This window comes from Henckelia pumila, unplaced genomic scaffold, assembly GCF_033568475.1.
Source record: "Henckelia pumila isolate YLH828 unplaced genomic scaffold, ASM3356847v2 CTG_466, whole genome shotgun sequence".
Classification (NCBI taxonomy): Eukaryota; Viridiplantae; Streptophyta; class Magnoliopsida; order Lamiales; family Gesneriaceae; genus Henckelia; species Henckelia pumila.
Window position 1 is genome coordinate 4,807,602 of NW_027331833.1, and position 72,089 is coordinate 4,879,690.

Consider the following 72,089-nt stretch of genomic DNA (forward strand, 5'->3'; position numbering starts at 1 on the left):
GAAAAGATCCATGCTCTCGGCCCAAAAAAAACTGAGAGGATGATGAAAAAGCAAAAGCAGCAATCGAGTGGGCCACCCGATTAGCCGACCTACGAACATGACTGATTTGATTAACATTGAGATCAAGTAAAAGTTTGCTAATATTCGTAGCAAGAGATCCCACATAACTAAGATCCTCTTCCAGCTTTGTGACTGCTTGCACAACAAAAAGAGAATCCGAGGCAATCTGGTAAATCTAAAAATTATTTTGTCTCGCTAAAAGAATGCCTTTCTGAATAGCAAGGAGCTCAACCATAGTAACAAATTGGGGTTTATCAAGCACTTTTCCAACGCCAAAACCGATTGTCCTTCATGATTACGAATCATACCCCCAATTGCACAACTTATGTATCTCTCCTTATAAGCTGCATCAACATCTAACCGTAGTTCGTTTACAAGTGGTGTGCCTCCCAAGTCACCGGGGCTTTGGCAGCTAACATACAGGAAGCATGGAATTCTCGGAGCAAATTTTCACTCCACTCAACATTTAATGTTCGAGCTCCACTCACCGGGGCTTTGGCAGCTAACATACAGGCAGCATGGAATTCTCAGAGCAGATTTTCACTCCACTCAACATTTAATGTTCGAGCTCTGCCTGTTGGATTATGCAATATATGATTTCTCTCAGCCCACACGGCCCATGTTCTCATAGCAAAAAACTTTCAAATTCATATTTACACAAAAACACCTTCATCCCTGAAAAATATCAAACACTTTTATATACTCCAAAGAAATCTTGTGGTATTCAAATTAGATTTTTATAGAGTTTTAAAAAGTCATGTGATATTCAATTTGACTTTTTAAAAGTCTATGAAAATTTTGTATCCAATTATGGACTTTTTTAATTATTTTTAATGACTTTTATATATTTTAAAAATCTAAAGGTATTCAACCTAGATTTTTATTAAATCCATAGAAATCTTGAGGTATTCAAATTAGATGTTTATAGAGTTTTTATTAAATCTATAGGACGTGTTATAATTCGACTAGGTAACTTACTCTATTTTTCCTATAAATACAGATACTGTTATGATTGTGTTCATTAATTATTCATCACAAATTCACTCTCACTTTTACATTCACTCACTCATATCTTTCAGTTTTCGCATTAATCATACCCTCTGCCTTCAAGACACTGACTTAGGTATCGGAGGGGTCACGCCGAAAACATCTTCGGCGCCCCTTGACCTAGTTTTTGCTTGTGCATATTTTAGTGGTTCCCGACCCGACCTGTTTCATAAAGGATTTGGAGGATCCATTCTATCAGACCGAACCAGAGGTAAAAAATCGACATCATCACTTTTAAAATTCTTTGGATACAAACCTTAAAACACTCGGTACAACTTTTTTATATAAAAAAAAATTCATCTACTCACACTTCAGATTTATCGGAAAGTTCGACCCTACCCAATGGGGTAGGTGAAAACATTTAATTGGTCCAAATCATGTAGGTCCCACATGATTTGGACCAATTAAATGCTTCCACCTATCCCATGGGGTATTACCCATGGGGTAGGGTCGAATTTTCCAGATTTATCTAGACTTCTATTTTTCTCTCTTTTTCTTCTCTCAAAAGACAACAAGGTGAACAAAAAGATCAAATGTTCATGGCACAATCGAAATCGGAGAGTGTTCTCATCGTCCTCTTTCAAAGGTATGTTTTTTTCATGAAATTTATTGTGATATATTTAGAAAAAACTATAAATTTGGTCATGTATATTTGTCACTTTGCAATTTTAGTCCTCTATGTTTTCATATTTCAGTTTTAGTCCTACATGTTCTGATTTTTGGCAATTTCGGTCATTTTTATTCAAAAATGCTTACGTGGCACTGTACACGTCAGCTCCACATCAACACTAAATTGGCGTCACGTCAACGCCACGACGGAATAAAATTTCCAAAAAAATAAAGAACGCGGACTAAAATTGAAATATGAAAATATAAAGGACTGAAATCGCAAAGTGACTAACATATATGACAAAAAAATCAATTTTCCCATACATTTATGTGGCTAAAAAATACAAGACATTTGAATTCCTTTTCATCTCTTTTTACTAATGTTGTTTCGGATGAGGCAAGTAGATCTTTTCGAATGAATTCTAATTTTGATTATTGTTGAATTCCGTTATAATTTTTTTTATTATGTATGTATGCCTTATAATCTGATTGAACTGGCAAACCGAATGTTAATCCGGATCTTAAATAATTTTTTTTATGTCTCAATCAATGATGATTGATGAATGATCCAGTTGTTTAAAGGATTGTGGAAAAGTCATAAAGAAATATTACCATTTCCCTTCTTCCTATGATTCCTCTATATGTTACAATATGAATCTTTTTTCTCTCATTGAATATTGAATAGAAGATTAAGCTTGATTTTTTTATTTGTTCTTGCTTTCGAAACTTGAGTTTGTAAATTCAATTTTGTTTATGCCTTGAAGGCATATGACCCAATTTGATTTTCTCACGATCCAAGCCCAATGACTCAATTCATTTGGGTCTCATATTATTTATTTGGACACGTTGTCAAGGCACATAAATTCCTAAAAGCCCATAAGAAGCTCAAGCCCATGAAACTCTCCGATCTATAAATAGCTTAAGTCCTCTTATTATTAAGGTACGCACTCTATAGTCACATGCTCTAGTTCTCTAGAACTTTTATTGGGTAAATACTGACTTGAGCATCGGAGTGTTTTTGCCGGGCAACCCCCGACGCCACTCACTTTGCTTTGTGATAAAGTGACAACCCACAAAGTTCGGTCTTAGGAACAGTTTGAGTATTAATCCGGCTATCCAGATCTCCACAAATTACTCATATTCTCTCCAATCGAGTAATATCAATTTTTGCTACATCATCTTGGCGCCGTCTGTGGGAAATTATTCACTGCATCATTGAGAATGCATACTCCACCACAAACAAATCAAGGAAATAATCGCAATAGAGACCCACCTCTAATCCCAAAACCACTGCTTGGATTTAGTTTCACGCAAGAAACATTGACACCCTTAATGGAAGGAACAACTGCACGCGCAGCAATTGAAGCAGTCGCTCAGTTTGTGGCATCCCGTCAATGCCCAAGCACCGACAAGAGAGCTCATAAAATAGGATCATCATCTCGTGACCCTGATAAAGAAGACTCAAAGAAAACTAAGTATAAAGTTAATGACAAAGATCCTAAGGGTAACATGAAAAATAATACTCATAAAGAGGGTGAAACAAGTACTCACGTAGTTCTCAATGTCTTTGACGAAAACAAACCACTAATCTAACCTATGGAGATGGATCTCACACATATGTAACTGGAGAGAATCTGAGTAATTTGTGGAGATCTGGATAGCCGAATTAATACTCAAACTGTTCCAAAGACCAAACTTCGTGGGTTTTCACCTGCATCGCAAAGCAAAGTGAGTGGCGCCAGGGGTTGCGCGGCGAAAACACTCCGATGCTCAAGTCACTATTTTCTCAATAAAAATTCTAGAAAACTATAGCATGTGACTATAGAGTGTGTACCTTAATAATAAGAGGAGTTATTCCAATAGTTCTAGATTTAGAATTTGAATTGTTGATCCATCACAGGTAGTGGATCTTTAAATTATAACTGAAGTTATATTGATGTCGTATCGAATAATAACTATCGAAAATGGATCCATCCAAGGTTCAGATATGAGTCTTAAGGCCTTGAGGGTATTTAAACCTCAATCCAAGATTTTATTCGAGTCTTGAGGCCTTAAGAGACTTTAAATCTCAACACCAAGATTTTATTCAAATCTTGAGGCCTGGAGAGGCATTCAATTTCAACAAACGAAGTCCGTTTACAAATTATGCAATTTATTTTTTATATCTTGAAGTTGATATATGTTGATATTTCATGTATATGTCTTTTATACTAAAATTATATTCTCACCGGAGTCCTTTTGGCTATTGTTTTTTTTTTTTTGTATGTGTGCATGGCAATAGGAGGGGCTGAAATGGGTCAAAGACAACGTTGAGAGAAGATGATCACGAGACTTAGTACGTGGTGACTCGGGTTTGAAATGTAGAGTTTGCTGTCATAATTATGTAAGTAACTTATTTAGGACTGAAACTCAAGAGTTGAACTTGTGTTTGTTATAAATTTGAGTATTTAACTTGTTGTAGATACTCTTGATGAACTAGATTGAATAAAAATGTTGAATTGCATGTTTAGAATGAGATTTATTTGTGTTAACTTCATTTTTATGCTTTTGAAGTTGTTATAGATGAAGTATATCAGAAATCATCCATGTTTGACAGCAAAAGAAGATTTTTGGACGATCGAACAGATCTCAGCTCACTCGAGCGCCATTTGAGCTCGCTCAAGCGAGCCATGAGAGGCTGGACCCGAGCCTATCTCGCTCGAGCGAGCAACCTAGTTAAAAAAAATTTTTGTTCTTTAATTTATTTGAGCTTGAGAGCTTGAATTACTATTGATCACTATTTATTGGCCCTAAGAATTGATAGCAACCCGAGCCCCCACAGATCTAATGAGCCTAGAGGCTCAACATGCTCTACTTTTTAATAACAAATACTACAGTAATAAGGTCGCATGCAAGCGCGTATCGTATAAAAATATTCTAAGGTATCTAATGCATGAATGATCGTAAAAACGTTGCATAATACTGAATCGTAATGTAAACATCATCATAAACTGAATCATAAACATAATACGTACGTAAATTCTTAATATAAGTATTGGCATGTCATAAACATAAAATTATTTTCTTGTTGGTCATATCAGTGAAGTGTGACCATAAACATAAGTGATTGATCAATTTAAAAACCAACGTACGTGGCAGCGAGATTCACCCAACCTTTGGGGCTTCCCTACGCCTCTTATGCCACTTAACCCAACCTTAACCATAAACATAAGTGATTGATCAATTTAAAAACCAACGTACGTGGCGGCGAGATTCACCCAACTTTTGTGGCTTTCGTACGCCTCTTATGCCACTTAACCCAACCTTTGGGGATCCATAGGCCCATAAACATAAGTGTCACTTCACTCAACCTTTGGGGATCCATAGACCCTTAAACATAAGTGCCACAAATCAAATCAACTTTCCAAAAATATTTTCTTTACATGTCATTATCTTATCGTAAAATACAAGAATTATTCATGAAATTAAAAATATTTTTTCCTTAAAATTCTGCCCGTAAATATATATTTAATTCATTTTCCATAAAAAAAAATCATACTTATATCATCATATACATGAGAATCTCTTGGATTTATTGTCTTTCCAAGTGATCGCAACTATAATCCCAACTGTATGGAATAAAGTCTATTGACTTGGTCACTCGATCCATGAATACCCAAATGACATCACAATTCCTGGAATATAAGGGGAAGTGGGTGATAAGTGTATTTTATACAATTAATTTGATTATGATTTTAATGGTTAATTTTTTTGTTTCGAACAGATTTATGTGCAAGTTTTGTTGTTTGTGTGGATGTAGGAAATTATTGAATTTTTGTGGAAAGAAGAAGAAAAATAAGAATTGAGAAGATAAAAGAATAAAATGGAGAAAAAGAAGGCTGTAAAGAATAAAGAATAAAAGAATAAAAGAAAATGGAAAAGAAAGTGAGAAGAGTAGCGCTGAAGTGTATAGCACTTAGTTAGTAGCGCTAATGGAAAGAAAGGATGTGTTATCGCATTATTCTTTATGAGATTGGAGAATTAGAGTGCGAAGTTCATGCGCACCCGCCTGTGATTTCATGAGCGCCCCCCCGATTGCGAAATCAGTGTTTTAATTATTTTGGAAAGAAAAATTTTATATTTTAGTGGGCTTTTTATTGGGCTTTAATTGCGACATATAAAAGGAATTGGAGAATCAGAATTGAAAAAAAGAGCCTCACACATCAGACACACTTGGAGAGGATTTTGATCGTGAACTTTTGTGAGAAATCTGGGCAAGGAATTTGAAGAACATCAATCAGCAGAGTTTGAAGATCGAGAGTTCGGACACGGGATCGAATATTCGGCTTTGTTTTCTTTCTAATATTTATTAAATTCTGATTTGATGTTTATTTTTTTGAATATGTTTTGGTTTTATCTTAATTTTATTATGAACTAAATTTTTAGAATCTAGAGGTCGGATGGAATCTGGTGTAGACACTTTCATGAATTTTTGATTTTATTGAATTGATTTCTTCTAGATTAATTGTTTTTCTAGTATTGATTGTCTTTTCAATTACTTGATCAATAATTGAATTGTAATATTTATTTGAAATTTGGCACTCGGGAGAGGAGATTTTAAATAGTACCATTAGAAATAACACTGTTAATTATTTATATAACTCAGGAGAGTGTATAATTTTAGCAGAGCCTTAAAAAAACATTGTTTTACATAGATCACTGCAAGTAGATTCTTAATAGGGATATTGGAATTGAACTGTAGTTGATACACTCTATTTGTTGCTCGGGAGAGAGAAATAGAATAATCTAAGTACTCTTGGCTATTAATTAAATGGAATTCATGAAAATTATATGAAAATAAATTAATTAGGATTGATTGTTGTTGAAACCATGTGAAATCTAAACCTCTAGACCATTTTTCCTCTTATTGATATTTTTCTGAAAATTGTGTGCGTGCTATCAAAATTCATTTCTTATTTTTATTTTTACAAATATTCTGATCATTAATTTTGTAAATAAAATTAGGACTATTTTAATTACAAGTACTGAATATTTTCACTTTACTCCTCGTGGGAACGATACTCTATTTATCACTATATTAAAAGTTTCTCGTGCACTTGCGGGCACAAATTTCGCAACAAGTTTTTCGCAACAAGTTTTTGGCGTCGTTTTCGGGAAGTAATTGTTGATTTTGTTTAGTCTTGTTACCAATAAGTCTAAGTTTTAATTTAGAGTTTTTATTTATTTTAGTTTAAGTACTAATTGATCTCTTTTGTTCTTCATTGCAGTTTATGAGAAGATCTCAAAACGCAAATTCTTTACTTTTTGATCCAAAAATCGAACGAACTGCACGTGCTTTGAGAAGAGCTAGAAGAGAAGAACAAAAAAATATGGCTGAAGAAAATCAAGCTCCCTTGGTGCCAATCAGAGATCACTTCCAGCCGACGATCCAGGCTCACTATTCTGGAATCGCTCGAGGGACGATAAATGCAAACAATTTTGAACTGAAGCCAGCTATGATCAACATGGTTCAACAGAAATAGTTTAATGAGAGTGCAACTCTTGATCCTCATCTACACCTGCGAACTTTCTTAGAAATAACTGATACGGTAAAGATGAACGGTGTTCCTGAGGATATTATTCGCTTACGTTTGTTTTCTTTCTCTCTCAGAGATCAGGCAAGGAGCTGATTGAGTCGTTGCTGCTAGGAAGAATCACTAATTGGGAGAATGACGGTCAAGTTTCTTGCAAAATATTTTCCACCTGCTAAATCTACCCAGCTGAAAATCAAAATCAGCACCTTCAAGCAGATGGAGTTTAAGCAGCTATACAAGGAATGGGAAAGGTACAAGGATTTACTTAGACGTTGTCCTAACCACAATTTTGCAGATTGGGAGCAAATTGAGTTGTTCTATAATGGGCTGAATGCATCTACAAGGATGTCTGTGGACTCTGCTTCTGGAGGTATCATCTTTGCTAAGGACCCTGTACAGGCCTATGATATGTTGGAGCAAATGACGATCAATAGCTTTCAATGGCCATCTGAGCGTATGGGTGTCAAGAAGCCTGTGGGAGTGTATAGTGTTGATCCTCTTACATCTATCACTGCCCAATTATCTGCATTGACAACGCAAGTAGCTGCTTTGAATAAGGTGAACGTTGCAGATTCAGCTGGAGTTTCAGTTGCTATTGAAGGATCTTATCCCCCAGACGAAGTGAATTATATCAATTCTAATGGCTACCGAGGATATGGAGGCTTCAGAGGTAATCCTTTGCCCAATACATATCACCCAGGTTTGAGGAATCATGAAAATTTTTCTTACGCTAACAACAAAAATGTGTTGAATCCTCCTCCGGGATTCAATACAAATAAGGGTGAAGGTAAGCCTTCTTTGGAGGATTTTGTTAGTACATTTGTGCAGGAATCAAGCAAGAGGATGGCGAGAACTGAGTCTTGCCTTGACATTTTAGAGACGCATGTGGCCAACATGGGCGCTGTGTTGCAAACCATGGAGAATAATATTGGGCAGCTGGCGAATTCCTTGAAAGATAACAACAGAGGCCAGTTTCCAAGCAACACAGAGGTAAATCCAAAAGAGCAGTTTAATTCTATCACGTTGAGGAGTGGAAAACAAGTTGATAATGAAAAAGGCAATAGTGAGAGCAAGCCATCTGAAAGGAGTAAAAAAGCTGTTGTTGAAGAGAAGGAGATTGAACCTGAGCAGAAACCGATGTACAAACCTCCACTTCCATATCCCCAAAGATTTAAGAAAAAGACTCTTGATGAGCAGTTCTCAAAATTCTTGGAGATTTTCAAGAAAATTCATATCAATATCCCATTTGCTGATGCTTTGGAGCAAATTCCAAACTACGCAAAGTTCATCAAATAGGTGATGTCCAAGAAAAGGAGGCTGCTAGAGAACGAGGTGGTGAACCTAACAGAAGAATGTAGTGTCGTGCTACAAAAGAAAATGCCACAAAAGCTGAAATATCCAGGAAGTTTTACTATTCTTTGTTCTATTGGTGGATCTCATTTTACTACTGCATTATGTGATTTAGGGGCTAGTATTAATTTAATGTCATTGTCTATTTACAGGGCCTTAAAGTTGGGAGAGATGAAATCGACCATGATCACATTGCAGTTGGCAGATAGAAGCATCACATATCCATGGGGTATTGCTGAAGATGTGCTAGTCAAGGTGGACAAATTCATATTTCCGACTGATTTTGTGATCTTAGACATGAAAGCGGGTCATGGTGCTCCATTGATTTTTGGAAGACCTTTTTTTGCTACTGCTGATGCCAAAATAGATGTAAAAATGGTGAATTTTCGATGGGTGTAGAAGGTGAAAGAGTGATTTTCAACATATTCATGAAGACACCTAGCCCACCTATTGAGAAGAATTATGCATGATTGAGCGGGTTGTGAAGTTAGAGGGATGTCAAAGAGCTGTGATTGAGGTTGAATCGCCAAAGGAGAAAGCGTCAAGTTTACCAAAGAACAAAACCAGGAAAAAAAGGAAAAATTTAAAAAGCAGTTCGTGGAATATATTTGGCGTGTGAAAGAGAAAGGGAAGACCGTCTAACACCGGTGCAAGTCGGGCTGACGACTCTAAACCAAGCGCTACTTGGGAGGCAACCCGAGCTTTTTCCTTTAGTTTAATTAATTTTGTTTTCATTTTATTTAATTTTTGTTAATTAATTATTTTCAGTACATTATGGTCAATTTTTGAAGCCTAATTGTTGTCAATTTTCAAAATTTTTCAGGCTTAGAAATCTCACGTTCAAAACTGAGGCGCGACCGCCCCTCCTAAAAAGCGCGCCCGCACTATATCTAAAAGAAATTAATTTTTAAGTGTGCACATACGGCGCCCGCGCCAGTCTTCATGAGCACCCGCGCACTCTCTACGCTTCATTGATGAAAGAACGGCGATTGCCATACGCTATCGCGCTCACGAAGGGCGCCAAGTAATGCGCTATCGCGCTTACCAAGAAGAAAAAACCATGCGCTAACAAGTTGGAGAATGGCGTACCTCAAGCACTATCGCGCTCCAGAAGTGCGCAACACCCAAGCAAAGGGCGCAACTCAAAGGCGCTATGTCAAGGGCTATCGAGCATATCCAACCGCACTTCACAAAGCGCTAATGCGCATCTGTACAGCGCAACACTCCTAGCACTGAGCGCCCCTGAATCGAGCAAACGCGCTTCTGAAGAGCACCATGGTCGCATGCTGAAGTGCTGAAGTGGGTTCTTTCTCTGGAGCTAATGAGGATTCTGACGATGATGATATGGATACCGAGTACTGATGCTTTCTTTTTCTTGTTTTCAATCATTAGGGACAATGATTGTACTAAGTTTAGGGGGTGAATCATTTGGTGCAATGATTTAGTTGTTTGGTTGTTTTTTATGTTTCGAGTTTATTAGTCTAAATTTTATTGTGCTTTATAGTTAAAATTTTTTGTTTGAGTTTATTATTTGTTGTGTATGGGAAGTTGAGTTGAATTGAGTCAAGAAAGAATTGGAATGCGTGGCCAATGATGAAATTTTCTCTACTTTGTTCAGTAACTGATTTCCATGACGGTCTACCTATCTGACCAAAATTTTGAACTTATGGAACCAATTAGATAAACAATTTCCTACATACTTTGTGATTTATGCTTGAATCTGAATTTTGAAACATACAAACATAGAAATGATTGAGGCATTGTTTGGATATTTGGGCCTGAGTTTTGTTGAAAAATTATTTTTCCTTAGTTGCCCATTTGAATCTTCACAGAATTATATGAGTACTTGAGGTACAAAATCTGAATTTTTTTTAAAATCATCGTTTACTGTTGATGATTGTTTCTGCACCCATTAAAATTCGTATGATTTAATTGTGGATTGAGACTTGTCTAGAACTAGTTCGGACACTCTTCGAGGCGAGATACGGGTAAACTGTGATTAGGAATGATTTAGGCAATTTTTCTAAAAATCGTTTGTGCCTTTCAAGCTACCCCTTGATACATATTATCCCTAGTACCTTGTTTGAGCCTTATTGAAAAATGAATGGCATGCGTGCAAACGTGTGATAAATCCCCATTCGGCATCGTTTCAAGGTCCTACAATTACACTACCTATGAATAGCTTAAACATTATTTCCTACCTTTAAGGGAGTAATTTGAATGTTAGAATTTTTATACTCCTAGTTTATATTTGTGAATATGAAATGGGGTAGTGAAAGAATTGAAAAGAAAAAGGGTAGTAGTGAAAAGAAAGAAAAAAGTGATGAAAAGGGGATTGAAAAAGTTGTGAAAAGAATAAATGTTGGTGGAAAAAGAAAAGATGAACAATCAATGGGGTGAAAAAGAAGTGTGAAGTTTGAATGAAAAGGAGTGGAAATTAGAGATAGAGCATATTTTACTCCCTCTTTTGAATTCTTATTCTTTCGTTTGTATCCATGAGCTAGACCTTACATTACAAGTCGATTAAGTCCTATTAACCGAGTCACAGTTGCCCAATATACTATAGGAGAGTGGTTGCGAGAGTCTAGCTTATGGACTATCGATTGATACTTTTACTGAATATGAATTTTTGATCGAAACATGCACACACTATTATTCTTTGCATTAAACCGATTGTGAGTGTTTTTAATTGAATGATATCCTATATTTGATCCTTTGCTACCTTGAAAAGTCCTCATGATCTATGAATGTGTGAATTAAATTTGGATAAGGGTGTTTTGAAACGTGAGTTGCGGAGATTGTAAGTTTATGCGGTTAGCTAGTTATGGTTAAAATTTTCAAGTGTTAGTAGGTTGGATGGGATTGGATTTGAATTTTTAAAATATTGCTGAGGTCATTGCTCCATAATATTTCTTGATTATTTTTTTTGATGCTTGGTTGTTGGTTTGGTGATATGAGTTTTTGGAATTTTTGTGTTGATTAAGTTTTTCTTGGGACTAGCAAATATTTAAGTTTAAGAGAATTTATTTGATAAGTGTATTTTATACACTTAATTTGATTATGATTTTAATGGTTAATTGTTTTGTTTCGATCAAATTTATATGCAAGTTTTGTTTGTGTGGATGTAGGAAATTATTGAATTGTTGTGGAAAGAAGAAGAAAAATAAGAATTGAGAAGAGAAAAGAAAAGAAAAGAAAAGAAATGAATAAAATGGAAAAAAAAGGCTGTAAAGAATAAATAAGAAAAGAATAAAAAAAGAAGGAAAATAAAGTGAGAAGAGTAGCGCTCAAGTGTATATCTCTTAGTTAGTAGCGCTAATGAGAAGAAAGGATGTGCTATCGCGCTATTCTTTATGAGATTGAAGAATTAGAGTGTGAAGTTCATGCGCGCCCGCCTGTGATTTCATGAGTGCCCGCCCCGATCGCGATCTCGGTGTTTTAATTATTTTGGGAAGGAAACTTTTATATTTTAGTGGGATTTTATTGGGCTTTAATTGCGACATATAAAAAGGAATTGGAGAATCAGAATTGTAAAGAAGATCCGCACACATCAGACACACTTGGAGAGGATTTTGATCGTGAACTTTTGTGAGAAATCTGGGCAAGGGATTTGAAGAACATCAATCAGCAGAGTTTGAAGATCGAGAGTCCGGACACGGGATCGAATATTCGGCTATGTTTTCTTTCTTTAATTTATTAAATTCTGATTTGATGTTTATTTTTTTTAATATGTTTTGGTTTTATAAGAATTTTATTACGAACTAAATTTTTAGAATCTAGAGGTCGGATGGAACCTGGTGTAGACACTTTCATGAATTTTTGATTTTATTGAATTGATTTGTAGATTAATTATTTTTCTAGTATTGATTGTATTTTCAATTACTTGATCAATAATTGAATTGTAATATTTATTTGAAATCTGGCACTCGGGAGATAGATTTTAAATAGGACCAAGAGAAATAACACTGTTAATTATTTATATAGCTCGGAAGAGTGTATAATTTTAACAGAGCCTTAAAAAGAACATCGTTTTACATAGATAACTGCAAGTAGATTCTTAATAGGGATATTAGAATTGAACTATAGTTGATACACTCTATTTGTTGCTCGGGAGAGGGAAATAGAATAATCTAAGTGTTCTTGGCTATTAATTGAATGGAATTCATAAAAATAAATTAATTAGGAGTGATTGTTGTTGAAACCAGGTGAAATCTAAACCTCTAGACCATTTTTCCTCTTATTGATATTTCTTTGAACATTGTGTGTGTGCTATCAAAATCCATTGCTTATTTTCATTTTTCTTCAAATCTTTTGATCATTAATTTTATAAATAAAATTAGAACTATTTTAATTACAAGTGCTGAATATTTTCACTTTACTCCTCCTGGGAACGATACTCTATTTATCATTATATTAAAACTTGACACCGTTCACTTGCGGGCACAAATTTCGCAACAAGTTTTTTGCAACAGTGGGTGACAAAATCCATCGCCACTTGCTCCCACTTTCATTCAGAGATAAGAAGTCTTTGGAGTATGCCTCCTAGTTGAAGATGTTAAGCTTTTACTTGTGACAAACAAAACATTTACCCACAAAATGACAAAAAATTTCTTCATACCTTTCCACCAAAATATATTCTTTAAATCCTTGTACATTTTCAAGCTTTTAGGGTGGATACTCAACTAGCTCCTGTGAGTTTGAAATAAAATCTAATTTTTCAAATCGAAATCCTTTGGAATTATGATTCTCCTAAAGTTCCATGTATTTTAATTGTAAAGTTAGATGTGTTGTCTCCATTAATTAACCTTGTTGATTGATAAGTGCATCTTATGCACTTAATTTATATATGATTTGACTTGGATTTTCTTATGTATGGAGTGGATTTTATGCGTGTTAGTTGTTGTTTTTGTGAGATGCAAGGAATGACCAAAAGTATAGAGAAGAAGCGGAAAAGAGAAATATGGGGCAGCAAATTCAGAAAATTACTGGGAATTATTGAGAAATTCAAATCCAATCTTCACCGTTCATATAAAATTTTAAGATGTTTTAAAGCTGCTGTAAAAATTGCAACTCAATCCGACGGTTATATTGTGAGATATGATTTTTTGAAGACTATCGCACAGCTGGAAAATTGTATGGCGCATATGTGGAAAAATGTGGTGCATATGCGGCAAATGGCAGAGAATTGAGAAATATGAGGCGCATATGCATGGAAAAATGAAGCATATGCGGAAAAAGCAAGAAACGGAAGAAAGGAACAAGCGCATATGCGGAAAAAATGAAGCATATGCGGAAAATTCCAGAAACATGAAAGATTGTAAAGAGCATCTGCGCTGCTGCATAAACAAGGAAAAAAATACAGAGTTTTGAGAATTTCAAACTTTAGATTCTTGGGCTTAATCGTGGGCTTTTCAAGCGACATATAAAAGAGAAAGAGAAGATCAAAATTGAGGGGGGCCGCCGCATAACAACACAAGAGAAACGCAGCAACACATCAGAATCGGAAGCTGCAGCACGTGAAGAAGATTGAGAGAATAAGGGTTGTACACGTGAAGGAGAAGAAATCTGGAAAAACATCGAAGATGGAGGATGCGGACGCTACTTCAGCTTTGTTTTCTTAATCTTTTCTTCTTTTATTCTAAACTTGATGTCTAGTTTCATGAACATGATTTATTTTTGCTTATTTTTCACCATGAACTAAATTTCATTAGTCTAGAGGGACGATGGAACCTGGTGTAGACAGCTTTTATGACTTTTGATTTTTATTGAATTGAATTCTCCTAAATTAATTATTTTTCTGGAATTGATTGTATTTTCAATTACTTGATCACTAATTGGATTGTTATATTTATTCGAAATCTAGCACTCGAGAGAGGCGATTTTGAATAGGACCATTAAAAATTACACCGTAATTGTTTATATAGCTCGAGAGAGTATATAGCATTAACGGAGCTTTTAGGAAGAACATTGTTTTACACATATCTTTAATACTAGATTTTTGATAGAGATATCGTAATCGAATCTTATTTGATACACTTTATTTGTTGCTCGAGAGAGAGAGAAATAAAATACTTAAGTGTTCTTGGCTATTAATTGAATAGAATTCATGAAATTAATTGAATTAGAGGTAATTGTTGTCAAAACCAGGTGAAATCAAAATCTCTAGACCATTTTCACTCATTGATATTTTTCTGAAGTTGTGTGCTAGCTTTTCTAAAATTTTCTGAATTTAGTTTAATTTGAAAACCAATACTTTTATTTATTTTTTTGAATAAAATTCGGATTATTTTAATTACAAGAACTGAATAAATTTCATTATTACTCTTTGTGGGAACGGTGCTTGATTCATCATTTTATTAAAACTTGACACTCGTACGCTTGCGAGCATAAATTTCACTACAAATTTTTGGCGCCGCTGCCGGGGAGTAATTTTTGATATTATTTTAGTCTTGTTACCAATTAGTCTAGATTTTAATTTAGAGTTTTTATTTTATTTTTTAGTTACTAATTGATTGTATTTCTTCTTGAGTGTAGTTTATGCGAAGATCTCAGAGCACAAATTCTCTATTGTTTGATCCGGAGATCGAACGTACTGCAAGAGCACTGAGAATACTGAGACGTGAAGAATTAAACAAAATGGCTGAAGAAAACGTACAAAAACCTACCTTGGTACCAATCAGAGATCATTTCAGGCCGACGATTCAGACTCACTATTCTGGGATCGCGCGAGGAAACATAAATGCCAACAACTTTGAGCTGAAGCCGGAGTTGATTAATATGGTTCAATCGAACCAATTCAATGGAAGCACTACAGCTGATCCTCATCTGCACCTGCGGATCTTAGAAATTATTGATACGGTAAAATTTAATGGTGTTTTTGAGGATATTATATGCTTACGTTTGTTTCCTTTCTCTCTCAGGGATCAGGCAAGAAGTTGGTTGCAGTCTTTGCCATTGGGGAGTATTACTACATGGGAGGAGATGACAGTAAAATTTCTTGCAAAAATATTTTCCACCTGCTAAATCCACCCAGTTGAAAATCAAAATCAGCACCTTCAGGCAGATGGATTCTGAACAGCTTTACGAGACCTGGAAAATGTACAAAGATTTAATTAGACGTTTTCCTAACCATAATTTTGCAGATTGGGAGCAAATTGAGTGGTTTTACAATGGACTGAATGCGCCTACAAGGATGTTTGTGGACTCTGCTGCTGGAGGTACCATATTTGCTAAAGACCCTGTACAGGCCTATGATATGTTAGAACAAATGACGATCAACAGTTTTCAATGGCCATCTGAGCGTATGGGAGTCAAGAAGCCTATTGGAGTGTATAGCGTTGATCCTCTCACATTTATCACTGCCCAATTATCTGCACTGTCAACGCAGGTAGCTGCTTTGAATAAGGTGAACGTTGCAGATTCAGCAGGAGTTTCAGTCGCTATTGAAGGATCACATACCCCAGAAGAAGTGAATTATATCAATCCTAATGGCTACCGAGGATATGGAGGCTACAGAGGTAATCCTATTCCTAATACTTACCACCTTAGTTTGCGAAATCATGAAAATTTTCTTATGCTAACAATCAGAATGTGTTGAATCCTCCGGAGTTCAATACAAATAAGGGTGAAGGTAAGTCTTCTTTGGAAGACATGGTTAGTTTTTTTGTGCAGGAATCTGGTAAGAGGATGGCGAGGACTGAGAATCGTCTTGATAGCTTGGAGAGGCATGTGGTCAATATGGGCGCTATGCTGATATCTATGGAAACTCAAATTGGGCAATTGGCGAATGCTTTGCAGGATCAGAATAGAGGCCAATTTCCCAGCAATACAGAGGTAAATCCAAGAGAGAAATGCAAGGCTATTACCTTGAGGAGTGGAAGAAAAATAGGGGCTGAAGAAGATAAATTTAAGAATGAGAAGCCGAAGGGTGTCAAAAATTCTGCAGAGGGGGAAAAACTTGAAGAAAAGAAGAGTGAACCGGAACCAAAACTGATGTACAAACCTCCTCTTCCATATCCCCAAAGGTTCAAGAAGAAGGCTTTGGATGAGCAGTTCTCCAAGTTCTTGGAGATTTTCAAGAAGATTCATATCAACATCCTCTTTGCTGATGCTTTGGAGCAAATGCCAAATTATGCAAAGTTCATCAAGGAGGTGATGTCCAAGAAAAGGAGGCTGCATGAGAATGAAGTGGTCAATCTAACTGAAGAATGCAGTGTTGTGCTCCAAAAAAAAATGCCACAAAAGCTTAAGGATCCAGGAAGTTTTACTATTCCTTGTTCTATTGGTGGATCTCATATTACTATTGCGTTATGTGATTTAGGGGCCAGTATTAATTTAATGCCATTTTTTGTTTACAGAGCCTTGGAGCTGGGAGAGATGAAACCGACATCGATCACACTGCAGTTGGCGGATAGAAGTATCAAGTATCCAAGTGGTATCGTAGAAGATGTACTCATCAAAGTGTATAAGTTCATATTTCCAGCTGATTTTGTGATCATGGATATGCAAGAAGATCATGTCACACCATTGATTTTTGGGAGACCGTTCTTGGCCACTGCTGACGCCAAAATGGAAGTGAAGAAGGGTGAGTTATCGATGGGTGTGGATGGCAAAAGAGTTATTTTTAACATATTTAAGAAATCAAGTAACCCACCCATCGATGAATTATGCATGATTGAGCAGGTCGTGAAGCTGGATGGCCATTATAAAGCTGTTAGTAAGATAGAATCTCCAAAGGAGAAAGATCCAAGTGTACCAAAGAAGAAGAAGAAGAAGAAGAAGAAGAAAGCAAAGTTTAAGAGGATCGTTGAGTATGTTTGGAGGGTGAAGAAAAAGAGAAAATCCTCCAACAAAGCGGAACCGGATTAATCTCGGTGATAGTCGGGCTATGGACTATAAACTAAGCGCTTCTTGGGAGGAAACCCAAGCGAGTTTTTTATTTGCTTTATTTTTTATTTTATTTTAGTTGTTTTCCTTTTTATTTTTATTTTTTTCATGAAGAGACTAGACATCAATAATGATTTTGAGTTATGTAGGTGAAAGTATGGAGCTGAAAGAGTTTAGGCGCCACCCCTGAAGAAGAGCTTTGATTGATCAAGATGGTGCCGAGTACTGACGATTGGTGCCTAAGGTATGTGTCCCTTATTTTTAATGAATACTATAAATTGAGGACAATGCACAATTTAAGTTTGGGGGGGTGTTTAAAAATTGTGAAATTTTGAAATTTTTTATGAGTTAGTTGGATTTAAAGGCATGATGTTGTAATTGTGTTGGCCTATGATGAAAATAATTTTTTTTTGCGCTGAAAAAGTTTATGTTAGCTATATTTATCTTGAGTCTCACCTTTATGCACAAATACCATGATTTTCGATACTCCTAGCAATTAGAGAAAAATTATGTGGATTTGTGATGTGGATTAGAGGATTTGATTTTTAACTCTTGTGATTTTTGCTTGAGACTGAGCTAGATTTTTATGAACACAGAAGTGATTTAGCGTCTTTGAATCAATTGAGCCTTGTTAGCCTTTCATTTGAGAACCTTGATTTGCAAAAAAAATTTCAAAACCAAATGATAGCTACAAAAATTGGATTGAAATTCAAATCCAATGAAATGAGAAAAATAAAAAGGAGAAAGTAAGGTGAGGGAAAATGAAAGAAAAAAATGTAGAATGTATGGAGTAAAAGGAAGCCTAGATGGAATTATCAAGCAAATTCAATGCAAATAATATTCTTACCCTATTCATACTCCTCAATACTGTCCAAATTGAAAATATCCAATTCCCTTTATTTGAATCCTGATGTGTTTACATTGAATACCTATATTGGATACCTATTCTCCTGTTGATTATATTTGAGCCTAAAGTTAACCGAAAAAGTCCTTTTGATCTGTGTGAGTAAAATTTAAACTTGGTTGAGAGTGTTTTGAAACTTGAGGGCGGAGTTAATGATTTTATGAAGATTACGGATTGCATGATTTTATCGAAAGTTAGGTGGGTAGATGAGATTGACAAATAACACACACACGAGAACTCTTGAGAAAATTAGTGGACATGTGTATTGAATCTTTAAATGTAAAATTCGGAGGCCGACTATATTGCTCATTATTATTTTGCTCGGGACTAGCAAAAGTCTAAGTTTGGGGGCATTTGATAAGTGCATTTTATGCACTTAATTTATATATGATTTGACTTGGCTTTTTTTCTGTATGAAATGGATTTTATGCGTGTTAGTTGTTGTTTTTGTGAGATGCAAGGAATGACCAAAAGTAGAGAGAAGAAGCGGAAAGGAGAAATATGGGGCAGAAACTTCAGAAAATTACTGGGAACTATTGAAAAATTTTAAATCCGATCTTCACCGTTCATAATACAGTTTGGGATGTTTTAAAGCTGCTGTCAAAATTTTAACTCAATTCGACGGTTAGATTGTGAGATATGATTTTTTGAAAACTATCGCACAGCTGGAAAATTGTATGGCTCATATGCGGGAAAATGAGGTGCATCTGCGGCAAATGGCAGAGAATTGAGAAATAAGAGGCGCATATGCGTGAAAAAATGAAGCATATGCGGAAAAATCAAGAAATTGAAGAAATGAACAAGCTCATATGCGGGAAAAATGAAGCATATGTGGATTAGAGGATTTGATTTTTAACTCTTGTGATTTTTGCTTGAGACTGAGCTAGATTTTTATGAACACGGAAGTGATTTAGGCGTCTTTGAATCAATTGAGCCTTGTTAGCCTTTCATTTGAGAACCTTGATTTGCAAAAAAAAATTCAAAACCAAATGATAGCTACAAAAATTGGATTGAAATTCAAATCCAATGAAATGAGAAAAATAAAAAGGAGAAAGTAAGGTGAGGGAAAATGAAAGGAAAAATTGTAGAATGTATGGAGTAAAAGGAAGCCTAGATGGAATTATCAAGCAAATTCAATGCAAATAATATTCTTACCCTATTCATACTCCTCAATGTTGTCCAAATTGAAAATATCCAATTCCCTTTATTTGAATCTTGATATGTTTACATTGAATACCTATATTGGATACCTATTCTCCTGTTGATTATATTTGAGCCTAAAGTTAACCGAAAAAGTCCTTTTGATCTGTGTGAGTAAAAGTTGAACTTGGTTGAGAGTATTTTGAAACTTGAGGGCGAAGTTAATGATTTTATGAAGCTTACGGATTGCATGATTTTACCGAAAGTTAGGTGGGTAGATGAGATTGACAAATAACACAAACACGAGAACTCTTGAGAAAATTAGTGGACAAGTGTATTGAATCATTAAATGTAAAATTCGGAGGCCGACTATATTGATCATTATTATTTTGCTCGGGACTAGCAAAAGTCTAAGTTTGGGGGCATTTGATACGTGCATTTTATGCACTTAATTTATATATGATTTGACTTGGCTTTTGTTCTGTATGGAATGGATTTTATGCGTGTTAGTTGTTGTTTTTGTGAGATACAAGGAATGACCAAAAGTAGAGAGAAGAAGCGGAAAGGCGAAATATGGGGTAGCAACTTCAGAAAATTACTGGGAACTATTGAAAAATTCAAATCCGATCTTCACCGTTCATAATAAAGTTTAGGATGGTTTAAAGCTGCTGTCAAAATTTTAACTCAATTCGACGGTTAGATTGTGAGATATGATTTTTTTAAAACTATCGCACAGCTGGAAAATTGTATGGCTCATATGCGGGAAAATGTGGTGCATCTGCGGCAAATGGCAGAGAATTGAGAAATAGGAGGCGCATATGCGTGGAAAAAGGAAGCATATGCGGAAAAATCAAGAAACCGAAGAAAGGAACAAGCGCATATGCGGGAAAAATGAAGTATATGTGGAAAATTCCAGAAACATGAAAGATTGCAAAGCGCATCTGCGCTGCGGCTTAAACAAGGAAAAAAATACAGAGTTTTGGGAATTTCAAACTTTAGAATCTTGGGCTTAATCGTGGGTTTTCAAGCGACATATAAAAGAGAAAGAGAAGATTAGAATTGAGGGGGGCCGCCGCATAACAACACAAGAGAAACGCAGCAACACATCAAAATTGGTAGCTATAGCACATGAAGAAGATTGAGAGAAGAAGTGTTGTACACGTGAATGAGAATAAATCTGGAAAAACATCAAAGACGGAGGACGCGGACGCTACTTCGGCTTTGTTTTCTTAATCTTTTCTTCTTTTATTCTAAACTTGATGTCTAGTTTCATGAACATGATTTATTTTTGCTTATTTTTCACCATGAACTAAATTTCATTAGTATAGAGGGACGATGGAACCTTGTGTAGACAACTTTTACGAATTTTGATTTTTATTGAATTGAATTCTCCTAATTAATTATTTTTTTAGAATTGATTGTCTTTTCAATTACTTGATCACTAATTGGATTGTTATATTTATTCAAAATCTAGCACTCGAGAGAGGCGGTTTTGAATAGGACCATTAGAACACATTAATTGTTTATATAGCTCGAAAGAGTATATAGCATTAACGGAGCTTTTAGGAAAAATTTTTTTTTACACATATCTTTAAGACTAGATTGTTGATAGAGATATCGTAATCGAATGTTATTTGATACACTTTATTTGTTGCTCGAGAGAGAAAAATAAAATACTTAAGTGTTATTGGCTATTAATTGAATAGAATTCATGAAATTAATTGAATTAGAGATAATTGTTGTCGAAACCAAGTGAAATCAAAACCTATAGACCATTTTCACTCATTGATATTTTTTTGAAGTTGTGTGCGAGCTTTTCTAAAATTTTCTGAATTTAGTTTAATTTGAAAACCAAAACTTTTATTTAATCTTTTGAATAAAATCTGGATTATTTTAATTACAAGAACTGAATAAATTTCATTATTACTCTCTGTGGGAACGATACTTGATTCATCATTTTATTAAAACTTGACACTCGTACGCTTGCGAGCATAAATTTCACTACACTGATTTTTCACATTCGGGGTCAGAAAATTGCGCTTCTCTGATTTTGGCATACAAAGCTGATTGGGATAAAATGCTAGATACTCGAATGCTTTTCATTCCTTTTTTATGACAGAAATGAAATCCTAAAGAACAACCATATTTTATTACACTTTAGATGATACTTTTCTCAATTACATATAATCTCACCTTGCGACTAAGAACGTCAGTTGTGAGATTCGCTGATCCTGGATGGTACTTGATTTCACAACTATATCCTTAACAAATTCATACATATTATTTTGGCGTATATCTAAATCTGCTTGCGTGAAGATATAAGTCAAGCTCTTGTGATCCATATAAATCTCAAATCTTTACCCGTAGAGATAATGTCGTCAAATCTTCAAAACAAACACAATTGTTTCCAATTCCAGATCATGAAATATATAATTCTATTCGTGGTTATTCAAATGTCTGGAATAATATTCAATCACATGGACATTCTAGGTTAAGATGCACCCAAGTCCTTGAATTTTTGCATCAGTGTACACAATGTACCCTCCTGATCCATATGGCAAAGCTAAAACTAGTGCAGTTTGACCAGTTCATTGAAACTATTTCCGCAATCCAGTGTCAACTCGAACCGCACATTATTACACATCATTTTTGTCAATGGCTTGGAAATATGAGAGAATATTGAGATGAATTTCTGGTAATAACCTGCCAAACCTATAAAAATTCTTAATTTTTTAGTTGATTTTGGTTGTGCCTAACTCAACTGCTTCGATCTTGCTATGATCCACCGATATCCCATCCTTGGATATGACGTCCCAAGAAGAAAACTTTTTAGAACCAGAACTCGCACTTGCTCAACTTAGCATACAGTTGTGATTCCTCAATATTTTTTCAACACATTCCTTCATGCTCCTTCAGGCTACGAGAGTATACTAGTATGTCCTCAATAATGACATTCCTCAATAAAGACAATGACAAACTTTCCAAGATAATCCTAGAATATTAAGTTCATCAAATCCATAAACACTTCTAGAGAATTCGTCAAACCAAGTAGAATCATTAAAAAATCTTAATGCCCATAGCTTGTTCGAAATGCATTCTTAGGGATATCATGTTGATGAACTTGAAGCTAATGATATCTAGACCGTAAATCGGAATTCGTGTACATTTAAGTCCCCTGAATTTGGTCAAATGAGTCATTTATCCATGGTATCGGATATTTATTCTTGACTGTTACTCGGTTCAACTACCGATATTATATGCAAAGCTGCATAGACCCATCATTCTTGTTAACGAACAATACTGGCTCTCCAAGGAGACACACTGGATCTAATGTACCCTTTGTGAAGAAGATCTTGTAACTATTGCTTCAACTCTTTCATCTCCGATGGTGACATCCTATAAGGAGCTCGGAGATAAGTGTGGTTCCTAGTGCCAATTCGATCTCAAATTCCACTTCTATCTCTGGAGGAAATATTGAAATTTCATCGGGAAAAACATTAGGAAATACATAGACAATTGGAATGTTTTTCATGTCTATTACATCCTTTGATACATATACAACATAGATGAGGTATCCCTTTCCTCCTGTTGCTAAATACCGATGTGCCTTTAAAGCATACAATACTTGCATTGGATGTCGAGCTCCCTCACTGTAGAATAACCAATTCTCATATCCTTCTGGACGAAACTAAATAATATGTTGATAAAAATCTATGGTCTCTATATACTTATTCAGTAGGTCGATTCCATAATACAATCGAAATATTCCATGGCCAATATCATGATATTGACAGAAAAGTATTTTTCTTCAAACTCTAACAAGCAGTCTACTACTAATTGTTTAGCTAAAACCTCTTGTCCCATAGGTGTAGAAACTTACATAAAACATCTAATGACACGTATATTAGTTTATACTTCTTAAAAAATCTTGATGTTATGAATGAATGCGACGTCACAGTGTCAATTAATAGATATGAAGGAATACCACATAATGGGAAATTATCCTTAAATGACTCTCTCATTTTCCTTCTCATCTTGCCCTTGGTTAAGAGAAAACACTTGCCCCTGACTCGTGGAAATTGAGGAGATTCTTGCGATGTCCCTCCATGATGGGAACCTTGAGCAGGAAAATATTTTGGTTGCATAGTGGTCTCATACTGTTTTGCAATGTAAGAGCCTGCCATTGACCTCCGGCTCCACTATGATCGTTCAAGTTAGGGCAATTCCTCTTTATGTGACCAAAACCACCACAATGGAAACTAGCACATGTTACCCTTCAACTTTAATATACCTCATCTAGACTATTGAGTTGAATTTAGATTACCCTTATCAGTTTAGTTGTCCAGTCATGGTCTAAGTCTTTGTCCAGTTTAGGTCATATAGTTTAGCTTAAAGACTTAGTCATTCTGTTTGGTTGACTAGGTTCAGTTTGCCTTAAGATTTGTTTAAACACCAAAACAAAATTTTATTGATATTTTTTATAAATATTAATTAAATGAAATTTATAATTAATTATAATGATTATTTATTTATTTTTTTAAAAAAAATTTGTAAACCAACCCGCGTGCCAGCTTGCCTAACCCACAACTCACCTTGGTTTGGGTTGGGTTAAGGATTTTCAGCCCGCTGAGATGGTGGGTCAGTCCGTCCTGCCTCACCAAATGATGAGTTTTTGTTGGGCCGGCCAGCCCCATCATGGGGTAGCCCGTCTGACATCTCTACTTCTAGTACACTCTTGTGTTTTAGTAGAATATTTAGTGCATATCGGGGGATAATTTCTAATTAAATCTTCGTAGTTTTTCCTTATTTCTAATTTTTTATTTCGAGTTTTGCGTGTGCTAATTATATTTTTCAAGTTTTGGAATGTGCCTCGATTTCATCCCGACCGTTAGTTCGTAAACCAAAACACGTGAGAACCTCGCGACTACATTACTTGCCCACAAATTGAACTATCAACATCCATAATCTGTAATTTCCATCTTTTTATGCATCTCTTATCCCTAATTGAAGAGTTCGTTTATGGGTGATACTGACGATTATGAACATTGATCGTTCAATTTGAGTGAAATAATGAAGTTGTGTGGTCCTCACGTATGCTACTGTCGATCCTTAATATTGATTATTGAACCAACGATTGAGATGAAATTGAGACATAATAACACTTGAGATATATAATTAACTAGAAGGGAAAAAAAAGGACATGAGTATAAAGTATCCCCAGGTTGAAACTACATATGAGAAAAAGTTGAGAAATACCGAATTTTGATTTAATTTTGAGTAAGTATGATGAGTAAAAAGATGAAAGATTGCAGAATCTTTTGACATCTCCATTCATATGCCCTAGTGGTGATTGATTTGGTACGTAATAATCGACAACCCATTTCATTGGTTTCTTATTCATTGTTCATTTGTTCCCCTTCGTTCCTAATTTAATTTTGAATAATGTTAAAAATATAATAAATATATCGTATATTGATATTTACATTAATTATATCGTGAGATTTTGTATTCAATTTATCATAAAATTTTGATAAATGAAATTGCACCAAATAAATCCATGGGATTTAACTATTTAATTATTTTTCCATTTATATCCCTCCTAATTTAATTTGTATGATTCACCCTTTTATGGAAGAAAATCAATAATAAATTATATCCCTTTTTAATTTTATTTTTTCAAATAAATCTCTCACTAATTTATATACAATCGGATGATGATTTTTCCGACTCCAAATGAAAATCATTCATTTATCCACATTTTTATGGAATAATAATTATAATAATACAACTGTCTCATTACGGTGTCTAAGTTTTAAGAATAGATGTTAGGATCGAAATACGTGCGTAGAGGGAGGGTGAATACACACTTAAAAATATTTTAGAGCTACAATAGCTCGTTCTTGAAATGTTCAAAAATAAACCGAGCACCGATGAATTATATCGAGTTTGGTTTTCAAATCAAGCGGAATACACTTGAAATAATCCTTCGTAGAAACCAAATAAACATTTTGAAAGTCATTTGAAATAATGCAAGTTGAAATAATAAAAACAGTTTAGTTGAAGCATTTTATCAAACACTTTGTATGCAATATTTTGGTGTATGAAGAACACATAAAATGCTTCAACAATGCATCTTAAAAACAGTGGCAATAAAAAAGTAAATGCAATAAACAAATATATACGGATTTGTTTATGGATGTTCGGAGCTCAATCTCCTACGTCACCCCTTCTTCCACCTCGGAAGGATCCACTAGAAGACTTTGATTTATACAAACTCATTTGCACAAACCCAATCCAATTTAGAACTTATCCAATGCCTAAACAAGAACTCCTAGCCACTCTCGATCGTAGGCCTCAACCTCACAATCCGCATAATGTTTTACGTCTTTATACTAAGACTACAAACACAATGTTTAATGTCTTTGTGCTAAGACTTTTCACTCAACTAATCTATGAATACATATCTCGAATATGTGAGTGAGTTGGGTGTGAAGAACTAAGGCTGCTCACGCTCAAGATTCTAATGATGTTCTTCACACTTTGGGCTTTGCTCTCATCTTGCTTGTTTTCTTAATGTAGGCTGCCCACACTTTGAATCTCATGCCCAAGCTTATGTTTGATCTTCAAAGTGTTGTATTTATAAGCTCCAAGAATGATTTGAATGTTAGATTCAATATATGACCGTTTGGGATGTTTTTGGACACTTTCTGAAGTTGCAACGGTCATATTTGAGTTGCTGTTCATTTTCTGAAGTTGAGCTGATTTTACTGTTCATCGGACTGGTTTGACCGATTCGATCTGGTCAAACTCATCTGGTCTGGTCAAGCTTTGATCTGGTCTGGTCCGACTTTGATCTGGTCGAACTTTGATCTTGCTCTGGTCAAGCTTGATCTAATCTCGTAGTTGATCATCATTCCAATTGATCTGGTTTGTTCCAGATTCAAGCTGATCTGTTCATTTGCTTCTAGCTCTTGATTCACTGATTTTTGGGCAAAGTGATAAACTTAAAAGTTGTAGCCCTTTCACTTGGCTTTCCACGGAATCAAGAATCACTCAATTTCGAGTTCTTATGTGAGAGATATACTCGAAATACTAAGCTGTGTCAGAAATTCTGTTCTGCAGAATTTCTGTGCAGATCTCGAAACTTCATCCTGCTTTATCTGCTTCTTACACTCCGATTCAGATTGCGTTTCTTGAAGATGATTTGTAGATCATTGTCGTAGCTTCGTAACGCATACTGAATCATCCCGTTTGGATAAGCGATCTGTAAGTCATGGCCAAAATACCAGGACTGGTCTGTTTGCTCTGGTTGTTGTAACTTCGATCTGCTTTGCATCCAGCTCGATGTTGTGACCACCATTTCGCCTTGATAACGTCCGAATTAACTCATCCGGCCTGAGATATGACTTGTAGATATTTGAGTAATATTTCCAACCGTTTCAGCCTCAAGTCCTTTGGATCACCGAGCTGTGAGATATGATCGATTTACTGAACTGCATCAGCTTGAGTTATTTGATTTCCAGCTCAAAGACTTCCAACTTTGGTCTACTGTCTACAACACTAGATGAAATATGTTATAAACATAATAACAAGTTTTGTTATCATCAAAATCAAGATTGCTTGTGTTTCACAACCCAACAATCTCTCCCTTTTTGATGATCACAAAACTTGGATAAAAATATGAACATTATTTTTATCTAACATATTTCTCCCCCTTTTTGTGTGAATCAAAAAAGTGTATTTTAAGCAAAAAAATTTCTCCCCCTTAAAATTATAATTAGCTCTCCCCCTATATTTTTGAAACTTTAAAATTGATAAAAGTAGAGGGATAACTAAACGACATTTTTAAAAAAATATGCAATGCACAACAAATAAGCAAGTTGACAATTAGCAAGCTTCATCAAATCGAAGCAAATTAACTCAAACTAGCAAGCATCACAAAATCAAGATTGATATGCCAACTGAAATATTCATGAAGCATTTAAGCGTCCCTTTAGTCACTAAGCACAACCACAATTGTAAGGGAAATGACTAGACATTCATAATTCAAGAGACATGCTAGCACAAGTAGAATATCAAGATGACAATCAAACTCAAAAGCTCTTCTAAAGCTAATTTAGAATGAGTGTACCAAGTTTTCTTGATGATGTGTGACTGAAATTTGAGTTTCTTTGTCCCTTCTATTGATGAATGCAACATCTTTGAGCTTTTTGACAAAAACACCAACTTTATGGCCATTTCCAGTTTCTGCCGCAGCGCACATGGTCTGTCTTCAACGAATAAACTGCATTTTTCCGCGCATGAACAGGATGCAAATTTTATACCTCTGCGATCCTCTACGAGTCTAGTTTGCAAATCAAAAAGCGGTTTGTCGTTTGGACACTTGAGCAAGGAGTTATGCCATTTTTCCCAAAGTCGCTGCAAGCTGTCAAAAATTATCAACTATGCATATATGTGTTAGAAAATCTCTAAAACGAAATTTTGAAGATAAAATCAGTTTCAAAATGCTATTTCAAGAACAACCGCTCTGATACCAATTGTTAGGATCGAAATACGTGTGTAGAGGGGGGGGGGTGAATACACACTTAAAAATATTTTAGAGCTACAATAGCTCGTTCTTGAAATGTTCAAAAATAAACCGAGCACCGATGAATTATATCGAGTTTGGTTTTCAAACCAAGCGGAATACACTCGAAATAATCCTTCGTAGAAACCAAATAAACATTTTGAAAGTCATTTGAAATAATGCAAGTTGAAATAATAAAAACAGTTTAGTTGAAGCATTTTATCAAACACTTTGTATGCAATATTTTGGTGTATGAAGAACACATAAAATGCTTCAACAATGCATCTTAAAAACAGTGGCAATAAGAAAGTAAATACAATAAACAAATAGATACGGATTTGTTTATGGATGTTCGGAGCTCAATCTCCTACGTCACCCCTTTTTCCACCTTGGAAGGATCCACTAGAAGACTTTGATTTATACAAATCCATTTGCACAAACCCAATCCAATTTAAGACTTATCCAATGCCTAAACAAAAACTCCTAGCCACTCTCGATCGTAGGCCTCAACCTCATAATCCGCATAATGTTTTACGTCTTTATGCCAAGACTACAAACATAATGTTTAATGTCTTTGTGCTAAGACTTTTCACTCAACTAATATATGAATACATATCTCGAATATGTGAGTGAGTTGGGTGTGAAGAACTAAGGCTGCTCACGCTCAAGATTTTGATGATGTTCTTCACACTTTGGGTTTTGCTCTCATCTAGCTTGTTTTCTTAATGTAGGCTGCCCACACTTTGAATCTCATGCCCAAGCTTATGTTTGATCTTCAAAGTGTTGTATTTATAAGCTCCAAGAATGATTTGAATGTTAGATTCAATAATATGACCGTTTGAGATGTTTCTGGACACTTTCTGAAGTTGCAACGGTCATATTTGAGTTGCTGTCCATTTTCTGAAGTTGAGCTGATTTTACTGTTCATCGGACTGGTTTGACCGATTCGATCTGGTCAAACTCATCTGGTCTGGTCAAGCTTTGATCTGGTCTGGTCCGAATTTGACCTGGTCGAACTTTGATCTTGTTCTGGTCAAGCTTGATCTAATCTCGTAGTTGATCATCATTCCAATTGATCTGGTTTGTTCCAGATTCAAGTTGATCTGTTCATTTGCATCTAGCTCTTGATTCACTGATTTCTGGGCAAAGTGAAAAACTTAAAAGTTGTAGCCCTTTCACTTGGCTTTCCACGGAATCAAGAATCACTCAATTTTGAGTTTTTATGTGAGAGATATACTCGAAATACTAAGCTGTGTCAGAAATTCTGTTCTGAAGAATTTCTGTGCAGATCTCAAAGCTTCATCCTGCTTTATCTGCTTCTTACACTCCGATTCAGATTGCACTTATTGAAGATTATTTGAAGATCATTGTCGTAGCTTCGTAACGCATACTGAATCATCCCGTTTGGATAAGCGAGCTGTAAGTCATGGCCAAAATACCAGGACTGGTCTGTTTGATCTGGTTGCTGTAACTTCGATCTGCTTTGCATCCAGCTCGATGTTGTGACCACCATTTCGCCTTGATAACGTCCGAATTAACTCATCCGGCCTGAGATATGACTTGTAGATATTTGAGTAATATTTCCAACCATTTTAGCCTCAAGTCCTTTGGATCACCGAGCTATGAGATATGATCGATTTACTGAACTGCACCAGCTTGAGTTATTTGATTTCCAGCTCAAAGACTTCCAACTTTGATCTACTATCTACAACACTAGATGAAATATGTTATAAACATAATAACAAGTTTTGTTATCATCAAAATCAAGATTGTTTGTGTTTCATAACCCAATAAATAGATGAACTCTTAGTCGATGTATATTGGTTCAATTCATCCAAACAATACTTTTCGAGTGAGTTTGTCATCCCTCAATAATAATATATAAATAATAAGACACTCACATAAATTATTTTTATTTGGCCAGTGACATCAAGGTATTTTTCAGTTGTACCTCAATCTCTTTCTAAAAAATTGAATCATCCCTATAGAGTTGTAAAACGGGCCGTCCCCAGACCCATGGCCCGTATAAGTTCCCCTCCAAATGGACTATTAAAACTTCAACCCGCCTTGTCTCGTCGTGGGTTGCGGGCTAGACGGACCAACCCACTAATTTTTTTAAAAAATATCAAAATAACACTAATACTTGAAATTGAAAAAAATATTAACAATATTACATAATGACAAATAATAAATGTCATAAAATAAATCATAAAAATTTTTGATGTGAACTATTATATTTTATATTTAAAAAAACACATACTCAAATTATATGCATAATATAAGTATATATTTAACTATAAAATAAATAATAGTGTAAAATATTTAAAACACATCAAATACCAGTTTTAAAATTTTAAAATAAAAAATAATTTAAAAATAAGTGTATTTATGTCGCAATTAAAAAAATGATATTTTTTTATTTTAAAAAAATTAGATGGCTGACCTGTCCCGCCTCAACCTATGGTATTTTTGGGTTGGTTCGTTTATGTCTGCCTCCAAACGGGTTGGAAAAATTATAACTAAATCCGCCAATTTTTTTTTATAATGAAGCATCCTAGTCCAACGTGACACACATATTTTGATTGCTCTACCATCATTCCACTCATATTCGAGTGAGGAACCCACTCACTTCAATTATTAAATGCACACGTACCAGTAATACTTAGAAAATATCCACGTGTTATAATAAAATTTAGGTACTATACTACACATGTTACGCGTGACAGTAATAAAAGATCAACTTGACATAGTGCAAGTAATCCCCTGAACATGTTTGAATTGAGATATTTGAAATTATGATTTTGAATACATTTCGGTTTGTTTAGATGAACAAAATTTTGTTGATTCTCCAAGTGTAGTTTCCATTTAACTCAAGAACATTTATTAACAAATGCGATATACGTAATAACTCGAATCTAATATCGCTACTTGATCAAATTCATCCGTCCAAATGCAACCGAACTAAATTATTTTTATTTAGCATTCAACTTATCCAATAATCGCGTACTGCTGAATTTAGTAAAGGTACCTGATCATGTTACAACTAGGAGACACGCACACTGCTCCTCATAAATTAAATTAAAAGGGAAAATAAATTTATTAAAAAAAAAAACATGGCAGGCTGACTTATCCCGCCTCAACTCATGATCCTTTTGGGTTGGTCCGTTTACGTCCGCCTCCAAACGAACTGGTAAAATCATAACCCAACTCGCCATTTTTTTCATAATGGAGCAGGCTAATCCAACGTGTCTGACTCATTTTGATTGCTCTACCTCCCTTTCACTCATATCTGAGTGAGGAAACAACTCACTTCAATTATTAAATGCACATGTAGCAGTAATAATTAAAAAATATCCACTTGCTACAATAAAATTTAGATACTATACTATACATGTGACATGTGTGCAGGGTTCGTCTGTAATAACAGATCAACTTGACATGGTGCAAGTAATCCCCTCAACGTGTTTGGATTGAGATATTTAAAATTATGATTTTGAATACCTTTCGGTTTGTTTAGATGAACAAAATTTTGTTGATTCTCCAAGTTTAGTTGGCATTTAACTCAAGAACATTTATTAACAAATGCGATATACATAATAACTCGAATCTAATATCGCTACTTGATCAAATACATCCATCCAAATGCAACCGAACTAAATTATTTTTATTTAGCATTCAAATTATCCAATAATCGCGTACTGTTGAATTTAGTAAAGGTACCTGGTCATGTTACAATTAAGAGACATGCACACTGCTCCTTGTAAATTAAATTAAAAGGGACAATAAATTTATTTAAAAAAACCTGGCAGGCTGACCTATCCCGCCTCAACCCATGATCCTTTTGAGTTGGTCCTTTTAAGTCCGCCTCCAAATGAACTAGTAAAATCATAACTCAACTCGCCATTTTTTCATAATGGAGCAGACTAGTCCAATGTGTCTGACTCATTTTGATTGCTCAACATCCCTTCCACTCATATTCGAGTGAGGAAACCACTCACTTCAATTATTAAATGCACATATAGCAGTAATAACAAGAAAATATCCACGTGTTATAATAAAATTTAAGTAATATAATACACATGTGACGCGTGTGCAATGTTCGTCAGTAATAATTGATCAACTTTACATGGTGCAAGCAATGAAAAATTTCATCATATCCCTTGAGTTTTACCCCCATGTGATAGGTGAAAACACATGATTGGTCAAATTATGCGGGCTCCACATGATTGATGTGAGGCCCTATGATTTGGACCAATGATAGAATTCCACCTACCCCATGGGGTAGAATCGAAGTATCCTGCAAGCAATCCCCTAAACATGTTTGGATTGAAATATTTGAAATTATGATTTCGAATACATTTTAGTAATGTTTAGATGAACAAAATTTTGTGGATTCTCCAAGTTTTGTTGACATTTAACTCAGGAACATTTATTAACAACTGCAATATAAATAATAACTCGAATCTAATATCGCCTCTTGATCAAATCCATCCATCCAAATGCAACATAAATAAATTATTTTTATTTTAGCATTCAACTTATCCAATAATCTGCGTAATGCTGAATTTAGTACATGTAGCTGTGTATGTACAACTAGGAGACACGCACACTGCTCCTAATAAATTAATTAAAAGGGAAATGATAAAGTCAGTCTAAGAGACCTTAAATATTCAAACCACTGGCTACTCGACTCCAAGCTCAATTCTCTACGATGATTGTGGATCTGTTTTAGATTCAAGTTCCGATTTTGCGTTTGAAGGAGTGTGGAATTTTCGGGAAGGTTTAAGGGATTTGAATCCTGCAAGAAACCCTAATTTCGTGATTGTGGACTGAATCTGGATATATTGGATTTGAACTTTTTTACCCGCATGGAGAGATCTAGATCTAAGAGATACTATTATGACCAGGACTATGAATCTGATACCCTACACTCGAGGAGCAAACCGCGCTACGGCAACAATTCACATGGCGGTGGTGGAGGGGGCCATCATTACGCTCCGAGCTACCCTCGCCGTTCGTCGGTTGGGGGTGGCGGTGGAGGCGGAGGGCGCAAAATGCAGGACCCTTCTTTGATGGTCACTACTAGCTACAGAATCCTCTGCCACGACGTTAAGGCCGGGGGTGTGATTGGGAAATCTGGGAGCATAATTAAGGCGATTAGGCAGCACACGGGGGCGTGGATCAATGTTCACGAGCTGATTCCTGGGGATGAAGAGAGGATTATAGAGATTTCCGACACACGGAGGCGGGACCCAGATGGGAGGTTGCCCAACTTCTCGCCTGCTCAGGAGGCATTGGTTTTGATACACGAACGGATCTTGGAGACGGAGATGGGAGGATATGGTGGGTTTGGGGAGGATGCGAATGAAGAATACGGTAACAGGGGAGGCGGTAATGGCGGTAAAATGGTGACGAGGCTGGTGGTGTCACGGATACATGTGGGGTGTCTGTTGGGGAAAGGGGGGAAGATTATTGAGCAAATGAGGATTGAGACCAAGACTCATATTAGGGTTTTACCTAGAGATCACACTTTGCCGCGATGCGTTGCCATGTCCGAAGAGATAGTTCAGGTTTCCATTGTATTTTCTCTCTGGACTCTGCGTGTATCTGTCCCCATGGCTGGTGCGTAAATTGAAGCAATAATATAATAATAATCACAATAAACCATCAACTCTGGTACAAGCAGGGGACTGCATTGCTCTAGTTGCAATTTCTTGACTCCAAAATTCCTCAAGTTATTTGACTCTTTGAAATGAACTGTTTTCTGAACTTAGGGGACGAATATCTTGGATGGTTTAGGTGTAATCCTAAAATGGTGGAACTCCTTAATTCATGAACTTGATCAGGTTAAATAGTCTGGATGTACGCTAGTAGGCTGCTGGGCATCTACTTGAGAAACTTTATGGATTTTTTTCACAGGATTCGGCATTTTCAACTTCAGGATTGTGGTTTGAATTTTGGATGAAGCATCTAGTTTTTCAGTTGTCTACACGATGTGCTATTAGGGCAGTCCATCCACAGTTCTTTGCTTCCACATTATTTAGTGACATTTTTTGAAAGCTCAAGGCTGTGACTTTCATTCTGTTCTTTGTCTGAAGATGCAAAATTCCATGTGACTGAAAGGAAATAGCTTGAGCACTGATAAATTAAATAATACACTCTTCACCTTGATTCCTTACTCCTTTGTGGATCACAGAGCTTTACATGTTCATGAATTTAGTTTATTTAGGATGCTCTTGAGTCTTGTTAGATGGATATTTTTCCCATTCTTACCTGTAAACGACCTAATTCCGTAATTTTTTTTAAAATCTCTCTGCAGGTCGTTGGTGAAATGAATGCTGTGAAAAATGCTATAGCGATAATATCGTCACGCTTGAGAGAGAGTCAGCATCGAGATAGAAGCAATTTTAGTAATCGGCTACATTCGCCAGAACGTTTTGGTGCTGCCGATGATGATTTTCACTTGAACGGTGCTATGGCTAGGAGATCTTCTGCTGAAGGTACAAGTTTTGGACCAAGATACTCTGCTGGTTCCAAGGGTAACTACTATTCCTCACGATCGCCTGGATATGCCATCGAGTCTGGACCTGGTCCTTTACCTGACAATGCTCCATCTTACTCTGGTGATGAAATTGTGTTTCGAATACTTTGCCCTATCGAAAAAGTTGAATATGTTGTTGGAGAATCAGATGGGATCATGGAGTTGCTTCAAAATGAAATAGGTGTCAGTGTTGATGTTGCTGATCCAATTGCTGGTTCAGATGAGCATATAATTACTATATTATCTGATGAGGTATGCAACTGTTTTTTTTCCTGGGTAAGTGGCGATTTTGCAAAATTGTGTAAGTTGTTTGTCTGGATTTGCTATAGGGTCCTGATGATGAGCTGTTTCCTGCTCAAGAAGCCTTGTTGCATATCCAAACCCGCATAGTTGATATTGCCCCAGAAAAAGAGAATATTGTTACCACTCGATTACTTTTACAATCAGATGAAATTGGATGCTTAAAAGATGGCTCATTACTTGAGAAGGGAAAAATGGGTGGTGCGAATGTGGAGATCTTACCGAGAGGAAAACTTCCCAGTGCTGTGTTGGGGAGCAATGAGATTATCCAGGTTGGTACTCATGTGATGCACTTGTAAATTTAAACACATCAGTATATTTAAAAAATATTCATTTCTCAACTTTTTACTTTGATGGGCCCAAGTGATAAAAAAAAATGATAGACTCGAGTGTCACTTTATCCGGTGTTTTCAAAACCGGGCCGGACCGGCCGGTTCGACCGGGAACCGGTCACTGGTTCGGTCCAAACACTACCAAAAACCGTTTTAACGGTTGAACCGCTCAGAACCGGTCAAAACCGGTCGAACCGGTCAAGAACTGATTAAAAACCGGCCTCAAGAATTAGTTCAACCGGTATTTCGAATTTTTTTAATTTTATTTTTGAAAAATTAGTTTGTTTTTAATTTTAAAACCTTAATTTAATATTTTATTATATATATACATGATTATTTGGAATTTATATATCGTTAAAAATATTATTTTAATATTATTAAAGTTTTTTTAATAAATTAATTTATTTTTAAAAATATATATAACTATAATTAATATTTTGAATATATTTATATCGTTATTTATCTTTCAAACTAGGATGATATATTTTTTGTCTATTTATATACATCTTTTAGGTTTTAAAATTTAAAATATATTATTAATTCGGTCTGACCGTCCGGTTAAAACGGTCCGACCGATTGGACCGTTTTTTCAAGGTAGACCGGTTCGATCACTCTTCCGGTTATGAAAATATTGACTTTATCAAAAGCTATTATCACTGGTAAGTGGTAAAAGTGTCTCACATATTTCAAATCTCACAAGAGTTCAACATCATGTTCTACGTGGCAAATCGATGATTCCAAAGAGACACTATTATTCGATTTAGTTCAAGTTACCGTTAATGAAAAAATATATTTTACTAGTGTTAATTATGGCTTCATGTTTCCATATGGATGTTTCCGATGTATAAATTAATGCATCAACTGGAATCACTGTAGAATTTTTAGATGAAACACGTATCCAGGGACACCAAGCTACCACATTTAGATTTTAGCGGTTTCCACTGAACAATATGTATGCCCATGCCCTCATAAAGTGTTAATAGATACATCTTGTTATGCGTTTTGGCTCTTTGGTGATTTTTGTTTTTCTGGTCAAGTGCCGGTTGCTTGAAATATTTGTGATAAAAAACATCCATATTTGGCTGTGAGACAAGACGCCTTAAAGGGCTCATTTGACTGGATCGACACCAATATGGTACATTTTTGTATAAACAGATAGTTGGGGAGATCAAAGCAGCTCGAGAGGCTCTAATCGAGGTAACATCAAGGGTTCGGAGTTACATATACAGGGAATTTCTTGACAAGGGTGTGCCAGCCCCAACTGTTTCCATATCTAGTCATATGGAAGGTACTGCCGAGCCAGAATCAGCATCCAGCGACAATACTACAACATCTATTGAAACCCCCCATTCTGGAAATGGTACCGTTGTTTCAAATCATCAGAGCACATCAACCTCGGGTTCAGTGCAGAAAATAAAAGTCAGTAAAACAGAGCTTGCTTCTTGCCTATAGGATTTGTGGTCAATTTAGAACAGCTGTTTAATTGTCAGTGCTTAATTTTGCAGGACATTGGAACATTGAAGCCCAATGAAGCTGTCCATCGTGAAGATACTCCCAGTATTTTGAGCAGGTAATGCATCATCCCGGTAGTAGTATCTCTCGAGATGGAGCTTTCCCTCTACACTGCCATCTTCTCATCTTTTGCATTTTCACTTGTCGTCCCAGAATTTCGGTACCGCTTGTCACCAGAAGCACACTGGAAGTTGTATTACCACCCCATACGGCAGCTAAACTTGTTACAAAATCCAAAAAACTGGCATTTATAAGTGAGGTGAGTGTGGCTTGTCTTGTTTATTGTTACCCTCGTCACATACAAGGATATGCGGTATTTTGACGTATGACTTTTATGTGAACAGTTATCTGGAGCGACTGTGAAACTGATTGAAAATGAAAACGGAGCAGACGCAAATGAAAAGATCATACAAATATCAGGTACACCAGATCAGGCCGAGAAAGCTCAAAGTTTGCTTCAAGGATTTATTTTGAGCAGTAAGTGAGCTTTCTATTTTCTAAATGTGTTCATCTACACACACCTACAATCCTCGAGCAATTTATCTGATATCGCTGCTGCTATTCATTCAGCCGAGGAGGACGGCCCGTAAATGCGACTGGAAGATTTTTTTCGACATCCGAGTTTTACTGCTTGGCAGCGGAATGTACAAAACGAAACTGCTGGGCATTTGAGCTTTCTGCATCGGTGTGGTTTGGTTTGGTTTGATTTGATGTGTTATACAATGTTATCAAATCAAGTTATCTATGAATATCCCAAAAAAAAAAAAAAAAAAGAATTCAAGTTATCTTGGGGTGAGCTCGGGCAGCTAGCTATTTTGTGCACTTAAATGATTTACATTTTAAATTATTAACATGCACATTGTTTTTAAAAGGGTGAGAAAATTGCGTATCCAATCTAATTACTATCTATATGATTTGAACCCAATATCAAATGGATTTTGGGGTTTTATCTTGTCACTAAGTCGAAGAATCCTAGTCATTTACGTTCACATCGACGTAAGTAGAAGTGGGTAAGAACTAAGAAATCGTACTTTTATCTTAAAAATATTAAATTAAATACTTAAGTGAACTAGGCACGTATTGTATAAATTATATTTTCATTACAAAATTACTTAATACCTGAAAATTTATGCTCGCAACAGATTGTAATTTTAATTTCTATAAGGATTTTTATAGCGTTTAACAAACATCCCGATTCCATAAATCACAATATACCGTATCAAAATGAAATAATAATAATAAGTTAATAACCTAGTAAATGAAATAATAATAATAATAATAATAACAACAATAACAACAACAACCACCACCACCTAGTAAATGTATAGTTCACCTGACACATGTATATATTTGAGCAAAAAATAGAATCAAATCCCTCCATTAAATGATTTAATTCACAGACTACCTAATTCAGGAAAAAAATAAAAATAAAATAGTTTTTTTTCTTTACATATTTTTTTTCCCTAGTTTCACAATGATATGATATAGTCTACTTTTGATATAAATTTTCATGATTTTGTTTTTGAACTTCACCCAAAAAAGTATCATATTAATGAAAATATCATTTCAAATGTTAACACATTATCTTTCCTTTGATCTTCTAATGTGGACTTTTGGTTGAATATCAAAAAATAACAATCATCATTTATGCACACAATTTTCTAAAAAGCGCCGCCTAAAACCGCTAGCCGGTAAGCCGCCTAATCACCGTCTAGCCGTTCAAACTCCGTCTAGACTAATATATTTTTATTTTTTAAAAAATTATTTTACATATTTGTCAATCAATATTAGAGAAATATCAAGATAAACAAAAATAATTATATATTTAAACTAAAAAAAACACCGCTTAAAAAGGTGAATTCGATAAAGAGGGATTATTGGAGATGGATAAGATCATAAGAATAAGTAAATGTTCAGGCTAAAAAAAATAGCTTAGGTCTCGTCTAGGCGCTAGGCGGTAGATAACGGACCACCTGCAACCTATCGCTTTTTAAAACATACCGTTTATACAAAAAAAATTTTCTAAAGTTGTCTTCGAATTAGTTCAATTTGTATATAAAATTTTACACTGTTGTATGATTGATGCAATATGATCACTAGTAAATTTGCCTTAGGGGTAGTCGTTAATAGGGTTGGCAAAAATTTCCGAAATCCCTACCCTTTCCGAATCCCATCCCATTTTCGTCCCGAAAAATCCCAACCCGAAATTTTCCCGACCCGAACTTTCGGGATTTTTTCCATCCCGATTAATATCGGGAGCGGGATCGGAAATAAAATCTTATTCCGACGGGATTTCCGACCCGACCAGAAATAATATAATAATATATTTTATTAATAACTTTATTAATATAATAAGCTAAATATTATTAGGTTTCAACTCATATAACACTTAATTGTAGACTTAATTCGCATAATTTTTATTGTTGAGACGATTAATTGTAAAATCACGAAATACCATTTTATTTTTGTGTATTTTTTAAAAAAATTTAATTAATAATTTAATTAATTCATATTTATAATTATCTAATTAGAACAAATATGTAGAACAAGACTCAAGAGATTAATTTGACAATCTATTTAACAAAATTTATTTAGTAATTGTATCCGAACATTTTATTAATAATTATCCGATACATTTTTTCTCTTAACAAAATTTTGAAACATTATTCGGAATATTTTAATATTATATGTTTTAAGTTGAATATTTATTTTTATTTCTAAATATAAGTTTCTAAATAGTATATTTAATAAAATTATCACAATTTTTTTATTTTTGAACGAAATTTTGAACATGAAAAAAAATTCGGGATTTTCTCTCCCAACCCGACGGGATCCCGAACATTCGGGATTCCGAATAGTCGGGTCCCGAAATGTTTCGGGTACGGGATCGAGAGAAAAAAAATTTCCCCGATTTATTTTGGGACGACAGTTGGGTAGGATGTTTACGGGACGGGTCCCAACCCTATTCCACCCATAGTCGTTAACATTGAGAAAAAATTAAAATGGAAATCAATGAAACTGTTAGGTTTAAAATGTAATCACAAAATTTCCTAGGGGTATTTGTGAAAATTGTCAAAACAAAACTTGAGGGTGAAATTGCTATTTTGATCATTTTTGGGTGTCTCTTCGGAAATACCCTCTTTCTAGGGCGCATTGATGAATTCAAATAATCGAAAGAGGAAAAATGGAGTGTTCAAAGGGAACGGCGTCGTTTTGCGAGAAAGTGGACGGCCTCGCCCGGTGGTTAGGAACTGGCGTCGCGGCGGCGTTCTTCGCATCCCTCGAGCGATGCTCCTGCGTCAATCTCAACACCTATGACACCGACGATGAAGACGGGGAAGAGGCAAATGATCGGCCGTTGATGCTCTCCGCATTAAACCACCCCGTCAGTTTAACCTCCGCATCATCTAATCATTACCCCTCCGCGGTGGAAAATCTCCCCGTATGATCGCTACATCTCACCATCCTCTCTTCATTTCTCAATTATCGGTAAAACATCTTTTTTCCTCAGCGTTGTGCGAGTAATTGTATGTATTTGCTCATGTCCGTGTGGTTCGAATTGATTTTCGCGTCGTACAAAAATTAGGGAAAGCTTTGGGGAGTTGAAATTAGAAATGAAAAATCCCCCGTGTTCTGTAGAATGATTGTATCCTATATGAATTAATGCCTGATTATATCCTCCGGCATCATAATTTGAATGCGTATATTTATTTGCTGTAGTTTTAATAAATTATTTTTGATTTGGTATTCAAATTGGTTACAATAATTTTAACTTCAATATGCGACACTATTTTAAGGGAAATGAGCTGCTATCTTGAGTGGGCTTAACTAAATAAAGCTGCAGGAATCAAGATTTGGGCTGTTGAATTAACAGATTTCGAGTCGTAGATCCTTGGCTTAAACTTACTGTTCTGCCTGTAATATTTTCATCACAGAACTCAGAAGTTTACTGAGCCCCAGCCCTCTATTACCTTTTATTTGTGGATGAAATTCTTAGTCTTTGGCACACAAGATCTACGGATATCTTGTTTAAAATGCATGAAGACATCTTGTGCATTTTACTTATTGGTTAAATCATAAAAGTCTCTGGCGTAAATCACCCTTGCAAAGCAGTGAGATAAATTCTATTTGTGTTTAAAATTTGCACTTACAGCCGACTTGCCCACAGATTTTCTTTGTATCTATGTGTTTAATTTGTCTATGCATGAAATTATCTCAAAATTATAGCAATATAAGTAAAACATATCAGATTTAATTTATGATAAATATGTGATCATGTATATTTTCTTCCTTAATTTTTGTACAACCTCGTAAAATATTTTAAACTCTCAAGTTGCTTTAAATATATGATCATGTATATTTGTTTACCAGAGGACTCTATTTGTAGAATAACTTTTTATATATGTGCATGAATATAACTGTACCACAAAAAGCGTATTGGTGGGTGTCATGGCTATGACTGTTAGAACACTGTTTGATTGACTAATCCTTCGAATTAGAAAGGGTGAAGGGTCTAATGACAAAGAATTCTTTGTTGAAGAATGAATAAAGAGAATTGTAAAGAGTTCAGATTTGGGTTCATCCTTGGGCATAATAAAATCTTGGGGTTTGGAGTGGCAACTTGTTACTTATGTCTACTATGCCCCATTCACTATGTCTATGGTTAACTAATTGATGGCTCAATCATTTTGGATATTCAACACATTATGGTCAACCCTTGACTTTTTTTTTTCAAGGGGTTTTAGCCCATCAAAAATGCTGCATGTGGTCTATATGCAATTTTCTGGATGTTTTTAATTTTTAAGTCTTTGTTATCCATTAGCCGATTCATGTGGAACAGCGGAAGGATATTAAACTATTAATTTTTTGCTGTTTCCCTTGTTAGTCACTTGAGCTTCAGGGACATGCAAAATTCTAACACGAAAATCACATTTTTGCTTTTATGGTTAGGTGGTAAAAGGATCCCTTTTGCAAAATACTTGAGAATGCTAGTAGCTTGAATCTTGATACAACGTCAGTCAATTTTCGGTAATCAATTGTCCATCCGTGGTTTGATGTTCTCCCAAAGAGTCGCAACCCTGGAAAACATATGATAAGTTGAATCCATCAAAAGGTGGGCACTGAAATTTTCACGGCTAAAAACTGTTACTATAGGAAACATATAAAAACATAGTCTGTGGTATTCAGTTCATATATTCTCATACATTTGCTACTACAATAATCGGTACTAGAATAGATTTTCACAATTTGCCTTATTATGACAAATGTCATAAATATCCAAACACTGCTTGGAACACTTGACAAAAACCAATATGCTAGTATATGTTTGAAATAAGAATTTGTCTTTGTTCAAAATAGAGCTGCAGTGTGATGAAGCTAGAACTCCGATTTATCCTCCAGTTTCCGCAGATTCATTCTTGATAATGATGATCGCCTGTAAGAATTCTAGTGTTATTCTAAAAATATGCTCTCACCAACAGCACACAAGGGAATAGACACATTGTAATGACAGAGCTCAAGACGTGTGTATAGTCTTCGTGTTCTTATAGCCTGATATTACATATTTGGTTTAACATTCGTGATTTTGAGAGAATTTTCACCGCCTTCATAGACAAGAAAGAAAGAGTCTGAGGCCAAAAAGATTTAGGATCCGTTTAGACAAGTACTCATAAATTTTTTTTATTAAAGTGATTGTTGTTTACAAAATCTTGTAAAAGTTGTTTTAGATTCAAATATGTGTTTGGAGATCTATTTTATAAAAATGTTTTTATTGTTAAAACTAGGGTTGCAATCGAGTCGAGCCGAGCCGAACCGAGTCGAGTATCATACTACTCGAGCTCGAGCTCGAGCTCGATCGAGTAATTATTTTTGTACTCGAGCTCGACTATAGTTCGAGTTACTTGAGCTCGAGTTCGAAAAATAAATAATATATGAATAAATAAATAAATATAATATTATATTATATTATATATATGGAGCTACTCGATCACATATATTGAAAGCTCGAGCTCGATGTTTGTTCGAGCTACTCGAGCTCGAGCTCGGTTAAACCGAGTTCGAGTCGAGTTTTGACCGAGCTACTCACAAGATGTTCACGAGTAGCTCGGCTCATTTGTACCCCTAGTTAAAACGTAACATGTTTCATTATATTCAATTCTAAAAACTTTTTTAAAAAAATAATTTGATTGTTTTTAATAATTATATTTGGATAATATTTTTAAAAAATGTTTTTAAATTTTTTCACAAAAATCATGTCCAATCAAATTTTTTTTTTCATTTACAAATCACTAAATATATTTTTAAAATATATATTTTTTTGCAAAAGACATATTTGGGCTAGAAATCAGTTGCATATAGGATGTACAGTGGTTTGGTTTTGGGTCACACACTTTCCCCTTCTCCTTACGCATCCTCAACTCCTGGGCCCAATGGTTCTCCAAGAATTGGGATCTTAGCCCCATCACAGAATTTAACCAATCTATTCTTTTTCTTTCGCAAATTCCAACTCAAATATGAAATTATTTCGAATCTTTGCCATTTCTTGTGCCAATTTCAAATCCATCTCCAGGACCACACTCAGCTAGCCGCGATGGGTCCTAAGCTCGGATCAATGACGAGGATTGAGGCTTTTTTAAGGTCGGTTTAGAAATACGATCCGAAAGTGTCACAAGGACCTTCGAACACACCATATATACATATATAAATCAAATATTTTTCAGTTGATCATGCATGGAAAGGTTGTGAGTGTCCGTAGCATATGATTATGGTCATTAAATTACAGGACCACCCTAGCTTGAAATATTTCGAATCTCGTAAGGTGGTCCTGTTTAGCTGTTGCAACCAAACTCACCACCCTACCTAAATTTCAAACCCACTCATTACATTCGGATTACATGTACCCCCACAAAAAGATCAGCGCCTGTTCCGCCCCACCTCGACTCCGATAGCGTAAATTCTCGCGTAAATTCTCGTGAAGAATTTACAGCACAATTCGTTCTTTTGTTGTTCACAACTCCGTTGGATTTGAAGTGGCTCCTAATGTACTTGTATATGTACGTGATCTTTGGATCTACGCTACGAGGCCTGTGGGCTGTGACCTCCATTTGCCAGAAAGAGAGCAGTGTACAAAACAAGAAAACACTGTTTTTTCCCCCCTAAATGGAAAGCTGTGAAAATCACCAATATCCATGTTCGTGATATAGGTTAACTTGTGCTAGGCTACCTACATAGGGTGATGGGCATTCCGTGTCCTCAAAATCTTTCAAGGATCCGAGTCCCGTATCCCGTTTCATGTGTCGATGATCTGAGAATCTGGTTATGTTCGTGTTATAATATGGCTGTGTAATTCACGCGGTGTAGCATAGATAAAGCAAGGACAAGTGTAGGACATACTTCTCTTCACATATTTTTCGAATTTTTTTTAATTGGAATTTTTTTTGAAATTATAATTTTGGGAGGGTTGGGTTGCGACCACTTTATTTTGTTTCGCTACCATTTTAATTTCTTGCTACATGCATGCCAGTTGGCTCAAAAAGTACAAAATCGTTCATAAATGATGGGAGGTACGACTGTTGGGTGATGAGACGATATCCAAGTAAATATTTGCCTATTGCAATGTGTAGTTGAGAAGGTCTCAACTCTTAATGCAAATTTTGTTTTCAAAACTCATAAATCTGAATTAAAGTTTGGTTACCATGATGTCGTATTTTTTATGGTTTGTAAAACATTTATTTTTTTTCTTGAATTTTTCGTTTGTGTTTGGTTTCGGATAATTATAATTTAAACAACAATAAATATTATATTAATTTTCATTTTTCTTGTTTTCTCATCACTCTAGCTTTTATCGTATATGTATAAATGACGACGCGCAAAACTTCTTACACATTAGTCCACTAGCCTTGCACTTTTCTCTCATAAATTTCAATGTTCAAATTGAAAAGACCCTAAATATATTATATAAAATGTTTGTTTTCGATTATGATGAATTTAAGGTTCTCCACAATCACTTATTTTTAGAGGTTGCAAATACTATATAAAATTAAGAAGAGATTGAATCGAATCCGACAATGGTTATATTTTAAATCCGATAAACTATAATCTAATCCGGTAGCATATGAGATTGTTTTAGTTCCATCACCCCACGATTCAAAATCGGTCTATAAATTTCGAGTATTTTCCCTCATATCTATGCTCTCTCGTCAACTTCATTCGACACCAATGATTGCCCTAGAGAGCTCCAACCAGAAAACAACCAAGACACTAAGCCACACACGCACATTCAACCTCAAAAATATTAGAAAAAAGGATCACAAAAAAATGTGTAATATTATATGATATCATATTATACAAAGAGAAAGCAAAAAAGTAGAAGATGTTGAAAAGGGCCATAAGTGAAAAAAAACAAAGTGGTTAGTGGGTACCCATCTTATTAATTAAATTATACTTAATCCCTTTGGAACAACCAAAACCCCACAATTTAAACACACTTTGTTTGGTAGTGACTGTCTATATTATGACACCACCTTTTTGCACTAATGAAGGCTCAAAGATTGTGTACCCATCCACACGTGCTACGCTTGCCCATTCTAAATTCCCGACCACAAATTTTACGATTTCAAATTAATTAAATTCGGATATATAAATAAAATACATTTGTATAATATCAATTTCGTCGTTTTCTATTTATCTTTTTTTTTTAAAAAATTATTGAAGGTAGCAATTCGAAGATATTATTCATAGATCTTCTTAATTGTTCGAGTCAATGTGATTTTTTGGCTTCGAATGATCATCACCAAAGGAGTGAGTGTGCAAATTGCAATCCCTTTTTTTTCTTCTTTGAAATATGATAGTTTTGGTGTATTTTGGTTGGATTTGTGTTTGTTAATCCGATTTTTCTCAGAGTTCTTAATCTTAGTTCGATAAGTTAATAATATTCAGTATAGTGTTCCGTGTTCGTGCTCTAAAAAAATTGTCTATATGTGGTAAAAAATTCTTCACCGTGTTCTTTTCTTAACCACCTCTTTTACAGTAGTGGAAAATGAATCAGGTTAATCTAAAATTTCATTCAATTTTTTAAATCAAATATTTAAAATAAAATAAAAATATATATGGATATGTAAGTACATAATATTTGTGTTTTGTATTACACACGCAAGCGTATATTTGAATGTTAGTATAGGTTAATTTACTTAGAGGAATTTTGTTTCTTCTCCCTTTTTATTTTATGGAGTAAAACTATTTTTCTTTATAACCAAGTGGATACATTTTCGTATGTATGTGTGCGTGTATAATACTTCTTCCACACAAAAGTGTATTTTAATATTTGCAAAACTCGAAAAATGTCGATTTAGATTTATCCAAAGACAAGAAACAAGACATTTGATGTAAGAGATGAACAACATGTGCGATAGAACTTCTTGAACTACATTTTTTTCCCCATAAAGAAAAAGCTCTATTATTGAGTACAGAGCACACGAGCATTGTCATGTCTTCTACTAAATTTATTTTATATATATATATATATCATATCATATCTGATATTCTGGGCATATTGTTTTTTAGCCATTACATGAATATCACAAGATGTTCACATAACATATTGTGGAATATATTAAATGTTTCCATAATATAAACGTGAACATCTTGGGGGTGCTCATGAAACATTCCACAAAATGCTCATATCACACTATCTTACGGTGCGCACGAAACGCTCACAATAGACTTCTAAAATATCAAAATAATATAATTATTGTTATAATAATAATAATAATAATAATAATAATAATTTATGTGGTTATAAATCCGACAAGGAATACTTTTTTTGTTAATCTCAAAGAAGATATATGTACAGATTTTGGAGTCCTCTCCACCTTATATCTAGACTTTTTAGAACAAGTCGATCGAGATTCATTCATTGTCATCATTTTCTGATCATATTCGATGTACCTGTTATCTGTTTTTAATTTATTATTATTATTATTAAATTGTTTATATCATATTATATTTGTTAAATTAAATAGTGAAAGTAAGGGGAACTATATACTAGAAATGTGGTTGGGGTTACCAAAAAGATCATTTAAAAATATTATTATTTTCCCCTACATTTTAGGAGATTCATTGCACTCATTTTGATGCACTGGTTGGAGAATATAGTTTTGGTTGTGTTTACGTACATGGTAATGGCCTTGCTTTTAAAAATGATTATATTTTGATTTCTATGGTGGTTTGTTGGGTTGTGTGTATGAGTGAGTGTAATATTAGGATGAGTGACTTTTTGGAAAATTTTAGTGCGTTTAGCTGCTGACGTTGCGTTGTTTGGTTTGGCTGGGTAAGTTGTCGTAAAGAGTGACATCAGATCTAAACGAGTAATATTGTCTCTACAGAGGACAGTGTCGACGATAGGAAAATGATAAGACTAATCTCGAAGAGATATGACACCAGCAGTAAAACACGCATCTTCATAGACTCATGAGCTTAACAACCCGACCCATCTACGCTGTCACATGTATAAGGAAATAAAGTTTTGCATTGGCTAATAGCTATAGTTTTTGGCCTAGTGTGCATCATTCTTTGTCCACAAATTGAACAATCAAAATTCATAATCCCTAATTTTATCTCAATATGCATCCCTAAGCTCTCATTTAAGCGTTTAATTTATGAGTGAAAGTAAGGATTTCGTTTCGATCGTTCAATTTGGCATAAAATAATGAAATCATGTGGTCCTCACGTAAGACCTTCAACCCCTAATGCTATAAAATATATGTATGTTATTGGAATGCGTTCTCGGATCTGTCAGATCTGATACCCGTAGCAGCGGAAATTTAAAAATTTTTATTTTCTGATCTGAAACGATTTCAGATCATGGGTATCAAATCCTAACGATTAAAATAAATAAGTAAAATAAAACGCAATTAAATTTTACCTCTCAAGTCTCAACTTGAGGTTATGGACTCCAACAGATTACTCTGCTATTCTTGTATATCCCAGGAACTGATGACTCTATCGATCAACTCCTGAATCAGGTCCACGAACAGAATTATTAATCCCTCTGACAGACTGCACTAGAAAGTCTATCAGAAGTTTCTACGAAGAGAATTAACAGATTTTATCTGTTAAATCAGACTGCAAATTTCGAAAACTGCAGTCTGAATTTTCGAACACTATGGAGGGAGGGGGCGGCCAAACCCTAGAGAGAAAGCTCTAGGATTTTCGAAAATTATGAATTGTTATGTGTAATTTCTGTACTGCAATAACTTATTTATAACATGGGCTGCTAACAGCTTAGGGCTCATTAGTCATAAGTTCAAGTCTGACAAGCAAAGCCCGCATGTTCAGAAATTAATATAAAATTCATCGTGAGTCAAATTGATAAACCAATTTCACCAATGTGTACAGAAACCTTTTCTGCATATTTTAAAGTCAAGATAAATTTTCTGAATCCGAATTCAGTGATTTCCAAAAATGGCATCCCTATATCATTTGAGGAAATCTCACTCCCTCTACTCTTTAATAAGAAGTCCTACTTCTCATTTGCTAAATTTAACTCATTAAATTTAATTATCTCAACGGGGATTAGAAATCTATTACTTGTGTAACCCTCAATGGTTCAGGGATACAAATAGCCGTGGGCCCACAACTTCTTGTGACTCGGAACAACAATTTCTGACTTACCCATCGAATCATGGTAAGAGCGCCTAGAAACATCGCCCCATGATTTCCTAGGTATCACTGATAGTGCCTACAAGAACCAGTAGGTTTTGGATAGCATACAGTACGGTCCCTTCATCCATATATCCCGATCGAATCAACAACCTTTGGTATATTGAGAGTCGTTCGAGATTCGATAACTATGCAATACATCTTGAAGATCAAATAGTGACATCGCATATGCAACTAGGAAACCAAGTAACCTAAAGCACATCATGTACTCTGGCCAGAGATTTGTCATAGTAATATCTCCTCAGATCGCATAGGATATCCACACTCGCAAGCGTGTGGTGAATCCTTGACAACAAAGCATCGACTCCTATATGTGTTGTAACTGTACCCAATCTCGACACCTGTTGACCCTCATAGAGTCGGTAAACGAGTCAAAGTACAGTACTAGCATATATAGTCTCCATGATGTTTCAAGTAGTAAGGACTAATGGTGTACAATCAAAACCGCGGACTTATCCACTCAATTAGTGAAAACCACTTGGAAAGTCCGAATAGGGTAGTTCGATCATCCATCAAATGAATATCCATTTGCATGCTTCGAACATCTCTATGTTCCATACAAATGAAACGTGGTACTTGGCATCACAAATACTAGTCTCAATCTCGAGCGATCCTTATCCTTATTTGCGGACGGCTCAATTGACTAGGAACTGTTTAGAACATACAGTGCTTACATGATGTGTTTCATGATAGTCATCCAAATCTACTATCACATCTTGCATGCACTCTAGTATATTCAAGGTCTTTATCTAAATATCGTATAGTACGTCACAACATAATAATATGATAAAGATAAAGTAAATGCCAATATAAAGTGTAAAGTATATTAAACAAAGATTGTTTACAAATAGAGTCATAAAGGCCCTTAGCCACAAGTTGGCTAAAAAGGCACCCACTCTTTCAATCACCCACTTGACCTAAAGACAACTAGTCATACTATGTAGTCCCATTGCTTCGCGATGTTTGTCAAATAATGGTCCTGGCAAGGGCTTAGTAAGTGGATCAACGATATTGTCTGCAGAGGCTACTCTCTCGATAGTGATGTCTCCTCTTTCCACGATCTCCCGGATGATGTGGTATTTTTTCAGTATATGTTTGGATCTTTGATGAGACCTTGGTTCCTTTTCCTGAGCAACGGCACCAGTGTTGTCACAGTACATCGGGGTTGGACCAACAGCTTCAGGAATGACCCCCAACTCTTGGACGTAATTCCTCATCCAAACGACCTCTTTAGCAGCAGCTGATGCTGCAATGTATTCTGCCTCAGTGGTGGTATCTGCTGTGGTGTCCTGCTTGGAACTCTTCCAAGAGACAGCACCGCCATTGAGCATGAATACAAATCCAGAGGTTGATTTCGAGTCATCCACGTCGCTTTGGAAGCTAGAGTCGGTATAGCCTTCCAATTTCAATTCTCTTCCCCCATAAACCATGAATACATTCTTAGTTCTTCTTAAGTACTTAAGAATATCCTTCACAGCTTTCCAATGCATTTGACCAGGATTCGCTTGATATCTGCTCGTGACACTCGGAGCAAAGGCTACATCTGGTCTGATAGATATCATCCTATACATGATACTTCCTATGGCTGACACATATGGTACGTGTGTCATTTTCTCTATTTTTTCGTTAGTCTTGGGAGACATTGACTTGGATAGAGAAACTCCATGGCACATAAGTGGATGTCCTCTCTTGGACTCATCCACAGAAAACCTTTTCAATATGGTGTCGATGTAGGTTGCTTGAGTGAGTCCTATCATTCTCTTAGATCTATCTCTATAGATCTGTATTCCTAGAATATAGGACGCCTCACCCAAGTCCTTCATCGAGAATCTACCTGACAACCATATCTTTGTTGACTGCAACATCCCTACATCATTCCCAATGAGTAGGATGTCATCAATATAAAGCACTAAGAATGTCACAGCATCCTTAACCACTTTCTTGTACACGCACGGTTCCTCCGGGTTCTTGATGAAACCAAAGTCCTTTATTGTTTCATCAAATTTCTGGTTCCAACTTCTTGATGCCTGTTTGAGACCATAAATTGATCTCTGAAGCTTGCATACCTTATGCTCGCTTCCCATGGATGTGAATCCCTCGGGCTGCATCATATACATCTCTTCCTTAATGTTTCCATTAAGAAATGCAGTCTTCACATCCATTTGTCATATCTCATAGTCATACCAAGCTGCCATGGCAATTAGGATTTTTATGGACTTGAACATTGCGACTGGTGAAAAAGTTTCATCATAGTCAACACCTTGTCTTTTAGTATAACCTTTTGCGACCAATCATGCCTTATAGGTCAACACCTTACCATCAGGCCCAAGTTTTCTCTTGTAGATCCATTTACACCCTATAGGAACAATTTCATCGGGAGGATCTACTAAAGACCAAACTTGGTTTGCATGCATGGAGTCTATTTCAGGCTGCATGGTTTCAAGCCATAAATTCGAATTGGCAGCAGAAATTGCCTCCTTGAAGTTTTTTGGATCACATCCAACGATGGGCTCACTTTGATCCCCTTCAAGTAGGAGATTAAGTCAATCAGGAGGTCTAGAAGTCCTTTCGGATCTTCTAAGAGGTGGCGTGTCAATTATTGGTTCCTGAGGTGTGGGGTTGCTATTTTGTATCTCGGGTTCTTCTCGAACTTCTACGAGTTCCATCATTTTACCTTTTCTATCAAGTAAGAATTCCTTCTCAAGGAAGGTGGCATTCCTATAAACAAACACTTTTGTTTCAGTAGGATGATAGAAATAATATCCGATCGAATTCTTCGGATACCCTACAAAATAACATAAAATGGATCGACTATCCAACTTATCTCCCACTGTCTGCTTCACGTAAGCAAGACATCCCCATATTCTTAAGTACGAATACTTAGGAGCTTTGCCATTCCATAACTCGTATGGAGTTTTATTCACTGCTTTAGTGTGAACATTGTTTAACAACAACAATGTCGTTTCAAGCACATAGCCCCAAAACAAAGGTGGAAGCTCAGTGAAGCTCATCATAGATCGAACCATGTCCAACAGAGTTCGATTACGACGCTCCGAAACACCGTTAAGGTGAGGTGTGGCAGGAGGAGTCCACTGAGAGTAAATCTCATTCTCTTTTAGATAGTCCAAAAACTCGGTACTTGAGTATTCTCCACCTCGATCCGATCGAAGTGCTTTAATACTCTTACCTAGCTTGTTTTCTACTTCAGCCTTGAATTCTTTGAACCTTTCAAATGATTCAGACTTATATTTCATCAAATATAAATACCCATACCTAGAATAATAATCAGTAAAGATAATGAAGTAGGTGTGACCAACTTTAGTACCAATACTAAATGACCTGCAAACATCTGTATGGATCAGATCCAATAGATTTTGACTACGCTCAGGTTTTCCCTTGAATGGAATTTTAGTCATTTTTCCTTTCAGACAGGACTCACAAGTAGGTAGAGATTTTATATCTGACGAATCAAACATTCCCTCTCCCACTAGCTTGTTCATCCTTCGTGAGGAAATATGACCTAGCCTAGCATGCCAAAGGTTTGCCGGGTTTTGACTATCGTTTTTCTTTTTAATTGTTGTTGCCGATTTATCAACATAATTAACTGGTACGTCTTTCAATTTTAAGTTATATAGATCGTTTCAAGTTGTCCAGTTTCAATCAAACATTTATTCTTGTAAAAATTGCAAATCTCATTCACAAAATTGCAAGAAAAACCATCTCTATCAAGCATATAAATAATATTTTTAATCAAATCTGGCACAAATAAAACATCTCTCAAAAATAGCTTAAAATTGTTTTGCAAAATTAAACAAACGTTTCCCACAGCTTTGGCTTGAACTCTAGAACCATTCCCGAGCCTTAACTGGGTCTTACCCATCCTTAGCCTACGACTTCTTGTCATCATCTGTAACTCATTGCAAATGTGAGAACCATATCTGGTATCCAATACCCAAGAAGTAGTATTAAGTAAAACATTTATTTCAATATAAAATATATCCTTTGCAGTTCGTAACTGCTTGATATATTCTTTGCTGTTGCGCTTCCAGTAATCGGGTTTCTTGCAGTGATGGCAAATTTCTTTAGACTTGTCCAGCTTTGGATGTAACATTTGGCCTTGAGATCATGGTCCCACCATTTCTCTAGTTCGGCAAGCCTTTCCGAAGTTACATCAGTCGGGGCTATTTTCGGAGGAGCCTTTTCTAGCACGTAGAAAATATTCTTCGAACTCAGGACAATTTTAACTTACGGAACCAATCCGTATAGTTTGCGCCAGTCATTTTATTTTGTTTGAGAATTGAAACATGTGGATTGCGCGAATTCATCATAATGAAATACTGAACAGAAACAGACAATAATCGGTGATTGTTTAATTAATTTACTAAGACATAAAATAAGGCGAGATTAATTTTATGAATTACACTCCCACTATTTTAACGATTTCACCACCCTCTAGTGAAAACGAAAAACTAGTTTCCTTAGTGGGAACACGGAGTCCAATTGACAAATCATAGTCCCGAATAATATCAGCCAACCATAATTTTTCAAAAGGTAGAGCCCAATTGCTTCCAAAACAACCCCCATGTTTTTACCTCATGTCCAATAAGAGCCCAATAATATGACGCCATTTATTGTGATATGTCAAGATTACCCACCAATATTAAGTTGCGATGGACGGTCTCCGTATGGATCCCCCAATAATATGAGCCGATCCTACGGGAGTTCCACCCAACTTACAACATGTGTCGATCCAATGTACAGCTTTCCGACGAACGGGCCCCCCAATAATATGAGACGGGTCATGCCCGCGGGTAGCATCTCATACATTGATCGTTGATGGAAGGTAGGAATATTTAAATAATATTTAAATTCCCTTTTGTTAATCTTGATATCAATTTTAAATCATATTTAAAATGAGGGATTTTTAATTTTGAAAAATTTGTCTCATCATTTAAAAATTTGTATGCTTACGGGATTCATGCAATTTAGTCTAAACATGCATACAACTATAATATCAAATATTATATAAAGGATGATCGATGCCTAGATCTACTCGACCCGTGGTTGCCAATCACGAGTCTAAGTCCAATCCTAGGTGATATGCAAGTATGCAATGCAATCCTATTACGTTGAGCTTCCAGTTTACATTTCTTCGGTTTTTATTGTCTGCTGGGCCCACCATTGTCTTCAAATCTTTATCTCCCACTAAGTCTAATAAATTTACAATAAATTTCGATAACAAGTAGGGGATACATATTTAAGGGTGGGAACGGGCCATTAACCAGACCCACTTTTATTACAAATAACAAATCAAATTGGGTCATAAACCAAGCTCAATAATAAAACCCAACAGTAATAATAAAAACCAAATGTAAACAACCTAACATACACCTAAAAACTTGGTCATGGCAATCGATCATCCTTTTATTCAATTATTTAATTCAATTAAATGATTGGATAACATGCAATTCAAAGTGGCAATAATTGTAAATAGATAAAATCATATTTCATACATAAAATCTTATTTTATATATAAAATCATATTTTATCTAGTTTATCCATAAAATCATATTTTATAATCAATTGTACCAAAATAATTAATTTTAAAAATTTTAATTTATTTGATTAAATTTATAAATTTCCAAAATTCAAAATTTATCCAAAAATTAATTTTCTTAAAATTTTGGGCTCAAACAATTTTGACCCATTACCTCGTGGACCAACTAAAACAATTTTCAATCGAGCAAAAAACTGGGCCCGATAACAATTAACGGGCCGAAATTCAAAATTTCAAAATTAAAATTTTTAATTTTTCTGGGCTGCCCGGGACGATCTCGGGCAGCCCCCCCGACTGTCGGGCTGGGAGCCCAGCACGCTGGGCTGCGCCCACTGCCCTTTCGGGAAGCGGGCAGCCTCCCGGAAAAATATTTTTTTTTATTTTTCTAAAAAATCGAGGCTTTGTACAATCGATAAATTTTAATCGTTTGATCCCAGAGCAACCTGGCTTTGATAACACTGTTGGAACACGTTCTCGGATCTGTCAGATCTGATACCCGTAGCAGCGAAAGTTTAAAAATGTTTATTTTCTGATCTGAAACTATTCCAGATCATGGGTATCAAATCCTAATGATTAAAACAAATAAGTAAAATAAAACGCAATTAAATTTTACCTCTCAATTCTCAACTTGAGGTTATGGACTCCAACAGATTACTCTGCTCTTCTTGTATATCCCAGAAACTGATGACTCTATCGATCAACTCCTGAATCAGGTCCATGAACAGAATTCTTAATCCCTCTGACAGACTGCACTAGAAAGTCTATCAGAAGTTTCTACGAAGAGAATTAACAGATTTGATCTGTTAAATCAGACTGCAAATTTTGAAAACTGCAGTCTGAATTTTCGAACACTATGGAGGGAGGGGGCGGCCAAACCCTAGAGAGAAAGCTCTAGGATTTTCGAAAATTATGAATTATTATGTGTAATTTCTGTACTGCAATAATTTATTTATAACATGGGCTGCTAACAGCTTAGGGACCATTAGTCATAAGTTCAAGCCTGACAAGAAAAACCCGCATGTTCAGAAATTAATATAAAATTCATCGTGACTCAAATTGATAAATCAATTTCACCAATGTGTACAGAAACCTTTTCTGCATATTTTAAAATCAAGATAAATTTTCTGAATCCGAATTCAGTGATTTCCAAAAATGGCATCCCTATGTCATTTTAGGAAATCTCACTCCCTCTACTCTTTAATAAGAAGTCCTACTTCTCATTTGCTAAATTTAACTCATTAAATTTAATTATCTCAACGGGGATTAGAAATATATTACTAGTGTAACCCTCAATGGTTCAGGGATACAGCTAGCCGTGGGCCCAAAACTCCTTGTGACTCGGAACAACAATTTCCGACTTACCCATCGAATCATGGTAAGAGCGCCTAGCAACATCGCCCCATGATTCCCTAGGTATCACTGATAGTGCCTGCAAGAACCAATAGGTTTTGGTTAGCGTACAGTATGTTCCCTTCATCTATATATCCCGATCGAATCAACAACCATTGATATATTGAGAGTCGTTCGAGATTCGATAACTATGCAATACATCTTGAAGATCAAATAGTGACATCGCTTGTGCAACTAGGAAACCAAGTAACCTAAAGCTCATCATGTACTCTGGCCAGAGATTTGTCATACTAATATCTCCTCAGATCGCATAGGATATCCACACTCGTAAGCGTGTGGTGAATCCTTGACAACAAAGCATCGACTCCTATATGTGTCGTAACTGTACCCAATCTCGACACATGTTGACCCTCATAGAGTCGGTAAACGAGTCAAAGTACAGTACTAGCATATATAGTCTCCATGATGTTTCAAGTAGTAAGGACTAATGGTGTACAACCAAAACCGCAGACTTATCCACTCAATTAGTGAAAACCACTTGAAAAGTCCGAATAGGGTAGTTCGATCATCCATCAAATGAATATCCATTTGCATGCTTCGAACATCTCTATGTTCCATACCAATGAAACTTGGTACTTGGCATCGCAAATGCTAGTCTCAATCTCGAGCGATCCTTATCCTTATTTGTGGACGACTTAATTGACTAGGAACTATTTAGAACATACAATGCTTACATGATGTGTTTCATGATAGTCATCCAAATCTACTATCACATCTTGCATGCACTCTAGTATATTCAAGGTCTTTATCTAAACATCGTATAGTACATCACAACATAATAATATGATAAAAGATAAAATAAATGCCAATATAAAGTGTAAAGTATATTAAACAAAGATTGTTTACAAATAGAGTCATAAAGGCCCTTAGCTACAAGTTGGCTAAAAAGGCACCCACTCTTTCATATGTATCACTCACCATTCAAAATTCATCTAAATTACTTTTAGCACTATCCTCTTTTAGATTATTTTACCTCGAGCTAGTATTTTATAAAATAAAATATGAATAAGATTAAATGATGTTAATAATAATAATAATAATAATAATAATAAGATGAAGAATAAGATGATGATAGAACTTGAATCTAAAAAGATTAGCTAAAATGTATGGATTTCACAAGTTTCGAAAATAACTTAATCAAGATTGACAAAACTTATAAATTAAGATATCACTTAATTAGTTCATTGATGAGATGATATAAGATTAAGATTGTCCGGAGTGCAATCAAGTCTTACATTGAAAGATCGTGAGTTAATAAGATGAAATGATATCTCTATTGGTATGAAGTTTTTTTTTTAAAAAGGCCAAAAACAAAACCATGTAGTTTTATGATCAAAGTGGATAATATCATACAACTATAGAGATATCCGAGTTTCATTTCACGGCAAAAGGTATCAGAGCCATGGTATAGATCGATCCATGCTCGTGGAATCCTCAGATACTTAAACAAAAGAGGTGAGGTCTTCCAGTAAAATCTGTGATGATCTCTCGAGGTAGGTAATGCTTCTAGTATTTCACATAAGGCGTGGGCTCCCAACAGAAAAGATGAGTGACCTCGACTGGAGAACGGATAGGCTTGAGGGGAGGCCTCCATGAGCATAATGGTTGTCCTTCGTTTGAGATGAAAATTGTTGGGGATGAACCGAAGTCTTATATTGGAAAACATGGGAAAGATCATGGGTTAATAAGATGGAAAAATATCTTCAATTATATGTGGTCTTTTGGGTGAAGTTAAAAAATAAAACCATGAGGATTTATGCCCAAAGTGAATAATATCATACCATTGTGGAGATATACGGGTTTCATTACCACAATAAGTGGTATTAGAGTCATGGTCTAGATCAAGAAATATGAGTAAAAATCCTCAAATACGTAACATAAAGAGGTGAGAGCTCCCAATAAATCCGTGATGAACTCTCGAGGTGGGTGGTGCTCCAAATATCACGTAAGGGGTGTGGTTCCAATGCACTGGAGATGGCTGACTTCGATTAGACCGTGTATGATCCTCCAGGTGGAGAGGATGGACTGATGGGTTTGAGGGGATGTTCGGACTATGAGAATGATGGTGGTCATTTGTTTGAGGGAAGGATTATTGAGAATGCAACCAAAGTCTCACATGAAAAGATCAAGAGGAAGATAATGTGTTAGTAAGATGAAATGATATCTTCATTGAGAGTTTTTCGGTGAAATTTAAAAGCAAAATCATGAAGGTTTTGAAAGAGTGGGTGCCCGGTGAGCCAACTTGTGGCTAAGGGCTTTGATGACTCTTTGTATAAACAATCTTTTGTTTAATATAATTTACACTTTTATTAATGGCAATGACTTTATCTTTCTTCATATTGTAATATTGTGATATACTATTGTTGTTTTGATAAAGACCTTGAATATACTATAGTGTATGTAAGATGTGGTAGAACATGGGGATGTCTATCATGAAACACATCTTATAGTCACTGTATATTCTAAACTGTTCCTAGTCGATTGAGCCGTCCGATAATAAGGATAAGGATCGCTCGAGCTTGAGACTAGCATTTGCGATGCAGAGTACCACGTTTCATTGGTAAGGAACATAGAGATGTTCGAAGCATGCAAATGGATATTCATATGATGAATGATCGAACTACCCTATCCGGACTTTCCAAGTGGTTATCACTTATCGAGCGGATAAAGTCCGCGGTTTTGGTTGTACACCATTAGTCCTTACTACTTGAGACATCATTGAGACTCTATATGCTAGTACTGTGCTTTGACTCGTTTACCGACTCTATTGGGGTCATCAGGTGTCGGGATTGGGTACAGTTACAACACATGTAGGAGTCGATGCTTTGTTGTCAAGGATTCACCACATACTTGCGAGTGTGGATATCCTATGCGATCTGAGGAGATATTAGTGTGACGAATCTCTGGCCAGAGTACATGATGTGATTTAAGAAATGGTTTCTTAGTAGCACATGCGATGTCACTATTTGATCTTCAAGATGCATTGCATAGTTATCGAATCTCGAGCGACTCTCGATATACCAATGGTTGTTGATTCGATCGGGATATATGGATGAAGGGACCGTACTGTACGCTAACCAAAATCTACTGGTTCTTGTAGGCACTATCAGTGATACCTAGGGAATCATGGGGCGATGTTGCTAGGCGCTCATACCATGATTCGATGGGCAAGTCGGAAATTGTTGTTCCGAGTCACAAGGAGTTGTGAGCCCACGGCTAGCTGTATCCCTGAACCATTGAGGGTCACACAGTGTAATGGATTTTTAATCCCCGTTGAGATAGTTAAATTTAAAGAGTTAAATTTAATGAACGAAGAAGTTGGACTTCTTATTTAAGAGTAGAGGAGTAAGATTTCCTAAAATGACATAGGGATGGCCATTTTTGGAAATCACTGAATTCGGATTCAGAAAAATTTATCTTGACTTTAAAAGGTGCAGAAATGGTTTCTGTGCACATTGGTAAAATCGGTTTATCAATCGGAGTCACGATGAATTTTATATTAATTTCTGAACATGCGGGCTTTGCTTGTCGGGCCTGAACTTATGACTAATGGGCCCTAAGCTGTTAGTGGCCTACATTATAAATAAGTTATTGCAGTACAGAAATTACACACAATAGGTCACAATTTTCAAAAACCTAAGTAATTTTCTAACGTGTGTGGCCGCCCCCCCTTCCCTCTCTCGGTCAGAAAAATCCAGCCTGTGATTTTGAATTACAGTCTGGTTTAACGAATCAAATTCGTTAATCTCTTCGTAGAAAACTTCTGATAGATTTTCTAGTGCAATCTATCAGAGGGATTAAATCTCTATTCGTGGACCTGATTGAAGAACAGTTCATCCATCGGTTCCAGGGAGATACAACAAGAGCAGAGAAATCTGTTGGTGTCCAAAATCTCGATACGAGATTAAAGGTAAAAATTTTATAATTGTTATTTAAATTTTTACACACACGTAATTTAATCGTAAAGATTTGATACCCAATATGGAATCGTTCCATATAATAAATATTTTAAACTTCCGCTGCACCGGGTATCAATCTTGTTTGATCTGAAAGCCGCGTTCTTCAACAGTGGTATCAGAGCCAGGTTGCTCAGATCAAGCGATTAAATTAATCGATTGTACAAAAAATTTTTAGGCCTCGGTTTTTGAAACAAAATAAATATTTTAAAATAAAAATATTTTTTTTTTGGGCAAAAACCCGGGCAGCGATTGGATCGCTGCCCGGGAGGGGCAGCGATGGTCGCTGCCCCGGGCAGCGCCGTGCGCCGCCCTGTGCAGCGCTGGATGGTCGCTGCCCTGCGCAGCGCTGGGCGCTGCACAGGGCGGCGCACGGCGCTGCCCAGGGCAGCGCACGGCGCTACCCTAGGGGCAGCCGGGCTGCCCGGCCCGGGAACGTCTCGGGCGGCCCGCGGGAAAAATTATTTTTAATTTTTTAAATTAAATTTTAATATGTTAAAATTCTATTTTTGGTCCGATCGAAAGTTGTTTTGATTGGTCCACGAGGCGTCGGATCGAATTGTTCGAGTCCAAAAATTTTAAAATTGATTTTTGGATAAATTTTAATTTTTGGAAAATTTTAATATTTTATCCTTTAATTGAATTTTGAAATTAATTAATTTTTGGTACAATTGATGATAAGATATGATCTTATGGATATATTGAGTAAAATATGATTTTATGTATAAAATTGGATTTTATAGATAAAATATGATTTTATTTGATAAAAAGATAAAATATGATTTTATATGTAAAATAAGATTTTATGTATGAGATATGATTTTATCTTTTTAAATTTAAAATGCCATTGCATGTTATCCAATAAATTAATTTTGAATTAAATGTTATTGGATAAGGATGATCGATTGCCATGACCAATTTTGTAGGTGTATGTTAGGAATTTACATTTGTTTTATTGTTGTTGATTTTATTAATGGGCCTGGTTTATGGCCCAATATGAATGTCATATGTAATAAAAGTGGGCTTGGTTTATGGCCCGTTTCCACCCCTTAAAAATGTATCCCCTACTTGTCATTGTTATTTATTGTAAATACATTAGACTTAGTGGGAGATCAAGATTTGAAGATGGAGGTGGGCCCAGCAGACAATAAAGACAGAAGAAATGTAAATTGGAAGCAAATGTAATAGGATTGCATTGCATACTGCATATTACCTAGGATTGGACTAAGACTCGTGATTGGCAACCACAGGTCGATTAGAAATGGAATCGATCATCCTATATAATATGTGATATTATAGTTGTATGCATGTTTTAGACAAAATTGTGTGAATCCGACAAGCATACAAAATTTTAAAAATGATGAGACAAATTTTTATAATTAAAAATCCCTCATTTTAAATATGATTTAAAATTGATATCAAGATAAATAAAGGAAATTTAAATTTGTTTAAATGTTCCTACCTTCCATCAACGATCAATGTATGAGATGCTACCCGCGGATACGGTCCGGCTCATATTATTGGGGGGGCCCGTTCGTCGGAAAGCTGTACATTGGATCGACACATGTTGTAAGTTGGGTGGAACTCCCATGGGATCGGCTCATATTATTGGGGATCCACATGGCGACCGTCCATCACAACTTAATATTGATGGGTCATCTTGACATGTCACAATAATCGGCGTCATATTATTGGGTCCTTATTGGACATGAGGTAAAAACGTGGAGGTTGCTTTGGAAGCAATTGGGCTCTACCTTTTGAAAATTATGGTTGGCTGATATTATTCGGGACTATAAGTTTGTCAATTGGACTCCATGTTCTCACTAAGGAAAACAGTTTCCCGTTTTCACTAGAGGGTAGTGAAATCGTTAAAATAGTGTGAGTGAGATTCATAAAATAAATTTCGCCTATTTTATGTCTTAGTAAATTGCTTAAACAATCACTGATATTTGTCTGTTTCTTTTCAGTATTTCATACAATGAATTCGCGTAATCCACTTTTCTCGATCCTCGAACAAAATAAGTTGACTGGCGCAAACTATACGGAATGGTTCCGTAAGTTGAAGATTGTCTTGACTTCGGAGAAGATGCTCTACGTGTTAGAGAAATCTCCTCCGAAGGAAGCACCAGCTGACGTAAGTCCGGAGGAGTTAGCCAAGCTTGATACATGGTGGGACCATGATATCAAGACCAAATGCTATATGCAAGCCTCGATGTCTGATGAACTCCAGAGGCGATTTGAGGACACCGTGAATGCTGCTGACATTCACGTTCAACTCAAGGAACTTTTTGGGGCTCAATCGAGGGCTGAAAGGTTCGCTACTGTAAAGGAGCTAATGACGTGTCGCATGCGTGAAGGGACTTCGGTCCGTGATCATGGGGTACGAGTGATTTGGCTCATACAGAAGTTGGTAACCCTTGATTTGGTGTTGGAGCATGAACTCAACGTGGACTTACTACTTCTGTCTCTTTCTTCTTCGTTTGACGGATTTGTGGTAAATTTCAATATGAACAAGATAGAGGCCTCCCTTGAAGAGATGGTCAATATGCTTGTGACATATGAATCCACATTAAAGAAGGATAAACCGGCTTTCTTGGTGGGCTCCTCTTCTTCTGCGAAGAAGGGGCCAAGTACGAAGGGTAAGAAACGTTCTGCCCCACCCAAGAAAGTCGAACCCGAGAAGAAGTACAAGACAAAGGCTTCAAACATGGAAAAATCCAAGGATGTTTGCCATTACTGCAAGAAGCCCGGTCATTGGAAGCGTAACTGCAAGGAATATCTAGAGCAGTTGCGAACTGCAAAGGGTATGTTCTATATTGAAATAAATGTTTCACTTAATACTACTTCTTGGGTATTGGATACCGGATGTGGATCTCACATTTGCAATGATTTGCAGGTGATGACAAGAAGTCGCAGGCTTAGGATGGGTAAGACCCAGCTGAGGCTCGGAAATGGTTCCAGAGTTGAAGCAAAAGCCGTGGGAGATGTTTATTTAATTTTGCAGAACGGTTTTAAGTTACTTTTAAGAGATGTTTTATTTGTTCCGGATTTAATTAAAAACATTATTTCTGTTTCTATGCTTGATAGAGATGGTTATTCTTGCAATTTTGTGAATGGGATTTGCAATATTTACAAGAATGAATGTTTAATTGGAAATGGACAACTTGAAAACGATCTATACAACTTAAAACTAAAAGACGTTCCAATAAATTATGTTGATAAACCGGCAACAACAAACAAAAGGAAAATCGATAGCCAAAACCCGGCAAACCTTTGGCACGCTAGGCTAGGTCATATTTCCTCAAGGAGGATGAACAAGCTAGTGGGAGAGGGCATGTTTGATATGTCTGATATTAACTCTCTACCTACTTGTGAATCCTGCCTAAAAGAAAAAATGACTAAATCTCCTTTTAAGGGGAAACCTGAGCGTAGTCAAAATCTGTTGGATTTGATCCATACAGATGTTTGTGGTCCATTTAGAGTTGGGACTCAATATGGCCACACCTACTTCATTACCTTTACTGATGATTATTCAAGGTATGGGTATTTATATTTAATGAAATATAAGTCTGAAGCATTTGAAAAGTTCAAAGAATTCAAGGCTGAAGTAGAAAACAAGCTAGGTAAAAGTATTAAAGCACTTCGATCGGATCGAGGTGGAGAATACTTGAGTACCGAGTTTTTGGACTATCTGAAAGAGAATGGGATTCTCTCTCAGTGGACTCCTCCTATGACACCACAGCTGAATGGTGTATCGGAGCGTCGTAATCGAACTTTGTTGGACATGGTTCGATCCATGATGAGCTTCACTGAGCTTCCACCTTCGTTTTGGGGCTATGCGCTTGAAACGGCGGTATTGTTGTTGAACAACGTCCACACTAAAGCAGTGGACAAAACACCATACGAGTTATGGAATGGCAAAGCTCCTAAGTATTCGTACTTGAGGATTTGGGGATGTCCTGCTTACGTGAAGCGGACAGTGGGAGATAAGTTGGATAGTCGATCCAGCTTATGTTATTTTGTAGGGTATCCGAAGAATTCAATCGGATATTATTTCTATTATCCTGCTGAAACAAAGGTGTTTGTTTCAAGGAATGCCACCTTCTTGGAGAAGGAGTTCTTATTGGATAAGAAAGGCGAGATGATGGAACTCGAAGAAATTCGAGAAGAACCCGAAATATAAAATAACGATCCTACACCTCAGGAACCATTGCTGGACACGCCTATACCTAGAAGATCCGAGAGGACTTCTAGACCTCCTATTCGATATGGTCTTCTTCTTGAAGGGGATCAAGGTGAACCCGATGTTGGATGTGATCCAAGAAACTTCAAGGAAGCAATTTCTGATGCGGATTCAAATTTATGGCTTGAAGCTATGCAGTCGGAAATAGATTCGATGCATACAAACCAAGTTTGGTCTTTAGTAGATCCTCCCGATGGAATTGTTCCAATAGGGTGTAAATGGATCTACAAGAGAAAGCTTGGGCCTGATGGTAAGGTATTGACCTACAAGGCGCGATTGGTGGCGAAAGGTTATACTCAAAGACAAGGAGTTGACTATGATGAAACCTTTTCACCAGTTGCAATGTTCAAGTCCATAAGAATCCTTATTGCCATAGCTGCATGGTATGACTATGAGATATGGCAAATGGATGTGAAGACTGCTTTTCTTAATGGAGACATTAAGGAAGAAATCTATATGAAGCAGCCTGAGGGGTTCACATCCATGGGAAGCGAGCATAAGGTATGCAAGCTTCAGAGATCAATTTATGGTCTAAAACAAGCATCAAGAAGTTGGAACCAAAAATTTGATGAAACAATAAAAGATTTTGGTTTCATCAAGAATCCGGAGGAACCATGCGTGTACAAGAAAGTAGTTAAGGATGCTGTGACATTCTTAGTACTTTATGTTGATGACATCCTACTCATTGGAAATGATGTAGGGATGTTGCAGTCAACAAAGATATGGTTATCAGGTAGATTCTCGATGAAGGATTTGGGTGAGGCATCCTATATTCTTGGGATACAGATCTATAGAGATAGATCTAAGAGAATGATAGGACTCACTCAATCAACCTACATCGACACCATATTGAAACGGTTTTCAATGGATGGGTCCAAGAGAGGACATCTACCCATGTGTCATGGAGTTTCTCTATCCAAGTCTATGTGTCCCAAGACTGATGAAGAGATAGAGAAAATGACACATGTACCATATGCGTCAGCCATAGGTAGTATCATGTATGGGATGATATCTACCAGACCGGATGTAGCATTTGCTCTGAGTGTCACGAGCAGATATCAAGCTAATCCCGGTCAAATGCATTGGAAAGCCGTGAAGGACATTCTTAAGTACTTACGAAGGACTAAGAATATGTTCATGGTATATGGAGGAAGAGAACTAAAATTGGAAGGCTATACCGACTCTAGCTTCCAAAGTGACGTGGATGACTCGAAGTCAACCTTTGGATTTGTGTTCATGCTCAATGGCGGTGCTGTCTCTTGGAAGAGTTCCAAGCAGGACACCACAGCGGATTCCACCACTGAAGCTGAATACATTGCAGCATCAGCTGCTGCTAAAGAGGCCGTTTGGATGAGTAATTTCGTCCAAGAGTTGGGCGTCATTCCTGAAGTTGTTGGTCCAGTCCCGGTGTACTGTGACAACACGGGTGCCGTTGCTCAGGCAAAGGAACCAAGGTCTCATCAAAGATCCAAACACGTACTGAGGAAATACCACATCATCCGGGAGATTGTGGAAAGAGGAGACATCACTGTCGAAAGAGTGGCCTCTGCAGACAATATCGCTGATCCACTTACTAAGCCCTTGCCAGGACCATTATTTGACAAACATCGCGAAGCAATGGGTCTACGTAGTATGACTAGTTGGCTATAGGGCAAGTGGGAGATTGAAAGAGTGGGTGCCCGGTGAGCCAACTTGTGGCTAAGGGCTTTGATGACTCTTTGTATAAACAATATTTTGTTTAATATAATTTACACTTTTATTAATGGCAATGACTTTATCTTTCTTCATATTGTAATATTGTGATATACTATTGTTGTTTTGATAAAGACCTTGAATATACTATAGTGTATGTAAGATGTGGTAGAACATGGGGATGTCTATCATGAAACACATCTTATAGTCACTGTATATTCTAAACTGTTCCTAGTCGATTGAGCCGTCCGATAATAAGGATAAGGATCGCTCGAGCTTGAGACTAGCATTTGCGATGCAGAGTACCACGTTTCATTGGTAAGGAACATAGAGATGTTCGAAGCATGCAAATGGATATTCATATGATGAATGATCGAACTACCCTATCCGGACTTTCCAAGTGGTTATCACTTATCGAGTGGATAAAGTCCGCGGTTTTGGTTGTACACCATTAGTCCTTACTACTTGAGACATCATTGAGACTCTATATGATAGTACTGTGCTTTGACTCGTTTACCGACTCTATTGGGGTCATCAGGTGTCGGGATTGGGTACAGTTACAACACATGTAGGAGTCGATGCTTTGTTGTCAAGGATTCACCACATACTTGCGAGTGTGGATATCCTATGCGATCTGAGGAGATATTAGTGTGACGAATCTCTGGCCAGAGTACATGATGTGATTTAAGAAATGGTTTCTTAGTAGCACATGCGATGTCACTATTTGATCTTCAAGATGCATTGCATAGTTATCGAATCTCGAGCGACTCTCGATATACCAATGGTTGTTGATTCGATCGGGATATATGGATGAAGGGACCGTACTGTACGCTAACCAAAATCTACTGGTTCTTGTAGGCACTATCAGTGATACCTAGGGAATCATAGAGCGATGTTGCTAGGCGCTCATACCATGATTCGATGGGCAAGTCGGAAATTGTTGTTCCGAGTCACAAGGAGTTGTGAGCCCACGGCTAGCTGTATCCCTGAACCATTGAGGGTCACACAGTGTAATGGATTTTTAATCCCCGTTGAGATAGTTAAATTTAAAGAGTTAAATTTAATGAACGAAGAAGTTGGACTTCTTATTTAAGAGTAGAGGAGTAAGATTTCCTAAAATGACATAGGGATGGCCATTTTTGGAAATCACTGAATTCGGATGCAGAAAAATTTATCTTGACTTTAAAAGGTGCAGAAATGGTTTCTGTGCACATTGGTAAAATCGGTTTATCAATCGGAGTCACGATGAATTTTATATTAATTTCTGAACATGCGGGCTTTGCTTGTCGGGCCTGAACTTATGACTAATGGGCCCTAAGCTGTTAGTGGCCTACATTATAAATAAGTTATTGCAGTACAGAAATTACACACAATAGGTCACAATTTTCGAAAACCTAAGTAATTTTCTAACGTGTGTGGCCGCCCCCCTTCCCTCTCTCGGTCAGAAAAATCCAGCCTGTGATTTGGAATTACAGTCTGGTTTAACGAATCAAATTCGTTAATCTCTTCGTAGAAAACTTCTGATAGATTTTCTAGTGCAATCTATCAGAGGGATTAAATCTCTATTCGTGGACCTGATTGAAGAACAGTTCATCCATCGGTTCCAGAGAGATACAACAAGAGCAGAGAAATCTGTTGGTGTCCAAAATCTCGATACGAGATTAAAGGTAAAAATTTTATAATTGTTATTTAAATTTTTACACACACGTAATTTAATCGTAAAGATTTGATACCCAATATGGAATCGTTCCATATAATAAATATTTTAAACTTCCGCTGCACCGGGTATCAATCTTGTTTGATCTGAAAGCCGCGTTCTTCAACAGGTTTATGCTCAAAGTGGACAATATCATGACATTTTGGAGATATCCAAGTTCCGTTGCACGACAAGGATAATAAATCAAAATATTTTGATAAGATAATGAAACACGACGTTTTTTTTTAAAAAAAACTTCATTCAAGCATTCGATAAAACAAGGAAATATTTTATCCTTCACGCCAAGTGGTGCCTATAAAATGAGATCTAGCTATCAAATCTGGAAATTTTCAAAATATTACTATGATAGTAAATGTGACAAAACAACTCAATCTGTTCCAAGACATGATTCTCGTTCTGCTATGTTTGAGGAGTCAGACGATCAATGTTCAAACTTACTCTACTTGACAGCCTACTCAATGACTTGGGGTCAGGGGGCTTGGGTTCTTTGCAATTTGAGTTCTCGATGAAGCCAACATTACTCGGATTTCCCAAATGTTGGATGACAACAAAGAGTCCTAGTTAAAACAATTTCATGTTTTATTAGTTTCCTAGTTATATTAGGAGTAGAACTCTCTAGTTATAATAGAACTGTAGTTTTATTGTTTTGGTAGGATTAGATATTGATTATAATAAATATATGTCTAGATGAGTCATGTAATTATATATACTGAGAACAAGAACAAGAAATAAAACAATTTCGAAGTTCTCAGGTCGTTTCTTTTTACCTTATATTTTTATCCTTATATCTATCACGCTTCCAACATCTGGCATTAGAGAAATTAAGGTTTTCACAAGATTTTTGAGGATATATTCCAGTTATGATAAATAAAATCCTCTCACACGTTGATCTTTAATTAATTTTCTCCAACAGTGATTTCTTTCAAAATCAAATACCAAAGCTTGATGGAAAGAACTTTGAGCATTGAAAGATTTAGATGGAGGTATAATTTGGATACCAAGAGATCCTGGATATTGTTAAAGAAGGATTCACATAACCAGATAAAGCAGAACCATTATCAAAGGACAACCAGATTTTTCAAGAAAATTGAAAGAAAGATCGCAATGCTTTATTGATAATCTTTCAAGTTGTTGACTCAAATATTTTTGAAAAAATTGCGACAGCAACGACAACAAAAGATGTGTGTGACACTCTTTTAAAAATCTATAAAAGTGTGGAAAATTTCAAAAGATTGGCCTTCAAACTTTAAGAAGACATTTTGAACTTCTTAAAATAGAGAAAACAAAAACTATTTCCGATTTCTTTACACGGATGCTAGCATTAGTCAACCAGATGAAAGTCAATTTCAAGAAGTTTAGTCCACAACAAATAGTTGAGAAAGTCTTTCATTCTATGACCATACAGTTCGAGTACGTCGTAACAGCCATAGAAGAATCCAAGGATTTATCAGTTATGTCAGTTGATGAGTTGATGGTTCTTTTTTGGCACACAAACAACATTTGAAGGAAAAATCTGAGAAGACAATTGAGGAAGACTTGCAAAGTTAGTTGACGATTGATAAATCAAAATACTTCAGATGGATGTCCAGTTACCACAGACAAGAGGATAAACGGAACAACAATAAATCTGTCTAAGAAACAATGGAAAAGAAAAGGAAAATCTCATATTAAATGCTTCAAGTGTCAAAAATATTGTCACTAAAAATCTCAATGCAGCAAAAACATTGAAAGACATATGCTAAGAGATAAAGCCACAAAAGATGTGAATTATTGCGATGAATTATAAAAATAAATGCCACTCACATGTGATGTTGCAGTAGAAGATCATCAGGATATCTAGTTTTTAGACATAGGATGCAACAATCATATGTGTGGGAGACAAGAAATATTCACAAAACTTGATGAAACAGTTCGATCTAAATTTGAAACGACGCGAGGATTCCGTTTCAAGAAAAGGAGAAATAAACATAATTGCAAAGGATGGATCTAAGACATCAATCACAGATATGTATTATGTTCCTGGTCATCATCATAATCTTCTCAGTACAGGAAAATTGTATGAACGAGGTTATGACATCAATATCAATGAAGAGAACTGTATAATACGAGATTAAAAAATAAGGTTTGATAAGAAAGGTAAAAATGACTGCTAATCAAATTTTTTTTGGATGATTGAATATGATATTTCCTATTTTAGCACATCAGTTCAAGATATATCCTGGTTATGGCACCGGAGATTTGGGCGCATGAAATTTGACAGAGGTTCTCAGTGGGAAAAAAATGGTGAAAGGATTACCTCATATTTCATCTCCGAAAAATATATGTAAGACAGTGTAGTTGGAAAGAAGTGCTAAAAGGAATTTCCTTCAGGGCAGTCTTGGAGAGCTAGATAGCCACTGGAGCTAGTGCACTCTGATCTTTGCTGCCCTTTTGAGGTTTTTTCAAATAAAGGGTATATGTATCTTATTACTTTCATTGATGATTTTAGTAGGAAGATTTGGATCTAATTTCTCAAAAATAAATCAGAGACACTTGATATTTTTAATCAATTTAAGGCTTATGTAGAAAGACAAAGTGGACTAAAAATTAAGACACTGCACACTGATCAAAGTTCTAAATATATGATTGAAGACAAATTCTTTAAACAAATTGGCATAAAACATCAGTTGACTGCTAGATACACACCCCAACAAAATGGAGTTGCAGAAAAAAAAAATGCACTAGTATGTACGTGGTTCGTTGTTTCAAGACAAGCATATACCAAAGCACTTTTGGACAAAAACAGTTTCATGTGCAACATACATCTTGAATAGATATCCAACGAAGGACCTCCAGTGAAAAACTCCATAAATTTGGAGAGGACAACCTCCTAATTTTTCACACATTTATGTATTTGGATGTTTGGCATATGCATATATGCCAAAGAAGTTGAGAAATAAACTTGATAATAAAAGAGATAGTGCATATTTCTTGGCTACATAGTGATGTGACTAAAGGTAACCAGTTGTATAACCCAGTTACACATAAGATAACAGTTACTTGAGATATCACATTTGATGAAAATGATGAATATCAATGGACTGTTGTAGAAGAAAATAATTTTCGATTTGTGTTGGCTGACAATAAATCTTCTCAAAGTAATGATACATTCGACATATATAATGATGAAACGAATGAACAATCCACCACAGTAACAGTACCTAATCGACCACAGAGAGAAACTTTTTACCAGATCGACTAAAGATTGTTTCCTATCAAATGATAACAATGCCTTTGACGAGGAAATTATCAACTTTACCCTCTTTGAAAACCGTGATCCAAAAATTTGTGTTTAAGAATACAGTGCCAAAATTTGGATTCAATCAATGGAAAGGGAGATGCATGCAATGAAGAGTAATGGTACTTGGGAACTAACAAGTATTCAGAAGAAAAGAAGTTTATCGGTGTGAAGTGGGTATATAAAAGTAAATACAAACCAACTGGATAAATTGACAAGTACAAAGCTCGATTGGTAGCCAAAGGGTACAATAAAAAACCAGAGATTGACTATTTTAAAGTATTTTCACCAGTTTCTCGACTAGATACTATCAGAATGATCATACATTTGGTAGCTCAACATCAATGGGTAATTTATCAAATGAATGTCCAGTCAACATTTCTCAATGGCATACTTGAGGAGGAAGTATATGTGAATCAACCTAATGGATATGTCAAAAAATGACAAGAAAATATGATCTATAGGTTGCGAAAGGCTTTATATGAGCTTAAGCAAGCCCCTAGAGCCTGGTACACCATAATCAACACATATTTCTTGCACAAAAATTTATCAAATGTCCTCTTGAGTATACATTATAACTCAAGGTTGGAAAAGACGATAAAATATTAAGTGTCTACGTTGATGATCTTATCTTCATCGGTGATAGTCAAGAGATGATTGCAAACTTCAGGGAGGCGATGATAAGAGAGTTTGAGATGACAAATATGGGCCTATGTCTTATTTTCTGGGCATTGAAGTAGCACGATCAGGAGAAGTATATTTATCTCTTATAAAAATTATGATAAAGACATACTTAGCAGATTCAACATGACTAATTGTAAACCCATTCGAACTCCAATGGAAGAAAATCTGAAATTGACAAAAGAACATACTGGAGAACTATTCAATTCAACATACTACAAGAAATTGGTGGGTATTCTACGTTACTTGGCATCAACCAAACCAGACATAGTGTATAGACAAAGAGAATTTGAGATATATGATAGGGACTATGGATGATGGGGTATTCTACTTTAAGCCTGATAGCTTTCAGCTTGTAGAATATACTGATAATGATTGGGGTGGTGACACTGGACAACGGAAGAGCGCTTTTGATATGCATTTTAGATAGGATCCGGATTTTTCAGTTGGTATTCAAAGAAGCAACAAGTGGTAGCCTTTTCAACAGCGGAAGCTGAATACATAGCAGCAAAAAATTGTGCCACACAAACAGTTTGGTTGAGACAACTGATTTCTTGGATTAATTTATATCGTGTGGATTTCAAATCCATCTCTTTATAATCATATAAATTGTAGCGATCCGCATCGGGATCACATACTAAACAATCCTTACGCATGGAATTAAATCTTAAATGAAAATAATCAGGTAAACCAGCAGAGAACAGAGTAAAAATCCCCAAATCTGAAACGACAGTCTAAAATGTTGCAACAAAATCGAATAACAGTGTAACAATATAAAGCGGAGTAAAATAACAAAATCAAATAACCGGATATCTCAGCGGCGATGCTCCTTGCCTCAAGGCTCACTCCTTCCCGCGTCATCCAACCTGAGGCCTACCCCGCGGAATGGGGTGTCCAAGATGAAAACACAGGGACATGAGCGCTAACGTGTAGTACAATAAATACGAGTATACAAACCTATATGTGCATGAAAACTGACAAGGACATGGTGACTGGATCGACGAGAAACTCATGCTCA

At 35.9% G+C, this 72,089-nt stretch overlaps 1 protein-coding gene across 2 annotated transcripts; it reads left to right on the forward strand.

The window, feature by feature from the left end:
• Positions 1–32,744: 32,744 nt before the first annotated feature.
• Positions 32,745–37,691, forward strand: LOC140872526 (RNA-binding KH domain-containing protein RCF3). 2 transcript variants are annotated; one of them, XM_073275378.1, is made up of 8 exons: positions 32,745–33,705; positions 34,455–34,928; positions 35,006–35,248; positions 36,464–36,727; positions 36,814–36,878; positions 36,974–37,079; positions 37,165–37,297; positions 37,391–37,691. In XM_073275378.1, the coding sequence occupies exons 1-8, from the start codon at positions 33,004–33,006 to the stop codon at positions 37,408–37,410; spliced, it is 2,007 nt and encodes a 668-aa protein (XP_073131479.1). In that variant the 5' UTR covers positions 32,745–33,003; the 3' UTR covers positions 37,411–37,691. The 2 variants fall into 2 exon arrangements, with proteins under 2 accessions (XP_073131479.1, XP_073131480.1); XM_073275379.1 differs by lacking the exons at positions 35,006–35,248; positions 36,464–36,727; positions 36,814–36,878; ... (1 more) ...; positions 37,165–37,297; positions 37,391–37,691 and having other exon boundaries at positions 32,745–33,757; positions 34,455–34,595.
• Positions 37,692–72,089: the final 34,398 nt, after the last annotated feature.

Excerpts from the sequence above, each read along its gene's own strand:
- LOC140872526 (XM_073275378.1), top strand. The coding sequence starts at position 33,004 with ATGGAGAGATCTAGATCTAAGAGATACTATTATGACCAGGACTATGAA. Across the intron at positions 33,706-34,454 it reads TGTCCGAAGAGATAGTTCAG|GTCGTTGGTGAAATGAATGC; the intron begins GTTTCCATTGTA and ends ATCTCTCTGCAG. Across the intron at positions 37,298-37,390 it reads TCAAGGATTTATTTTGAGCA|CCGAGGAGGACGGCCCGTAA; the intron begins GTAAGTGAGCTT and ends CTATTCATTCAG.